General features: G+C 38.7%; 1 protein-coding gene across 1 annotated transcript; it reads right to left on the bottom strand.

Annotated features, from left to right (window-relative positions):
- Positions 1 to 13,741: 13,741 nt before the first annotated feature.
- LOC101288270 (guanylate-binding protein 6-like) lies at positions 13,742 to 43,080 on the bottom strand. The gene is given in 18 exon segments (XM_049714169.1): positions 13,742 to 14,688; positions 15,636 to 15,829; positions 16,165 to 16,267; positions 17,719 to 17,910; positions 19,083 to 19,276; positions 19,612 to 19,714; positions 21,166 to 21,357; positions 22,531 to 22,724; positions 23,082 to 23,184; positions 24,110 to 24,322; positions 25,051 to 25,331; positions 26,082 to 26,327; positions 27,682 to 27,708; positions 27,711 to 27,877; positions 28,080 to 28,189; positions 30,442 to 30,569; positions 31,368 to 31,584; positions 42,928 to 43,080. Coding segments are annotated over 17 exon segments (2,865 nt in total). The 5' UTR covers positions 31,558 to 31,584; positions 42,928 to 43,080; the 3' UTR covers positions 13,742 to 14,460.
- Positions 43,081 to 72,089: the final 29,009 nt, after the last annotated feature.

Genomic DNA, 72,089 nt, shown 5'->3' with positions numbered 1-72,089 from the left:
TTGCTTAGATTTCTGCTGATGAAATCTAGCAGGACCCTAAGGGGCCCTCCCAGGTACAAAAGGCCATCTGTGTCTCCTGTTCTTTGTTTGAAGAGAAAAAAAAAAGGTTTTAGTCTCCTAAGCCTTCCCTGAGTTCCAAAGAGCAGGCTTAAGCAGTTAATAGGACAATAGAGTCACAGGACTCCTAGTTCCTCTGGAAGGGATAGAGATAATACAAGGATACATATCTCTGAGTTCTTACACAGAAACTAAGATGCCCAGGCAGGTGGAGGATGGTGACTATATGTTGACCACAAGCTCATAGACCTCACACTGGTTGGAACCAGAGGTGGAGATTCCAGAGATATCACCCTGTTACCTCACAACAAACATATCCAAAGGAAGACACACATCCTGCAAATTTTACATTTAAAAACACTTCCAGGAAAACCATCAGAGTTTAGGCCTTCTGAGAAGGACCCTCCTGTTTTCCTTGCTTGGCCTTTGCAATAAACTTTCTCTGCTCCAAACTCTGAAGTTTTGGTTTGTTTGGCCTCACTGTGTGTCAGGCACAGTAACTTGGACAACACTGATACATCCTTGTCTTCTCCCTCTCTGCTCCAGAAGGCAGGCCAAAACATTTTACAGACATGTGCATTTTCCTCTCTATCAAGTTTTGGGGTGGGGGGTCAGATGTTAAAATAATGAACCTTTGTTTTATCTTTTGATAATGTTATCCCAATATCTATTCTGCTAGATATTGGCCAGATAACTTTGCTTTGGAAATCTTTGGCAAAATGTACCATAGGGGGACAGAGACATGCAGCTTAAATTGAATTACACATTTTGAATTATACCACTCTGGGAGCTGGTGAAGTTCCTGATGCCGAAAACTCAACCTCTGTGCACGGGGTACCAAATTGAAACTTGGAGACAGAGTTTTGCGTGAAGTAGAAAAGAATAGCTTTATTGCTTTGCCAGGCAAAGGGGGACACAGCAGGCTCTTGCCCTCAAAAGCTGTGTGTCCCAAACTGGAGGGATTAGCTGGGAAGTTTTATAGCAATGGTTCAATGTTGGGGTTGCTAATAAGGATCTTGGTGCGTGCAGGGCCTACATTCTTTTAATCTGGCCTCAGGTCATCTCCTGATGAGCTGTGGTTCTCAAGGTTATCAGACTATCACTTTCTCTCTGGAATGAAGAATACTTCATCAAGTAATTCATCTTCCATTTGTTGTGGCGTTTGTTTCTTCAGAAGAACTCAAAGATATTGTTATGTGTGTCCCTTGAAGTGGAACCAGGACCCTGCCCCAAGGTTGCACTATTGTTTCTTGACTGCTCCTCCCTTGTCTCTGCATCCCCTCCCTTCCCTGGTTGGCAACTGTTTGAAAGGTTTCCGTGCCCAGGAGCCCCACAGGGGCTGTTTCATTCCCAGCTAAGCAGAAGCTGAACAATCCATGGGATTTTTCTGGCCAGTGAAATACAGTGTACCCCAGAGGAAGAGTGTGGTGTGTAAAGACAATCTGCAGAAGCACTTTAGGGACACTGACGTAATTGTCTGAACACTTTTCACATTCTGCTACGGAGTTAGATTTTCAAAATCAGGCTCTCCTTTTGCTCATACAGAAAACATGCTGATTTCCTAGAAATGAGCCTGTTATAAAAGGAGCTCTTCGGTGCTTTCAGTTTCAGTCTGAATTATGTTTACAAGAAATGCCATTTCAAGTGGCCTTGAGTGATTGAAGAGATTGTTTGCCTGGCTGGAAAACTGTTATTCTAGATCATTTTGAAAACTAATTACTCTTCACCTTAAACATAAACTATGGGCTTCCCTGGTGGTGCAGTGGTTGAGAGTCCGCCTGCCGACGCAGGGGACGCGGGTTCGTGCCCCGGTCCGGGAGGATCCCACATGCCACGGAGCGGCTGGGCCCGTGAGCCATGGCCCCTGAGCCTGCGTGTCCGGAGCTTGTGCTCCACAACGGGAGAGGCCACAGTGGTGAGAGGCCTGCGTACCGCAAAAAAAAAAAAAAAAAAAAAAACAAAAAGACACAAACTATGTTATATATCTATTATATCTCACTAAAGCTAGACGAAATAAAAAAGAAGTCATGACTGGGAGCATGTGCAATTTGGAGGGAACAAGGGGAGAAACATTATGTGAAATAAAATTTATATTTTATGGCAAGAGAAGAAAAATTTAAGCATAAACATTTTCTCTGCCCTTTGGCTGCCTGCCTCCCTCCTTCTGTGCATTGTGTATATGCATTATACATCAACCAGGCTTCCAGCATTGGCAGAAATACCTGCTCAACCATAAAGGGCAACATTCTCCTAGCACCAAGACAACTCTTTAAGAGATAACATTCCTTCTTGATCTTGTAAAGGGCCACAATGACGCTTAGCTCTTGATTGTGTGAACTACCAATAATACGTCATTTTATGTACAGCCCTCTGTCTCAAAAATCTTTTAAAACTGTGCCTTGTATAGAACAGATAACTAATGAGAACCTGCTGTATAGCACAGGGAACTCTACTCCACTTTGCATTACAGTAGAAACTAACACGACATTGTAAAACAAATATACCCCAATTTAAAAAAACAAACTGTGCCTTGACTTCTAATGGGTGAAACGAGTTCTCAGAGCTTTCTGCGATGCTCTTCCCAGGTTATAGTCCTCAAATTTGGCTTGAATAAAATTTCCCATTTCTTTCATAGATCAACTGATTACTTTTTCATCAACAATTACATCTAAGAGTTACAGCACCTCTCATTGTTATTTTTCAAGAGCAGACTGGCTTGTTTGTAGGGCTGATGGCATGGCCAGGTATCATCATTTTTATCAGTGTCCAATTCGTTTTCACCTAGTAGTCGCAGTGAGGTCTTTAGAATACAAGGTAAGTCACGTCACCTTTCTGCATAAAAGTCTTAAGAGCAGGCATTCTCCATATGGAGGTTACAGGATCCTACATCATGGGGCTCTTGCCCGCCCCTCCCCTCCTCACGTGTTATCCAAGCTTCAGCATATGGCCCTGCCTTAAGGTACCAAACACACCCTACTCTCCTCCAATCAGGCTCTCCTTCTGTCTAGAATTCACTTCTCTCATTTTGTTCCTTATTGTGCTCTTACTAAAATTCATCTGAACTCTCATTCTGTCAGGGAAGGCTTGCTGACTGACTAACCTAAACTGGGTCTCCTTTCTATACTTACTCATAGCACCCCGTGCTGTATTCCTTTACATTGCCTACCAGAAATTCAAACATTATACTTGTTTGTATAACTTGTTTTAATGTCTTATTTATGAGCTAAAAAAAAGAAGCATGAGCAGGGACCATGGTTGTTATACTAACCACAGAATGCTCGATGCCTTCCCAAATACCTCCCACAGTACCCAGCACATGGTCAGTGGTCAATACATGTTTTCTGAGTGACTAAATGCAGTTATATTTAAAAGTATCCACATTGATGTCATTCAGAACTGTGTATGACTTTTGCTCTCTGCAGTGTAACTTTGTTTTTAAAAAATATAGAAAATCCATCAATAATAATCAAAGCATGAATTGATGAAGGTGAATCTTGCTAGTATTGTATTTGTTGCTCTTGTCATCATCATCATCATCACCATCATCATTTACATTGGGTTTGCCTTTGACGGTTCTGTGTCTCAAAAGAAAGCACTCTCTCTAAAAGATAAATGTATTATACAAAGCAGGGAAATTTAGGGATTTTACTTAGCCTTGTTTTGAATTAATACTGAGAGTTTTGGATTTTATTCTGAGTCCAGTTGTTTACATAATATCATTCTGAATAAAAAATGAAAAGTTATTGAAAAAATTTAGTAAAGTAGGGCACACTTCCTTCCCCTTTAACAAAGCAACAAAAAACAGAGACCTGAGGAAGTACAGCCTGAGTCAGTGGATTGAACCCTGTTACTTTTATCTTCTACACAGAGAGTTAGGCAATTTAAACATATTTTAAGGCAAACAAGACATCTTCTGTAGACGTTGTTAAGTGGCCCCTTCCTCCATGCTTTTCTTCAGTCCTTGAGACTGTTCAAACCCTGGAGCACCAATTATGAGATGGAGATGTGCTTGCATACAGATGGTTTTAATTATTCCAGCTCAGTAGCTCCCAATGGTGCTGATTTTGCCTCCAGGTAACATTTGACAATGTCTGAAGACATATTTGGTTGTCATAATAGGCTTGGTTAGCCCTCTTCTCTGGAGAATTTCCCTTGAGTAAATGGGAACTGCTCTGCCCAAAGGGGATGACCCACGGTCAATGCCTGATGTGGTGGGCTATAGATATCCAACCCTTTGCTTCAAGGAGGAACCAACTCTAGTGCTGGTTGTGCTACAGAGATCCCACGGGACGAGCCTGAAGCCAGTTTCTACCTGGGACTATAACCTTTTTAAATTTTTACTTTCTTGCCCTCTCCTGCTTACCTCAGACCCCTTGAAAACCCTCCCTCAATAAGTCACTTGCACAAAACTACATCTCTCAGTCTCTGCTTCTAGGGAAACCGACCTAAGATATTACAAATCCTGCCTTGTGGTTTAATATATGTAAACTTCACGTGAAGGTTCCAAGTCTGTTTTAAAAGAATGAGTATTCTGTTTGGGGGTGCAGGCTCTACAACTGAACATTAGGCCAAGTTTGTTCATCATGTTTTTCAAATATTTTCTAACTTCTCTGACGTTTTAGTCTTTTATTTTATGAATTATTGAGATGTGTTAAAATCATTTTTATACCTCACAGTATGGAAATTGAAAGCCTTCTCTGTTCTTTATCTGATTATAATTTAAGTGAAAAAATTCATGCTTAAATCGTCAAACTCAAAATTATTCATCTTTACTCTCCTCCAGGATAATTCAAAGACCTTAGAACACTTGATCTATATACCACTCTTTCTGAATTATTTTATGTTAATTCTGTCTTCTCATTTTTCAATCCCAGTATATATTATTTAGACTTCCTGTCTCTTGGATCTTTTTACTTCTGCTTAAAGTAAAATATTTAGAACTTCCATTAGAGTTGGTCTGCTCATGGTAAACTCTCCTCCAGATATGAATTTTGTACCCATTTTGAAAGTTTTTTTTTCCCTGCATACATCTAAGTTGACAACTATCTTTTTCTTTACCTTGAACTTTTTCTCTTGCACTATCATTCCACTTCCATTGATGCTACTGAGAAATCAGCTTTCTTTTGCCTTGCTGTAAACTAAATGTTTTTCCTCTGTAAATATTTTTCAGACATTCTCATTTGTATGCTATAATTTCGCTCTGATTCCTCAGGTGTATATTTACAATTTTTTTCTACTTGAACTTAATCTTGCATTTGCACATGATGATTTTTAAAGTTCTGGGAAATTCTCTGACACTGTATCTTCAAATATGACCTCTGTCCCTTTTCTCTTTCCTCTGCTACTACTTCTGATTACATATAGGCTAGACAATTTGCTCTATTCCCTCCATTACTACTCTAATTTTCAACATGCATCACTTTTTCTGATGTTTCTCTACCTCAATCAGTTTCTCTTCATTTGGGTCTAATCTGCTTCTTAAACATATAGCCCCTCCCCGAGTGACAAAGATGTTCTCTTTCACCAAATATTAGTTAGGTTTCCTCTGAGCACTCTTCTAAAATAGGACTTGACCTTGACCCCTGTCCTTAACTTGTCTAGCCCAACTTTAATAAGAATCCTGCTAAGTTAGTTTATTGAATTTCCCCACCTTTGATATCAGATCAAAATCTTCAACACCTACTCTTGATGCCATGGACTGAATGCTTGTTCCCTCCAAGACAGAATTTGGTATCAAGAAGTGAGGTGCTAAAGTTTAACGCATACCTAAAAATGTGGAAGCATCTTTGGAATTAGGTAATGGATAGAGGGTGGAAGAGTTTTGAAGTAGATGCAAAAAAAAAAAAAAAAAACCAATATTGCCGTGAAGAGTACTAAAAAGATGATACTGGTGAGAACTCAGACAGAAATGAGAAACATCTTTTTTGAAACTGAAAGTAAGGTGATTCTTTTTATAAAGTGACAAAGGACCTGCCCAAATTTGTTCATGTTCTACTATTTGGTAGAAGATAGATGAAACTGGATATTTAGCTGAAGAAATTCTAAGAAAAGTGTTGAGAGAGAGGCTTGATTCCTTCTAACTGCTTAGAGTAAACTATGAGAAGAGAGGGCTTCCCTGGTGGCGCAGTGGTTGAGCGTCTGCCTGCCAATGCGGGGGACGCGGGTTCGTGCCCCGGTCCGGGAGGATACCACATGCCACGGAGCGGCTGGGCCCGTGAGCCATGGCCGCTGGGCCTGCGCGTCCGGAGCCTGTGCTCAGCAACGGGAGAGGCCACAGCAGTGAAAGGCCCGCGTACCGCAAAAAAAATAAAATAAAATAAAATAAAATATATATATATGAGAAGAGAGAAAATGATGAAGTAATTGTTAACGAAAGAGGAAACAGAAGGTACAGATTTGGATAATTCTCAGGCTGACCATATTACAAAAAATAAGAAAATGTATTCAGAAGAGCACAGTAAGGTTGTGGAGGCAGGACCATTTGATAAGGAAATCAGTGTGGTGTGAAGCATGGATTTAATTAGCCATCTCAACAAAAAGCAAGAATAGAGATGGGACTGTAACAGCAGAAACACTGCCAGCTGGAACTACAGGTAACAGAGAAAATAGGATAAAATGAAGAAAGACTGTTGGACTTCTTAGACCCAAGAGAACTGGACCATAGTACTATTTGTCTGCTAATATGTGCTATTGTTTAAGATAAGGGAAGAGGAACCCCCAGATACAATCCAGAGATCATCAGGGCTGCCACTTCCACCACAAGCACAAAGTGCATGGACTTGGGGGGTAGGGGTACAGGTCTGCCTTTATTTTGCTTTCAAAGGGTGGGAAAAATGCCCAGCAGAGAATCTGTAGCAGCATGACCTCCACCCCACAGAGCCACAGGCACATGACCCCTGCCAGGAACAGACTCAACCATACAACCCCCACCAGGCAGAATTGTGCAGGCAGGGCTGATGCCCCAGTGGGTCCTGGGGCAGGATTCTGTCCCAATAAATATAGAAGGCAGAGCACTGAGAAAAAGTGGATTATTCTTGTGCCTTAAGATCTAGTAGAGCTTACCTTGCTAGGATTTAGACCAGCTTGGGACACGCACACCTTCCTTCTTTCTTTCTTACTTTTCCCTTTTGGGATGGAATGTCTATCCTTATGCTATTTATCCATGTCCCACCATTGTATTTTGGAAGCATATAACTTGTCTGTGTTCATGAATTCACAACTGGAGAATTTTGTCTCAGGATGATTCTTACTGCAAGCCTCACCATATCTGATTTAGATTATACTTACATGAGACTTTGGACTTTAGATTTTAGAGCTGATGCTGGAATGTGTTAAGAATTGTAACTTGGAGCCTGTTGAGATAAAGTGAATGTATTTTGCATGTGAAAAGGACATGAATTTGGTGGAGCCAGTGATGGAATGCTATGGACATCATGTTTGTGTTCCCCCAAAATTCATCTGTTAAAGCCTAAATTCCCAATGTGATAGTACTTGGAAGTGAGTTTTTTTAAAAGTAATTAGATCGTAAGGTAGAACCTTCATGAATGGAATTATGCCTTAATAAAAAGAGAGTTAAACATAGGATCTCTTTCTGCTCTCTGCCACATGACCATACAATGAGGAAGCAGCTAACTACAAACCACCAGACACAGGATCTGCCAGCAACTTGATCCTGTACTTCCCAGCCTCCAGAACTAAGAAGACGATAGGTGCTCAATATCACTAGTCACTCGAAAAATGCAAATCAAAGCCATAATAAGATACATGTCACACACATTAAGATGTCTACTATTTTTTTAGAATACAAGAAGCTTGTTTTTCAGAAAACAAGTTTTGGTAAGGCTGTAGAGAAACTGGAATTCTTGTTCATTGCTGGTAGGAATGTAAAATGAAACAGCTGCTGTGGAAAACATTATGGCAGTTCCTCAGAAAATTAAACATAAAATTACCATTTGATTCAGCAATTCCACTTCTAGTTATATATCTCAAAAGAACTGAAAGCAGGAATTCAAACATGTATTTGTACACCAATGTTCATAACAGCATTATTCACAATAACCAAAAAATGGAAACAACACAGTTATCTATCAACCTATGAATGGGTAAATAAAATGGAATATATTATCACCTCACACTGGTCAGAATGGCTATCATCAAAAAAGACACAAGTAACAAATGTTGGAGATGACGTGGAGAAAAGGGAACCCTTGGTACACTCTTGGTGGGAATGTAAATCTGTGCAACCACAGAGAAAACAGTATGGAGGTTTCTCAAAAATCTAAACATAGAACTACCATATGACCCAGCAATTCCACTCTTGGGACTGTAGCCGAAAAAAAAAAAAACCAAAACACTATTTCAAAAAGATACATGCACCCCAACGTTCATAGCAGTGTTATTTACAATTGCCAAGGTATGGAAGCAACCTAAGTATTCAGATGAATGGATAAAGAAGATGTGGTATATATACACTATGGAATACTCTTCAGCCATAAAAAAGAATGATATCTGGCCATTTGCATCAATATGGATGGACTTGGATGGCGTTCTGCTGAGTTAAATAAGTCAAACAGAGAAAGACAAATACTGCATGATATCACTTATATGTGGAATTAAAAAGAATACAACAAGCTAGTGAATATAACAAAAAAGAAGCAGACTCACAGATATAGAGAACAAACTAGTGGTTACCAGTGGGAGGCGGGAGAGGCAACAGAAGAGTGGGGGCAGAGGAGGTACAAACTATTGGGTGTAAGATAAGCTACAAAGGTGTACTGTACAACACAGGGAATAACTGTAAATGAAGTGTAACATTAAAAGTTGTATAAAATAAAGTTTTTTAAAAAAATAAAAATAAGATTCAGTATCCATTTTCCATGGAATAATATTCAGCCTTAAAGAGGAAGGAAATTCTGACACATGTTACAACATAAATAAACCTGAGGAGATTATGCTAAGTGAAGTAAGCCCAAAGACAAATACCGTATGATACCATTTATATGAGGTATCCAGAGTAGCTAAATTCATAGAAATAGAAAGTTTACTAATGATTCCTGGGAAATAGGTGGGAGGGAAATGGGGACTTATTGTTTATTAGATACGGAGTTTCAGTTTAGGATGATGAAAAGGGCTGGAGACAGATAGTGGTGATGATTGTAACAACTATGTGAAGATATTCAATTCCACTGAATTATACGCTTAAAACAGATAAAAGAGTAAATGTTATGTTGTGTATATTTCACCACAATGAAAAAAATTAATATTTTAGGTGGAAGGAAAATAGAACTTGATAGTCTCTGCATTTTATATATTAATGTACAGTCAACAGGGACAGAGAGAGATTGGGACCTCTCCTACTCCAAATATATCAGGGGAGGAATTCATTAATTCATGTTTGATCTGGGCCTGTTCCCTAGACCAATCAACTGGGCCAAGAGTGGACACCATATTCAGTGCAACCTGGGACAAGTGAGCACAAAAACAGTGGTCAGGGAATAAGATGATATTGAGGAAGTAAAAGGCTTTCATTCAAATAACAATACTGAGTAAGGAAGCCACACTTCCACGGAAAGGGGTACAGAGTCCAGAGTTGATATATCAGTCATGGTACAGCACAGAAACCACTTTAGTTTGTTTACACATAATACATTTGTACAGGTGATAGAGGACTAGAGATCAAAGACAGGGGCCTGTGATGTAACCCCAGGGCTAAGTAACTGCAGGAAGAAGCAACAGTCTAAAGCTGGAGAGACAAGGGACAAGGTGCTGACACTGAAGCCCAGAGGCTTGGACCTCACATCAGAGAGTGATGCGTCACAGGGCCTCTGCTGGGGCAGTTGGAGCCACAGAGGAGATGTACCTCTTCCCAGATACTACCTGAGGAACACAGGAAGCAGAGACCCCAAATTGTCCCTTCCTCCCCACTCACAGTTTTCATCCAAGGCCTCATATCTTGGCTGAACCCAGCAGGCAGGCAAGGGAAAGGAGGAATATGTGTGGTGCTGAGATTTAATTTCCACAGCAATGGAGAGCAACAGGAAAGGAGCAGAACAGATCTCAGAGCAAACAGGCAAAGACCAGCAATGATAAGCACTCCAGACACTACTATTAGAGAGACAAAGGGATCTTTCTATTTTAAAAAGGGCTGGAGGGGCTTCCCTGGTGGCGCAGTGGTTGAGAGTCCGCCTGCCGATGCAGGGGACACGGATTCGTGCCCCGGTCCGGGAAGATCCCACATGCCGCGGAGCGGCTGGGCCCGTGAGCCATGGCTGCTGAGCTTGCGCGTCCGGAGCCTGTGCTACGCAACGGGAGAGGCCACAACAGTGAGAGGCCCGTGTACCGCAAAAATAAAATAAAATAAAAAGGGCTGGAAAAAACTCATTTTAGCTAGTTAAAATGTTCCATCACTCAGACCTTAGATGGAAAATCACATTGAGTATTTGCCTAAGGTCAGAAACCTCTTGTCCTAGCCTCACTCTGGGACCCTGGAGTTCGGGTTCAGAGCTATAAAGCTCAAACTCTGCTCTGTGAAAGAGTTTGCTCAGTTTTCGGCTTCCTCCAGTCCAGCTATCAAGATGCTGGCATCAATCCAAGCATCTTAGATTTGAGATCTTTTCTGTATTTTGTTTCCATCAGATGGAAAAACACAATATTCTCAGCAAACGCCTTTACTATTTTGACTATGGGTAATGGTAGGGATATTTATTACCCCTTGAAATGATAAAGAAATATTACACTCGCTTATTCATCCAAACATTCATCTATTTATTTATTCTTTCAATCACCACGCATCTGGGTTTTACTATGCTTTAATGTTAACATATTTGGTCCTTAGGATTCAATAATGCACAATTATATTCCCAGGCAAGATGGAGTAGATTGAAACCAAACTTAAAGAAGGAAGGACTATTTGGTTTCTACTCTGAGTCTTAATCACTATCCAGGCAAGATATATATATATTTGCAACATTTATTACTGCCTGAATATTGCCATAATATTATGTAACTTCCCTATAGGGGGTAACCTGCATGAGAACAAGATCTTTACTTTGCTCTCTTCACATAATCCAGAACAATGGCAGGTAGGGCATGAGAATTTAGTAAACAGTGTAAATAATTGGAACTAAGTATTCCTTAATGAGTACTAGATGTGTGAATAAATTAACTACTTTTGAAAGCCTTTTTCTCTTTTTAAGTGATCAATACAAGTTGTTTTTATTATTTTTTATTGAAAGGAAATAAAAACAGTATTTCAAAGAGATATCTGTACTCTCATGTTTATTGCACTGTTATTCACAATAGCCGAGATATGAAAACAACCTAAACACTAATCAACAGATGAATGGATAAAAAAGAAGTGGTACATGTACACAATGGAAAATTATTCAGCCACAGGGAAGGAGGATGTTCTGCCATTGCGACAACATGGATGGACCTTGAGCCCATTATGCTAAGTGAGATAAGTCAGACAGAGAAAGACAAGTACTGTATGATGTCCCTTATATGTCAAATCTAAAAAAGTCAAGACTTCCTTTTGTTCTTCAATTCGGGGTGTCTCTAGTCTAAGGGATTAGAACATCTGCTTAATTCAAGCTCTCAATGAGAACAGATACACAATATTTCTATAGAACAGTTTGCTTTTTCATTAAAGCCTACCATTTATTGGCCACCTATTCATTACTATATGGTTTCTTCCTTAAAAGTCAAAGCCATTCTTCCTTCTGAACACTTGAAGCCACAACTGGATAGAGTCATTTAAAGCTCCAGTGAAGGGGCTTCCCTGGCGGAGCAGTGGTTGAGAGTCTGCCTGCCGATGCAGGGGACACGGGTTCGTGCCCCGGTCCAGGAGGATCCCACATGCCGCGGAGCGGCTGGGCCCGTGAGCCATGGCCGCTGAGCCTGCGCATCTGGAGCCTGTGCTCCGTAACGGGAGAGGCCACAACAGTGAGAGGCCCGTGTACCGCAAAAAAAAAAAAAGAAAAGCTCCAGTGAAGACGTGTTAACATCCTTGCAGAGGCACAGAGACTGTGATACACGAAGTCACTGAGAAGACTACACCAGAAAAGTTTCTTTTGCTCTGCTAGCCTTTAAGACCTTAAAGGTTTAAAGGGTCACCTTAGAGACCTTAATCTAGTGTGTAAAATCCGAACTATCTATTACCAAAGACGCTTAGAGTGTTCCTAGAAATCTGGCATGATAAGTCACACATGTGTCAGTCTTTTGTTTTTCCAGCAGATTCTTATGTAGTACACTCTGTGCCTAAACATACTCTATGAAGATGTACAGAAAAATATGTAACGGTTTCTGTCCTCAGATGAACTTTACTTTTATTTGAAAACAAATACGAGACCAAATTAGTTGCATGGCACCTGAGCCAAGGCTGCATTTATTACCAGGATCCTGTGTGCCTCTGCTTTAACAGGGAGACTGTGAAGTCTTTTCAGGATCTGAGTATCACTGCAAACTCGGATCCTGATTCCAAGAGTCACCGAAACGTTTGGCCATTCCCATTTCCCAGCACACAGGTACCAAGTGAATTTCCAGAGGTCCCCTAGGAGGGGGACTGGGGAAATCATTATCATTTAACCTTGTTCTAGAGTTGCAGAGTCCTTTCTCTTGGGATCCTGCCCTCTCCTCCAGGTGATAGGTTCATGATCTGAAATTGGTTTAGATCAAGACTATGGACGGTGTCTTTTTTATCGAGGCTACCTCTCAGCCTCCTGGTAAACATCCTTGTCTCCATTTGATTGTTTCCTCCCCTCCCTTTTGACTCTACAGACACCCTGTTCTATTTGCCATATTCAGAGGTTTCTCTGCTCAGGTCTGGCTGGCTGCCACTCCAACCATATTATAGACTGAGTGTTTGTGTTCTCCAAAACTCATTTGAGGAAACCCTAACTTCCAATGTTCCAATGTACTTGGAAGTGGGCCTTTGGGGAGGAAATTAGGTAATGAGTATGGGGACTTCATGAATCTGATTAGTGCCCTTATAACAAAGAATCATTAGGTTCTCTACCCGCCTCCTCCCTTTTCCAAAAATGTGAGGACACAGTAAGAAAGTTGCCATCTGTAAAGCTGCCAGAGGACCCTTACCAACAACACAACAGTGCTGGCACGTGCTTTTGGACTTACAGCTTCCAGAAACGGGGAAAAATAAACGTTCTTGTCTTAGCCACCCAGTCTACGGTAATTTTGTTATAGCAGCCTCAGCTAAGACAAACCATGATTCTCATCACTATGGTATGTACTTGGGCTTCTGATGTTTAAATGCTAACAGGTGGCCTCCATGCGTCAGGGTCTATAATCCCCAGTACTATCAGGGCATCCAGTTCTTCAATGATACATCACATCTTTGGCCCTTGCCTGCAGCAGAGAGTCAATCAATGAACATTCAAGAATGATGGGATTCCTCTCACCAGTGCATATTCTTAATGTTTAGTAATTTTCTTCCAATACCTTAGAAGTGTAACTCAAAGAGAGGAAGTGAAGTCTCCTCTAGCTGACATTTCAAGGGGTAACAGGAAAGTTTATACCTTCTTTTTGAAGAAATATAAGGGATTAAAAACACAGCCAAAGTAAAAACAAGATTAGGATGCAAATTTTATGCTTTCTAGTATTCTGATCCAACTCATTGAACAGACTGATGTCATTTCTAGAAGCAATGAGCAATTTCATCATCTAATAGTCAATTTCACATTCCATTTATTATCATTTTTAGTATTATACTTTATGTTTTCTTTGTCATTTGAGAAATGATAATACAAGCTTTCTTTACAAAATTGAGAAGATAGAGGATATAATGAAAAGTGTGTGTCCCTTCCATCACGAATGCCAAGCTGTTCTCCCCAGAAGGAACCAATGATACCACTTTCTAATGAATCTTCCAGAGGCGTTCTATGTGTACATATATATGAGTGCACATAATAATTGCATTTTTTATGGTGAACAGATTATACAAACTGTTTTGTACCTCATTTTTTTCACTCTACTATATATCTTCAAGGTTGTTCTATATTTATACATATAAACCTCCACTATCAATTTTTTTACTGGCTACATAGTATTCCAGTATATGTACATGGAAAATGTATATTACCAGTTTATATAGATGGACATTTAAGTAGTTTCCAATCTTTTGCCATTAAAAGGGATGCCTCAATGGGCCTCTTGTATGTATGTATGTATATATACATATATATGATTTTGCACACATATATTTCCTAAAAGTGAACATGCTATATCAAAGTGCATTTATTCTATCTAATGTGGGCCAGGCATTGATATTTTCTAGTAACCACTTTTTATATTTAAAGATTTGCTGAACGAAAGTGAAAAGCATTCACACCAAACATAGGCCAGAGCATGTACATATATTGTGTATCTATAATTTCTTTAAAAGAAGAGCTACTTCGTTTTGAATAGGGAGCTCACACCACTCACAATATGACCAAGAAGTTTGACTGGAGTGCACAATAGTGAAGAGATCTCTTTGCCAAATTCGTCCAAGGCTACTGCCAGCCAGGGAGTATCATCATCTTTAGTATTATCAATCATATTTTTCAAATGATTTATCTCTGCATTCATCTCCTCAGATTTCTTTCTAAATCCTTCTTTAAGCAGAGCTTCCTGGACCTAAAAAAAAAAAAAAAAGTGAGAGAAGGGAAGTAAAACTTTTTAAATCCCCATTTTTTTTCAGGGATTACATTTTGTCAAACTTTAAAACTTTGCAAATTATCTTTGTTTCACTGCTAAAATTGTTCTTTCTTACTCAGTCATGAAAGGAGAATTTTGTAACACAGAATATCTACTGGTTTGGACCTAAACACTAAGAGAAAGTATAGTTTACAGCCTTACTAATATTCACATACCATTGGGTTTTGCCAAAAAGCTAAGCCTGACATGAGGACAAATATATGTTCCAGCCAAAAAATGAGAGGTGAGAGGTAACCTTGGTCTGATTGCACTAATTCTCAGTCCCACTCAAGATGGTGCAGTCACCCAAATCATAGAAATCTGTTATAAACACATCCAGATGGACAGTGAGAAAATTCCCTCTATGTCACATGATAGCTTGGGTATCTATCCACACCTGGAGACAAGGCAGCAAGTTTAGAAGCCGTTGCCTCTCTATGTTTTTAAGTCTGGACATTTCCAATAGTTTTATGACAGTATAGATCTACCTCAGGGTCTCTGGGTGGTAGCAAGGTTCCTGGTAATCGGCAATGATCCTGGTAAAGCAAGCCAGTTGCTGCTCATATCAAATATATGTGGTTGGAATATCTGTTTAATGAAGCCTCATGAGATCATTTAAAAATTCTCAAAATGGATATCCAAACACTATTTATATTCTCCAGGGGACTGGAGGGGCCATAATCATGCTGAACTCTCCAGAGTCTACTTATACAGTAGAACTCAAAGGCTTTTTGGAAGGATTCAAAGGCTTCAGGGTTTTAATATATCACAAGCAGTAAATGGCAGCGGTGCTTCCCTCCTTAGTCTTGCTGTAACCTTCGCCCACCCCTTCCTGATGTACAAGGGTAATGACCGTCAAGCACTACTAAGGCCACAGCCTGACCTACCTTCAGCTTATGCTCCAACATCATATTGTGCTCTCTCAGTAGCTTTTCTCTTCTCCTCGCCAGCTTCTCTGTCAGCTGGGCTATGTTTTCCTGGAGACTCCTCTGTCGTGCTTCCGTCTGCTGCTCCAGCTCCTGCAGTTTCTGTTTCAGCAGCTCCTGTTCCCTCTCAGCTGTCTCCCTCCTGGCCTGCTCCTCTGCCCCAAGAAGGTTTTAGAGAGGGATGAAAATAAGGTAAGGACTGATCTCTACTCTCCTGACTCAGAGACCAAATAAAATTGGAAAGGGAGGTAGAAAATCTCTGAAATCCGCCCCCCGTGTCCACACCACCAAGAGCACATTTCAGAATGTGATGGGAGAGGCTCTGTCTGGCTGACATCTAACCATGTCCAACCACAACTCCCCTTGCTGTTTTTGGATGTAGCAGAGCTATCCCACAGATGGAGAAGAGGCTCCTTCTTCCTTATCAGGAAGGTTTTGCTCTCACACCTGTCAGAGGGAACTGCGGGACTGCCAGAGCCCTACTCCGTACCTGCTACAGCCTTCTCCCCATCACTGAGGGCTTTATCTGCCTGCAGGATGGATATCTCTATTGCCACCTGTGACAGCAGAAAGTTCTGGAGGACTTCGTTTGCCTGAGGAACCAAGAAGGAGCACAGAACTTAAAATTCCATTGAGGAGATTAGTGCTGCAAAAACAAGTATGTCCATGTAATTTTTGCTTCATGTTTAAAATTCTACAGTGGTTCACTACAACGAGCCTAAGCTCCTTACAGCGACCTGTCTTCCTCCAGTATCTAGCCCCGTGCTACTTCCTTCTACCCGCTCCAGATTCCAGCCAGTCAGAACTATGTTCAGTTCTACAAACCCAGGATGTCTGGTGCTTTCCTATATTGCTCTTCCCAATGTGAAATACTGCCTCTAAAATGTGCTGCTGTTTTCCTCTGCTACTTGCTGTCTGTAACTTTAGGCAAGTTAGTTTAACTTGCTAAGCCTCTCCGTTCAGATCTTTAAAATGTTGACAATAAGCGTAGATGCTTCTTAATGTTATTTGAAGGATTAAAGAGTCTAGCGAAAGAGCTTAGCATTATGGCTATAGGCAATAACAGTTCAAAATATGTCAGCTGCATTCTCCTCTAGCTGAGATTTCTAGGGGTAACAGGAAAGTTTATACCCTCTTTTTGAAGAAATATAAGGGATTAAAAACACAGCCAAAGTGAAAACAAGATTAGGATGCAAATTTTATGCTTTCTAGTATTCTGATCCAACTCATTGAACAGACTGATGTCATTTCTAGAAGCAATGAGCAATTTCATCATCTAATAGTCAATTTCACATTCCATTTATTATCATTTTTAGTATTATACTTTATGTTTTCTTTGTCATTTGAGAAATGATAATACAAGCTTTCTTTACAAAATTGAGAAGATAGAGGATATAATGAAAAGTGTGTGTCCCTTCCATCACGAATGCCAAGCTGTTCTCCCCAGAAGGAACCAATGATACCACTTTCTAATGAATCTTCCAGAGGCGTTCTATGTGTACATATATATGAGTGCACATAATAATTGCATTTTTTATGGTGAACAGATTATACAAACTGTTTTGTACCTCATTTTTTTCACTCTACTATATATCTTCAAGGTTGTTCTATATTTATACATATAAACCTCCACTATCAATTTTTTTACTGGCTACATAGTATTCCAGTATATGTACATGGAAAATGTATATTACCAGTTTATATAGATGGACATTTAAGTAGTTTCCAATCTTTTGCCATTAAAAGGGATGCCTCAACGGGCCTCTTGTATGTATGTATGTATATATACATATATATGATTTTGCACACATATATTTCCTAAAAGTGAACATGCTATATCAAAGTGTCCATGCATTTATTCTATCTAATGTGGGCCAGGCATTGATATTTTCTAGTAACCACTTTTTATATTTAAAGATTTGCTGAATGCAAGTGAAAAGCATTCACACCAAACATAGGCCAGAGCATGTACATATATTGTGTATCTATAATTTCTTTAAAAGAAGAGCTACTTCGTTTTAAATAGGGAGCTCACACCACTCACAATATGACCAAGAAGTTTGCCTGGAGTGCACAATAGTGAAGAGATCTCTTTGCCAAATTTGTCCAAGGCTACTGCCAGCCAGGGAGTATCATCATCTTTAGTATTATCAATCATATTTTTCAAACGATTTATCTCTGCATTCATCTCCTCAGATTTCTTTCTAAATCCTTCTTTAAGCAGAGCTTCCTGGACCTTAAAAAAAAAAAAAAAAAGGGGCTTCCCTGGTGGCGCAGTGATTGAGAGTCCGCCTGCCGATGCAGGGGACACGGGTTCGTGCCCCGGTCCGGGAAGATCCCACATGCCGTGGAGCGGCTGGGCCCGTGAGCCATGGCCGCTGAGCCTGCGCGTCCGGAGCCTGTGCTCCGCAATGGGAGAGGCCACAATAGTGAGAGGCCCGCGTACCGCAAAAAAAAAAAAAAAAAAAAAAAAAAAAAAGTGAGAGAAGGGAAGTAAAACTTTTTAAATCCCCATTTTTTTTCAAGGGTTACATTTTGTCAAACTTTAAAACTTTGCAAATTATCTTTGTTTCACTGCTAAAATTGTTCTTTCTTACTCAGTCATGAAAGGAGAATTTTGTAACACAGAATATCTACTGGTTTGGACCTAAACACTAAGAGAAAGTATAGTTTACAGCCTTACTAATATTCACATACCATTGGGTTTTGCCAAAAAGCTAAGCCTGACATGAGGACAAATATATGTTCCAGCCAAAAAATGAGAGGTGAGAGGTAACCTTGGTCTGATTGCACTAATTCTCAGTCCCACTCAAGATGGTGCAGTCACCCAAATCATAGAAATCTGTTATAAACACATCCAGATGGACAGTGAGAAAATTCCCTCTATGTCACATGATAGCTTGGGTATCTATCCACACCTGGAGACAAGGCAGCAAGTTTAGAAGCCGTTGCCTCTCTATGTTTTTAAGTCTGGACATTTCCAATAGTTTTATGACAGTATAGATCTACCTCAGGGTCTCTGGGTGGTAGCAAGGTTCCTGGTAATCGGCAATGATCCTGGTAAAGCAAGCCAGTTGCTGCTCATATCAAATATATGTGGTTGGAATATCTGTTTAATGAAGCCTCATGAGATCATTTAAAAATTCTCAAAATGGATATCCAAACACTATTTATATTCTCCAGGGGACTGGAGGGGCCATAATCATGCTGAACTCTCCAGAGTCTACTTATACAGTAGAACTCAAAGGCTTTTTGGAAGGATTCAAAGGCTTCAGGGTTTTAATATATCACAAGCAGTAAATGGCAGCGGTGCTTCCCTCCTTAGTCTTGCTGTAACCTTCGCCCACCCCTTCCTGATGTACAAGGGTAATGACCGTCAAGCACTACTAAGGCCACAGCCTGACCTACCTTCAGCTTATGCTCCAACATCATATTGTGCTCTCTCAGTAGCTTTTCTCTTCTCCTCGCCAGCTTCTCTGTCAGCTGGGCTATGTTTTCCTGGAGACTCCTCTGTCGTGCTTCCGTCTGCTGCTCCAGCTCCTGCAGTTTCTGTTTCAGCAGCTCCTGTTCCCTCTCAGCTGTCTCCCTCCTGGCCTGCTCCTCTGCCCCAAGAAGGTTTTAGAGAGGGATGAAAATAAGGTAAGGACTGATCTCTACTCTCCTGACTCAGAGACCAAATAAAATTGGAAAGGGAGGTAGAAAATCTCTGAAATCCGCCCCCCGTGTCCACACCACCAAGAGCACATTTCAGAATGTGATGGGAGAGGCTCTGTCTGGCTGACATCTAACCATGTCCAACCACAACTCCCCTTGCTGTTTTTGGATGTAGCAGAGCTATCCCACAGATGGAGAAGAGGCTCCTTCTTCCTTATCAGGAAGGTTTTGCTCTCACACCTGTCAGAGGGAACTGCGGGACTGCCAGAGCCCTACTCCGTACCTGCTACAGCCTTCTCCCCATCACTGAGGGCTTTATCTGCCTGCAGGATGGATATCTCTATTGCCACCTGTGACAGCAGAAAGTTCTGGAGGACTTCGTTTGCCTGAGGAACCAAGAAGGAGCACAGAACTTAAAATTCCATTGAGGAGATTAGTGCTGCGAAAACAAGTATGTCCATGTAATTTTTGCTTCATGTTTAAAATTCTACAGTGGTTCACTACAACGAGCCTAAGCTCCTTACAGCGACCTGTCTTCCTCCAGTATCTAGCCCCGTGCTACTTCCTTCTACCCGCTCCAGATTCCAGCCAGTCAGAACTATGTTCAGTTCTACAAACCCAGGATGTCTGGTGCTTTCCTATATTGCTCTTCCCAATGTGAAATACTGCCTCTAAAATGTGCTGCTGTTTTCCTCTGCTACTTGCTGTCTGTAACTTTAGGCAAGTTAGTTTAACTTGCTAAGCCTCTCCGTTCAGATCTTTAAAATGTTGACAATAAGCGTAGATGCTTCTTAATGTTATTTGAAGGATTAAAGAGTCTAGCGAAAGAGCTTAGCATTATGGCTATAGGCAATAACAGTTCAAAATATGTCAGCTGCATTCTCCTCTAGCTGAGATTTCTAGGGGTAACAGGAAAGTTTATACCCTCTTTTTGAAGAAATATAAGGGATTAAAAACACAGCCAAAGTGAAAACAAGATTAGGATGCAAATTTTATGCTTTCTAGTATTCTGATCCAACTCATTGAACAGACTGATGTCATTTCTAGAAGCAATGAGCAATTTCATCATCTAATAGTCAATTTCACATTCCATTTATTATCATTTTTAGTATTATACTTTATGTTTTCTTTGTCATTTGAGAAATGATAATACAAGCTTTCTTTACAAAATTGAGAAGATAGAGGATATAATGAAAAGTGTGTGTCCCTTCCATCACGAATGCCAAGCTGTTCTCCCCAGAAGGAACCAATGATACCACTTTCTAATGAATCTTCCAGAGGCGTTCTATGTGTACATATATATGAGTGCACATAATAATTGCATTTTTTATGGTGAACAGATTATACAAACTGTTTTGTACCTCATTTTTTTCACTCTACTATATATCTTCAAGGTTGTTCTATATTTATACATATAAACCTCCACTATCAATTTTTTTACTGGCTACATAGTATTCCAGTATATGTACATGGAAAATGTATATTACCAGTTTATATAGATGGACATTTAAGTAGTTTCCAATCTTTTGCCATTAAAAGGGATGCCTCAACGGGCCTCTTGTATGTATGTATGTATATATACATATATATGATTTTGCACACATATATTTCCTAAAAGTGAACATGCTATATCAAAGTGTCCATGCATTTATTCTATCTAATGTGGGCCAGGCATTGATATTTTCTAGTAACCACTTTTTATATTTAAAGATTTGCTGAATGCAAGTGAAAAGCATTCACACCAAACATAGGCCAGAGCATGTACATATATTGTGTATCTATAATTTCTTTAAAAGAAGAGCTACTTCGTTTTAAATAGGGAGCTCACACCACTCACAATATGACCAAGAAGTTTGCCTGGAGTGCACAATAGTGAAGAGATCTCTTTGCCAAATTTGTCCAAGGCTACTGCCAGCCAGGGAGTATCATCATCTTTAGTATTATCAATCATATTTTTCAAACGATTTATCTCTGCATTCATCTCCTCAGATTTCTTTCTAAATCCTTCTTTAAGCAGAGCTTCCTGGACCTTAAAAAAAAAAAAAAAAAGGGGCTTCCCTGGTGGCGCAGTGATTGAGAGTCCGCCTGCCGATGCAGGGGACACGGGTTCGTGCCCCGGTCCGGGAAGATCCCACATGCCGTGGAGCGGCTGGGCCCGTGAGCCATGGCCGCTGAGCCTGCGCGTCCGGAGCCTGTGCTCCGCAATGGGAGAGGCCACAATAGTGAGAGGCCCGCGTACCGCAAAAAAAAAAAAAAAAAAAAAAAAAAAAAAAGTGAGAGAAGGGAAGTAAAACTTTTTAAATCCCCATTTTTTTTCAAGGGTTACATTTTGTCAAACTTTAAAACTTTGCAAATTATCTTTGTTTCACTGCTAAAATTGTTCTTTCTTACTCAGTCATGAAAGGAGAATTTTGTAACACAGAATATCTACTGGTTTGGACCTAAACACTAAGAGAAAGTATAGTTTACAGCCTTACTAATATTCACATACCATTGGGTTTTGCCAAAAAGCTAAGCCTGACATGAGGACAAATATATGTTCCAGCCAAAAAATGAGAGGTGAGAGGTAACCTTGGTCTGATTGCACTAATTCTCAGTCCCACTCAAGATGGTGCAGTCACCCAAATCATAGAAGTCTGTTATAAACACATCCAGATGGACAGTGAGAAAATTCCCTCTATGTCACATGATAGCTTGGGTATCTATCCACACCTGGAGACAAGGCAGCAAGTTTAGAAGCCGTTGCCTCTCTATGTTTTTAAGTCTGGACATTTCCAATAGTTTTATGACAGCATAGATCTACCTCAGGGTCTCTGGGTGGTAGCAAGGTTCCTGGTAATCGGCAATGATCCTGGTAAAGCAAGCCAGTTGCTGCTCATATCAAATATATGTGGTTGGAATATCTGTTTAATGAAGCCTCATGAGATCATTTTAAAATTCTCAAAATGGATATCCAAACACTATTTATATTCTCCAGGGGACTGGAGGGGCCATAATCATGCTGAACTCTCCAGAGTCTACTTATACAGTAGAACTCAAAGGCTTTTTGGAAGGATTCAAAGGCTTCAGGGTTTTAATATATCACAAGCAGTAAATGGCAGCGGTGCTTCCCTCCCTAGTCTTGCTGTAACCTTCGCCCACCCCTTCCTGATGTACAAGGGTAATGACCGTCAAGCACTACTAAGGCCACAGCCTGACCTACCTTCAGCTTATGCTCCAACATCATATTGTGCTCTCTCAGTAGCTTTTCTCTTCTCCTCGCCAGCTTCTCTGTCAGCTGGGCTATGTTTTCCTGGAGACTCCTCTGTCGTGCTTCCGTCTGCTGCTCCAGCTCCTGCAGTTTCTGTTTCAGCAGCTCCTGTTCCCTCTCAGCTGTCTCCCTCCTGGCCTGCTCCTCTGCCCCAAGAAGGTTTTAGAGAGGGATGAAAATAAGGTAAGGACTGATCTCTACCCTCCTGACCTCAGAGACCAAATAAAATTGGAAAATCTCTGGTAGAAATTCTCTGAATTTCTAGAAAATCTCTGAAATCCGCCCCCCGTGTCCACACCACCAAGAGCACATTTCAGAATGTGATGGGAAAGGCTCTGTCTGGCTGACATCTAACCATGTCCAACCACAACTCCCCTTGCTGTTTTTGGATGTAGCAGAGCTATCCCACAGATGGAGAAGAGGCTCCTTCTTCCTTATCAGGAAGGTTTTGCTCTCACACCTGTCAGAGGGAACTGCGGGACTGCCAGAGCCCTACTCCGTACCTGCTACAGCCTTCTCCCCATCACTGAGGGCTTTATCTGCCTGCAGGATGGATATCTCTATTGCCACCTGTGACAGCAGAAAGTTCTGGAGGACTTCGTTTGCCTGAGGAACCAAGAAGGAGCACAGAACTTAAAATTCCATTGAGGAGATTAGTGCTGCAAAAACAAGTATGTCCATGTAATTTTTGCTTCATGTTTAAAATTCTACAGTGGTTCACTACAACAAGCCTAAGCTCCTTACAGCGACCTGTCTTCCTCCAGTATCTAGCCCCGTGCTACTTCCTTCTACCCACTCCAGATTCCAGCCAGTCAGAACTATGTTCAGTTCTACAAACCCAGGATGTCTGGTGCTTTCCTATATTGCTCTTCCCAATGTGAAATACTGCCTCTAAAATGTGCTGCTGTTTTCCTCTGCTACTTGCTGTCTGTAACTTTAGGCAAGTTAGTTTAACTTGCTAAGCCTCTCCGTTCAGATCTTTAAAATGTTGACAATAAGCGTAGATGCTTCTTAGTGTTATTTGAAGGATTAAAGAGTCTAGCGAAAGAGCTTAGCATTATGGCTATAGGCAATAACAGTTCAAAATATGTCAGCTGCATTCTTACTATCATTATTACTTTTTTATTATTACATTTGTTACTATCACCTTTGTAGCCCATTTTCAAGGTTCACAAGAGTTATAACTTTGTATGCAATTGTCTGTGTATTGGACTTCCTCTCTTGTGATCAGCCTTGAGTACAAAGACTCTGATTTGTAGATCGTCTGCACTTGGCACATCAAAAAGCATGTTGTTGGATGAAGAAATGAACAATTTCTGTTCTGTCTCGTGAACTTTAGAAATCCATAGTCATTTTGGGGGAATGGACATTTCTCCTCAGGAATAAAGAACATTGTATGGACCTCAAGAGCTAAAACTGTCATGATATGCCCATGCTCTCTCATTACCGACACCTGGTGCTGTGCTCTCAGATTTTCAGGAACCCCCCTTGACTCTATTCTGTAGACTCCCATGCTCCCCTTATTCCTCACCTTCACTCCTTTCCTGGGCACTTGGCAATACTCGCTTTCAACCATTCCCTTTGCTTTCCTGTAGAGTTCATGACCTCCAGGAACAGAAAAAGTGCCTGCTGAAATATTTTCCATTAGGGCCTTGGAAAGCTCCTGAAGTTTAGCCTGGCAGTATTTGACAGATGCCTGTTCATTCTGCAGCAAGAAACCCTCCTTCTTATCCTTTATGATTTCCTGCGAGGGAAATGTAGAGAGATGTCACCAGAAGCAAGGAACAGAGGAGATACGTTTCCAAGGAATCTGGTAGAAGGACTGGTGTGACTGTGGTCCTCAGCAGAAAAGCATTCTGTTGGAGTACAGGGAATAAAACAGCAATCACAAGATCTGATCTACTCACAATCTTGAAAACTCTCTGTAAGACCACAGGAAAGATTCTAAGCCTCCCTTCAGGCTCTTCATCTGAAATGTTGGAGGCACATTATCTAATCTCTGTGGTTCCTTGCAGCTGCAACATTCAGTGATTCTATATTCAATGATACAAGGAGCAACCTAAGTTGAAAATGGCCTGGAATGAAGGGCTGATAAGAGAAATTTTGGGTGCTGGTCATGGGAATGTGTTCACAGGAAAAGAAACCAGCTTCAGAATGACTTTTGGATGCTCTGGACAGCCTTGGAATCCACAGAAGTATTTACTTTATGAAGATATCTATACTGATTTTACATCAGAGTTGAGAGACATTTCCAGATAAACTGCCTGAGGCTTGGCAGAAAAAAGAAGGAAATGTAGTCCTTTGAAGCCCTATATCCCTGATGGGAACACAGACTACTTTATCCTTGAGAGAGGGATGAGCCATGGGTTCAATAAAGGCTCTGCTAGGCTTTTGACAGATGCCTCTTCATTCTGTCATATTCTCCCCTTCTTCAAGAGAAGGGGACAAATAGTAAATACTAAGAGAAATTACCACAAGATTCTTCTGGAATTCCTGATTTTCATCCTTGAAGGAGCACTCCATGAAGATTGCAATGGCTTCCCTCTCACAGGCTGCATGCACCTCCAGAAGCTCCTGGAGCATGTCCGTGGGGAGCCTCAGTTGCTGGGCCATCTGCTCACTGTAGTGGTCGGCTGCCTTCTGCACGGCCGCTGAGTTCTCCAACTGGGCCAGAGTTGTCACTGCGTTCTCCAAACAAGGTACAGCTCCAGTATTGATGGTATCCACATAGGTCACAACCAGAGTCCTCAGACCTGAATAAGCCAGGACATTTAAGGGATAAATATTAAGTTATCAGTCAATAGGCACCAGGATTCTGAGGCTATATTTCTAAGGTCTCACACACACACACACACACACACACACACACACACACACACACACACACACCACTTCCCCCTTCTACTATCCCTACCTTCATTTCCCTACTGACTCTTCATTTTTATGGTTTTCCAGCCCACAGGGCTGAAAAAAATTAAAAATTTACCTGTATGTAAAATACTAGGGGATATCTGAAATATTGAAAGCAAGATAGATTACAGAGGTATTAGATGAGACAGGGTATATCAGATTATATCAGATTATATTTATTCCCAATTCTGGGGCTTTGAATGGATTTTTCAGTGATTTATGGGCTAATATTTATTTTTGGACCACTGTAAACTCCCAAAATATTTTTTGTATTCTCCTTGTGAAGAACACTTACTATACAAGACTTCCCCTGAGAAAATGGAATTTTGTTTTTATACCCAGATAGTGAATTTTTTTCTTAGTGTAGGAATTTTTCAGATCAGTGGAAGCCACAGATTTCAGTGACAAAACTTGCAATTTGGGGGAGAGATTTTTAAATCTCCGAAAGTAAGATAAGTATAAAATATACACATTTCTTCATGGAGTATGAATGTCTGTAAAGCCTAAATTCTATACGGAATCACACAAAACTACTGAAAAACACATATATAAAATATTCAGTGGTCCCACGGAAATGGGAAAAAGAGTCTCACGGTTCCCAGTGACTGTGATTCCCTCTCTGAGGGTCTTGGTTTTTGCATTGGTGAAGATGTAAGAACAGAAATTGTTTGTTTGTTCCAGGAATTTAGGATCCAGTTGGTCTTCAGACACATTCTCAATATCAGCTAGAAGTTCTTTGTCATTTGTTGGCCGGTCAAAGACAAAACATTTCCGTGTTGGAAAGAAATGCCTGATACACTCTCTGGGTAGATTTGATGTTTGGGCTTTGGGATTCTTGCCTGAGGGACAGAAAAACAGAGATTAGACTGGGAAGAGTCTTGGGACAAGGGAGCTAATGGTTTTTATGACAGGGATTTGTGTATCTTTGCTGTCTTCTATGTTTATAACTCCTTTAACATAGACATTCAGTACTTCTATGCATATCAAACTTATACCAATGATGTAATTCTGGAGAGAAATTTGGGGAGACTTCTGATCCAGTAAAAGAAACCTATGGCTGGTATCCCCAGACCTGCACATGGTAGAGTAGTTGTCTATTAGATGTTTACTGAACTAATGGCTAAAAGAATGAAAGGTCAAGTGTAACTTTTTGCTCTACTTAATCTCATGTAGGAATTGAGCTGTGGGACTAAAAAGAAGAGCCACAAAAAAGGGATACTGAACAATATCAGGAATATTAGGAATGACACCAGATTATTTAGGTGAAATGATTTTGATGCTAAAAAATAATTGGTACAGAGTTAGCTAATTTTTAGTAAAAAACACTGAAGGGTAAATGTACCTAAAATGTAATTTTAAGATGTCACCACTAATCAATAACCTCTTTGACATAAAGGATTATGTTTGATCTGACAGTTGTCTTCTCCCCCCTAGCCAATTTCTCAATAAATATTTAAAGAAAGCATAAATAGAAAAATGAAAACAAAAAGGAATAAATCAGAATTGATATATCTTTCAAGATTTCGTCAGATATACCCACGGTAAATGTAACCCATTAAAATAATTTATTAATTTGTAATTAAAGCATGGGTAAATATATGGGAATTAGGAGAAAGCTGTGATATGGAATGTAAAATGAATGTTCTAAAAATTATTGCAAATATTGAAAAGGCATAGATTGAAAAGACACACACTTCTTCAGGATTACTTAGAACATGAAGTCATTTTGTAGATGATATACTATACAGGATTAGAAAGTTCCCTCTTTGAGAAAAATAATACCTAGCTATGTGAAATGCACTTTTTTTTTCATTAGATTGACTTTTCATTTTAATTTCATGTCTAACAAGTATCTTGTCAGTTTTTTTCCTCAACAAAAAAAGCAGAAGCCAAAATAGGGAACTCAAGTGTCTGGTCTTTAGAAGAATTAGCACCCATTGTAATCTGGATGCTAAGTTAAAAATGGTATGAAAAACAAATTGGTTTTGAATAATTTCACTTTACCTTACACTTTACTTTTCTTAAGAGAACTTAGACTCTAGTCCCTAGAGCTTTGCAATCCGCTTTCCAGCCACAGTTTCTACAGACTTTGATCGAGTCTCAAATACAAATGCAGCCCCAGAGATGGTGGACGGTGTGTAGTAGATCCCACCCTCTATTGGACCATCCACTGTCCAGACCATGCTCTGACACCTGGAATCAGCTTCAAGGCATTCTCCAGTACTCATCTTCTGTGATAGGGTGACCGTTTAACATCAGTTCCAGGGTGAAATCCCGTACAGTCCAGATAAAGTCTGGAAAGAAACTCACAAACTCTGTGGAATCTTCTAGTACACCAGATCTTGAAGAGGACTTGGCCCTGATGAGTTCTGTGAGCTCTGTCACATAACTAGGAACTTGGTCAAGGAAAAGAAAACCCCTACACACAATTCCCACATTTCCCTAATTAAAAAGTATTATAATCACTCTCTTTTGCCGTGAGTCCCCTCCACTCCACTAAAGGCAGCTAAATAACAGGGAAGGAGAAACTGACTCTATCTCCATTCCCAAAAACTCAATGAAACTTGGTGGTTCAGTTCCTGGAAGGATACTGCAGTTGTTCCAAGGCCTGGTGGTTGATGGTGTTCATGCTGTTGTAGACAAAGCTGCTACATAGAAGCACAGCCAGGGCAAAGATCCACGAGTCATTCTTAGGGTCACCCTAGAAAGCACATTTGAACACAAGACTTAGGAGTTTACTCCTAAATTAGAAATTCATTCATACACTTATTCTATCATATTTTCATTTATTATTTCAGCTGACATACTCACCATGCAAAGAAATTGTTTGAAGAGAAACATAAATACAGATAACAGCTTTGACAATTACAAAGACATTTTTATGTTTCCAATTTTTTCATATATAAAATCCTTCTTATCTTCATAGTGCTTTTTTTCCCCTCAATTGGATGAAGTAAAATAACATATACATAAAATCGAGTACAGTACTTGGTGTGTAATTATGTATTCAATGATGACTGTTAGCACTTATTTATTCTACAAATATTTATTAATCATAGCCCATATAAAATATACCACAGTTGGCATAACTGGGTATTTAAATTATATCCAATCAGTAAATATCTGCAAGAAGTTACTGAATGCTCCCTACTGTTTCTTAGATTTCAAAAAGCCATGTTAAAAATGACAATTATTCCTTTCAAGATGCCTATTTCAAAGCAGTGACAAACATCCATAACAATAAATGTAACAAAGATGACAATACCTATAAAAAGCTTACATCTTAGTAGTGTATATAAGCAGTTGAACTTATAGCTATAATATTAAATTAAAATTTGTCAAGGAAGAATAGAGCTATGAAAGCTGGAGAAAGAATCTATGATATGAAAGCCTCCTCAAAGTCTTGAACTGAGTATTAAAGGATTGGTTGAATGTGGAATTGAAGAAATGAAGGTGGTCCCATAGATAGAAACACTCACAGAAGCAAAATTAGACATGGGAGAATACAGGGGTCTTGTAATGAAAATAGAGTCATTTCATTTGACTGGAGCAGAGGTTGAGTGGAGAAGTACATTTGAGCTCTAGTGCAGCCTGATGAAGGACCTTAAAGGCCAGGCTAATTTGTTTGTATAAATCATAGCACTGTCTAAGTAATAGCATAAATCCAGAGATCATTTCTACTATAACGGTTGTGAAGCTATTCCCTAGAACAAATGCAAAAACTGTGATTCATGTCAAGAACAGTCTATATTGGAGTTTGGGGGGGAAATAATCTATTCATCACTTTATTTCCCCAAAATGCAATTTTTAAAAATAATCAATTAGGATAAGAAGAAGTGGTATTTATGACAAACAATAAATTATTTCAACAACAAGACTATATCATTGCTTGATATATGATTTTAAATAAATACAGAATTTCTAATTCTCCTTTGGGAAGAAATAGAAAGCTATAGAAATTTAGATACTATTTCCAAATAAGTCTCAAAGTAAGTGGAAAAAAAGTAGTTTATTTCATCCATTAGTAGAAAGCTAAAATACCAAAAATCCATCTTAAAATGTTTCTTGTAGGACAAACACATGCCTTTATAGAAACAGCACATTCAGAGGTATCTTACAGCATTCTACAATGCTCTGTGAGTAGTTGATGAACTTCATCATAGAAAATATAAACCCATCTCTTAACTCTAACCCTCAAATAGATTCTTCATCTGGTAGCTAAGAAGGTGAATCAGAAAACTTTCCTCACTCCCAGGTTGATGTTTCTCCACTTTCTTACCAAGGCATCCTTACACTTAACTGTCAATTATGGAAACTGTGAGGTGCTGCCTGGATCACGTTTCAAGACTGAAGGACTTAGTCCCCCAGCTGTTGGGAGTGCTGGTGAAAGACAGTCTTCAGGTGTCAGGCCTCTTAATTAGAAAGGCTTCCAGAGCAGGCTTCCAATAATTTATCAGCACCCTTGTCCCAGCTCAGGATAACTCAAAAGGACCTTTCAATCTAGAGCTCACATGGAATTGACAGAAGTTGGAGATTGCAACGCAGCACTTCTTCCTCTCTCCAACCTGCTTCTTTACCAATCATACTTTATTAAACCCGACTGCATATGTGCGGCCTTGTCAACTGGACTAAAGCCTCTTTGAGGACAGGACCTTTATTTTGGTCAGTGATATCTACAGTACTAAGTCCAAAGGTCTAGAATTCAGTTGTTCAACAATTATTTATTAAATGTAATCAAGTCATCCACACAGTGCCAAGAAATAAAAGATTTTATCTAACATACCATGATACCTTACCTAGAAGTGAGATTCAAACAAACCATAGTCTGCCTCCTTTACTATAGGTGATTTCTAGACTTTACAAATAGACAACAGCAGTTAAATGTCTATGATCATCAAGCAATAAGGAGAAAATCCAGAATAAAAAGGATTTATCTGTGATTTTCTGCCTTACCTTTTCCACATCGCCCAGGTCCTCTGTGTCCAGAAGGACCAGGGTATGGTCTGACTTGGAAGGGTGAGGCACACACCACATCCAGATGCCCTTTGTTTTAGACTGCACTGTAGAGCCCAGAGGGGAACCTGCAAGGGGAGGGGAGAAAGCAACATTCAGTTACAGCAGATAATCTAAGCAGCCCAGGGGCTACAAAGTCAGACTTACTGGAGTTTAAGTACCCCAGCATACAACATGGTGCTTTCTCTATTTCCTCAAGAACGTCCTACTTTGTCTGTCACCTATTTCAAGGAGGAGGGGATATTAATTGTGAGAATGATGCCAAGCAAGGGATCAACAAGGAGACAAAGAGGTATCCATGAATCAGACAAAACAGAGGTCTCAGGTAACCATAAGAAGAGTATTTTGAAAGAATGGTGAGGTTCAGAGACAGAGAGAAGTGGATTGCAGTAAAATATGGGCAGGTAAAGAAGTGGAAAAAAGAAATTGAGATTATATTTTTTGCCAGACAAAATAATATTTGAAAAGGGGAAGAGGTATTAGCCACAATAGGATATGAAGTCCAGGAAGGGTTTTTTAGATAATACATAATGAAACATCTTTATATGTTGATGAGAATATCCCATAGAAAAGCAAAATGTGTTTCGAGAGAGAGAAGACACAATTGCAAGAGCCCAGTACTTAAGCAGGTAGAAGAAGGTAGGATTTTTTGCATACATAGGAGAAATATTGCTTTATAGGAATAAAACAAAAAATATGATAACAGATCACAATAAGGTAGTGATTTAGTGGTGAGAATTAGAAGTGAAACGGTGGCTTATTGAGAGGAATTTGGTTCTCCCTTCACATGACCAGGGAAGAAAATTAAGAGGCTGAGATATCAGCTAGAGTCAAACAAATGGATCCTGACCAAGTATAACACTCACCATTGTTCTGTCCTTTAAGACGGTTCATCAAGTAGGATTTGCCTGTACGATACAGTCCTACAATGGCCACCACCACCAATGGCTGTGAAATCTTCTCAAGAATCTGTAGAGCTTCCTGGTTCACTGACAGCAGCTCATTGTCATTTTCCACCAGACAAATGGGGTCCATCATGTTGGGTCCAGATGCCATGGCAACCTGCTAACCTAGAAGTGATTCCTAGTAGAAATAAGATTATAAAGTCATTCCCTAACTCAGAGTCATACAAGCACTTGTCAACGTTGGACTTGGTAAGAATTCTGTACTTTCCATGAGACGAAAGCTAACCTAGAATTAGCAGACTACAGAGGCTTCCCTCCATCATTCCCTCAAATCTCTGATGAGGTTTGTAGTGAAACACAGGCTATTATCACTCTCTATAGTTTTACTTCAATAATAATAATAAAATTCAAGTTATTGTTACTACACACTGAAGGCCTAGAATATACCAAGCCCTATGATACATAAAGTACATACCCACCTAAACGCATACTTAAAAGAACCAACCATGCTATTAGAGACATGGAACATTCAGCTTCATCCCCCAACCTCTGGGGATCAGAGAAGAGCTGAAAGTTGTGTAATCATCAATGACTAATTGTTTAATCAACCATCCCTATTTAATGAAGACTTCATTTAAAAAACTGAAAAACCCTAATTAAAAGGGTTCAGAGAGATTCTGACTTGATAACCATGGAGGTGGTCAAAGGATGACATGTCTAAAGGGGACATGGAAGCTCCACAACCCTTTCTTACCTTTCTCTATGCATTTCTCCTATCTTGCTGTTCCTGGGTTGTATCCTTTTTTAATAAACCAGTAATCTAGTAAGTAAACTGTTTTTCCTGATTTCTGTAAACCATCCTAGCAAATTATTGAAACTGAAGAGGAGATGGTGGGAACCTCCAATGTATAGCCAGTTAGAAGTCCAGGTGACAACCTAGACTTGCAATTGGCATTTGAACTGGGGGGCAGTCTTGTGGGACTGAGCCCTTAACCTGTGGGGTATGGACTAACTCTTGGAAATTAGTGTCAGAAGTGCTTAGTGTGAAAAAAATGCCCAGATATGTGGTGACCAGAAGTGAAGTATGGAGAATAGAAAGTTGAGAGGAGAAACTGAATTTTTCCTTTTCAGGGTGGAGACAAACAATAGATGATCAAAAGACCCAAGGAGAGAAACTTTGGGAAATTAAGATATTTAAAAGCAGCATATACAGGGGAAAACTGAAAAGGCACACACAGGTTCAGGGAAGATGCATGCTCAGAAAAGCCTAAAAAGACTTTATGGTTTCTCTTTACCTTAATCCCAAGCCTCAAAACCAAGGGCCAGCTTAGTGAAAGAATTCCTTGGCACAAAGCCAGTATGCAAAGAATGGGAAAGTTAGCTGCTTTTATAAATGCCAATTTTCAACAAAAGCAACAACAAAACAAAAATCACAAGGCATACAAAGAATTGTATGCCCATTCAAGGCATACAAAGAAAATGTGGCCCTTTCAAAGGAAGAAAATAAAGTAGTATGAAACACCCCTGAAGAAATACATGCACTAAGTGTTCTAGGCAAAGACTTTGAAATAACTTTCTTAAGTATGCTCAGAAAGCTAAATGAAAACACAAAGAACTAAAGAATACCAGAAAAACAATATGTGGGGACTTCCCTAATGGCCCAGTGGTGAAGAATTTGCCTTCCAATGTAGGGGACACAGGTTCGATCCCTGGTTGGGGAACTAAGATCTCACATGCTGCAGGGCAACTAAGCCCATGTGCCTCAACTACTGAGCCCGTGCGGCACAACTAAAGAGCCCGCATGCCTCAACTACAGAGCCCACGTGTTCTGGAGCCTGCACACCACAACTAGAGAGCCTGCGTGGTGCAACTACTGAGCCCATGTGCTATGGAGCCCATGCACTACAACTAGAGAGAAGCCTGCATGCCACAATGAAAGATCCCACATGCCGCAACTAAGACCTGAGACAGCCAAACATTAAATAAATAGATAAGCTGTAACTCCATCCCATCCACACATTTCTAAAAATAAAAAGAAAGAAAAGAAAAACAATATGTAAACAAAATTTTAAAATCAACAAAGTGATAAAAATAATAAAAAGGAACCCAGTAGAAATTCTGAAACCGGAAAATACAATAACTGAATTTAGAAATTTTCTAGATGGGATCAGACTTATGCAGTCAAAAGAAAGAATCAGCAAACTTAAAGCTAAGATATCTGAAGTTATAAAGTCTCAGGAGCAGAAGGAAGAAAGAATTTTTTAAAGTAATATAGCCTAAGAGATTTATGGGATATTGTCAAGTAGACAGATACATGCATTACGGAAGTCACTGAAGCATAAGTGGAGAGGCAGGGCAGAGAGATTCTTTGAGGAAATAATCACTAAAAATTCCCAATGTGATGAAAAAACATGAATCTACAAATACAAGAAGTTCAACAACTCAAATAGGATAAATAATTAGAGACCCATGCTGAAACGTATTATAATAAAACTGTCAAAAGACAAAGAGAGAATCTTGAAAGCAACAAGAAAGAAGCAACTCATCACAACCCACCACCCAAAAGAATTCGAAAGAGAAGAACAAACAAAGCCCAAAGTCAGCAGAGGGAAGGAAATAATAAAGATCAGAGAGGAAATAAATAAAATAGAGATCAAAAAACAATAGAACAGATCAACAAAACCAAGAGCTGGCTTTTTGAAAGGATAAACAAAATTGACAAACCTCTAGCCAGGCTCACCAAGAAAAAAAAGAGAGGACCGAAATAAACAAAAAAGAAATGAAAGAGCAGAAATAACAACTGCAACCTAAGAAATACAAAATAACATAAATGGATACTATGAATAGTTATATGCCAACAAATTGAACAACCTGGAAGAAACTGACAAACTTCTAGAGACATAGAGACTGCCAAGTCTGAATCAAGGAAAAACAGACAATTTGAACAGACCGATCACTAGAAGTGAAATAGAATCTGTGAAAACAAACAAACAAACAAAAAATCTACCATAAAACAAAAATCCAGGACTGGATGGCATCACTGGGGAATGCTACCAAACATATAAAGAAGAACTTATACCTATCCTTCTCTAACAATTCCAAAAATTGAAGAGGGAACACTCCCAAATTCATTCTATGAGGCCACCATTTCCCTGATATCAAACCAGACAAAGGCACCACAAATAAAGAAAATTACAGGCCAATATCTTTGATGAATATATATGTAAAAATCCTCAACAAAATATTAACAAACTGAAATCAACAATACATAAAAAGAATCATACACCATGATCAAGTTGGATTCATTCCAGTGTCACAAGTATGGTTCAATACAGGCAAATCAATGTGTTACACCACATTAACAAAAGGAAAGAAAAAAATCACATGATCAATTCACTAGATGCAGAAAAAGCATTTGACAAAATTCAATATCCATTCATGATAAAAACTCTTGTCAAAGTGGGTATAGAGGAAGCATATCGCAACATAATAAAGTCCATTTATGAGAAACCCATAGCCAACATAATACTTAACGGTGAAAACTTGAGAGCCTTCCACTAAATTCAGGAATAAGACAAGGATGCCTACTCTCATCACTTCTCTTCAACATAGTATTGGGAGTCCTAGCCACAGCATTCAGACAAGAAAAAGAAATAGAATGTATCCAAATTGGAAAGGAAGAGGTAAAATTGTCACTATTTGCAGATGACATGATACTCTCTGTATAGAGAACCCTAGAGTCTCCACCCAAAAACTATTAGAACTAATAAATGAATTCAGCAAGGTTGCAGGATACAAGATTAATATACAGAAATCTCTTGCATTTCTATATACTAATAAAGAAATATTAGTATGAGAAAATAAAGATATCTCATTTAAAATCACATCAAAAATAAAATAAAATATCTAGGAATAAACAACAAAGGAGTTGAAGACTATACTCTGAAAACTATAAAATATTGATGTAGGAAATGAAGATGATTCAAAGAAATGGAAAGACATCCAGTGCTCTTGGATTGGAAGAATTAATGTTATTAAAATGGCCATACTACCAAAGCAATCTACAAATTTAATGCAATCTCTATCAAAGCATTTTTCACAGAACTAGAGCAAACAATCTGAAAATTTATATGGAACCATGAAAGATCCTGAATTGCCAAAGCAATCCTGAGAAAAAAGAGCAGAGTTGAAGGTATAACCCTCTCAGCCATCAGACTACATGATAAAGCTACAGTAATCAAAACGGCATGGTACTGGCACCAAAAAACAACACGTAGCTCAATGGAACAGCACAGAGACCCCAGAAATAAGCCCACACTCATATGGTCAATTAATCTGTGACAAAGGAGGAAAGAATATACAATGCAGAAAAGACAGTCTTTTCAACAAGTGGTGCGGTGAAAACTGGAAAGCCACATGTAAAATAATGAAATTAAAACATTCCCTCACAACACATACTTAAATAAACTCAGAATGGTTTAAAGACCTAAATGTAAGATGTGAAACCTTGAAACTCCTAGAAGAGAACATAGGTGGAACATTCTGACATCAATTGTAGCAATATTTACTTAGATCAGTCTCCTAAGGCAAAAGAAATCAAAGCAAAAATAAACAAATAAGACATAATTAAATTTAAAAGCTTTTGCATAGCAAAGGAAACCATCAACAAAACGAAAAGAAAACCTACAGAATGGGAGAAAATATTTGCAAATGATGTGACCAACAAGGGGTTAATATCCAAAATATACAAACAACTCATAAAACTCAACCTCAAAAAGCAAACAATTCAATCAAAAAGTGCACAGAAGACTTGAGTAGACGTTTTTCCAAAGAAGATATACAGATGGCTAATAGGGACATGAAGAAATGCCCAACATCACTAATTACTAGAGAACTGCAAATCAAAACCACAATGAGCTATCACCTTACACCAGTCAGAATGGCTATCATCAAAAAGATCACAAATGACAAATATTGGAGAGGATGTGGAGAAAAGGGAACACTCATACACTGTTGGTAGGAATGTAAATTGATGCAGCCATTAAGGAAAACAGCATAGAGATTTCTTAAGAAACAAAAAATAGAACTACCATATGATCCAGCAATCCCATGCCTGGGTATATATCCAGAAAAAATGAAAACTCTAAGATACATACACTCCAATGTTTATAGCAGCACTGTTTACAATAGTTAAGGCATGGAAGCAACCCAAGTGCCCATCAACAGATGACTGGATTAAGAAGTTGTAGTATATAGACAATAGAATATTATTTGGCAGTAAAAAGAATGAAATACTGCCATTTGCAGCAACATGGATGGACCTAGAGAATATTGTGTTTAGTGAAATAAGTGAAACAGAGAAAGACAAATAATATCAGTTATGTGTGGAAACTAAAAAATAATACAAATGAATGTATATTCAGAAACAAATACAGAAACAAAGTCACAGATGTAGAAAACAAACCTGTGGTTACCAAAGGGGAGAGAAAAGAAGGGAGGAACAAATTAGGGGTATAGGACTAACAGATAAAAAGTACTACGTATAAAATAGATAAGCAACAAGGATATACTGTATAGCACAGGGAATCACACCCATTATCTTATAATAACCTTTAATAAAATATAATCTACAAAAATACTGAATCATTATGCTGTATGCCTGAAACTAACACAATATTGTAAATTAACTATACTTCAATTTTTTTTTAAAAAAATTTTTAAAGAAAAAAGAACTCTTTCCATAAAAACTGCTCTCAAAAATGAGGTAGAGCTTAAGACATTTCCAGGTAAAGAAAAGCTGAGGTAGCCATTACTACTAGACCTGTCCTGGTAGAAATGCTAAAGGGTTGAAATAAAGGACACTAGACAGTAACCAGAAAACTATATGAATATAGAAAGATCTCTGGGAAAGGGAATTTATCAGTAAATATAAAAACCTGTATTATTGTAATTGGGGGTTTAATTACACTATTTTCTACAGTGTATAAGAAACAAATACATAAAAATTATAAATCTATGTTAATGGATAGACAATATATAAAGATGTTATTTTGTCATTAATAACATAAAGTGAAGGAAGGAAGAGCAATGAAAAAGTAGAGTTTTTGTATGCATTTAAACTTAAGTTGGCACCTTTTCAAAATAGATATTATAAGAGTGTTACTGTAATCACCTCAGCCATCACAAAGAAAATATCTATAGAATATACACAAAAGGAAATACAAAGGGAATCAAAATATGTCACTACAAAAAAATCAACTAAAAATAAAAGAAGGCAGAAATGAAGAAAATGAGAAACAAAAAGCAATAAGACATATAGAAAATAAATAAGAAAATGGCAAAAATAAGTTCTTCCATATCAGTACTTACTTTAAATGCAGATAGATAAAACTCCCCCTAACAAATGTAAATGGATTAACTCTCCAATGAAAAGGCATAGATTGGCAGAATGGATTTTTTTTTTAAAGTGCTCCAACTACATGTTGTCTAACTCACTTTAGATCTAAGGACACACACAGGTTAAAAGTGAAAGAATGGAAGAAGATATTCTATGCAAATCGCAATGAAAAGAGAGCTGGGGTGGTTATACCTATATGAGGCAAGAGAGAATGAATGTACTTCAAACATTATTAAAAGAGACAGAGAAGGACATTATGAATAGGTAAAAGAGTCAAGTCACTGGAATATAAAACAATTCTAAATATATATGCCTCAAACATCAGAGCTCCAAAATATATGAAGCAAGCATTGACAGAATTGAGCAACAGAGCACTCAAGAATAACAGGAGACCTTAAAACCCTACTTTCAATAATGGGTAGAAAAACCAGACAGAAGATCAATAACAAAATAGAGGACTTAAACAACACTACAGATTAGTTGGACCTAACAGACATATATGGCACACTCCTATTCAACAACAGGAGAATACACATTTTCCCAGATGTGCATGGAATACTTCCAAGGATAGACAATATTTTGGGCCACAAAACAAACCTTAAATTTTAAAAAGTCTGAAATCATACAAAGTATCTTTTCTGATCACAGTGGAATAAAACTAGAAACTAATAGCTAGAGTAAAACTGGAAACCTCACAAGCATGTGGAAAATAAACAACACACTCTTAACCAACGGGTCAAAGAAGAAATTCCGAGAAATATTAGTTAATATTTAGAGACAAATGAGAATGAAAGCACAACATAACAAAACTTATAATATGTAGCAAAAGCAATACTAAGATGGAAAGTTATAACTGTAAATGATTGCAATAAAAAAGAAAAAACCTCAAGTCAACAATCTAAGTTTACTACTTAAGTAACTAGAGAAAGAAACAAGGTTCAGGGCTAGCAGAATGAAGGAAATAATAAAGATTAAGCAGAAATAAACAACAGAAAAGCAATAGTCAAAATTTTAAAAAGCAAGCATTGGTTCTTCAAAAAGATCAGCAAAATTGACAAACCTTGAGCTAGACTGACTAAGAAAAAAAGAGAAGTCATATTACTAAAAACAGATATCAAAGTGGGATACTTCTCGGACGATGGTGGAAGAGTAAGACGCGGAGATCACCTTCCTCCCCACAGATACACCACATCTACATGTGGAACAACTCCTACAGAATAAAAATTTATAAATTAAAAAAAAAAAAACAGCAAAAAAAAAGTGATTCATAAATAGGCAAAGGACCTGAACAGACATTTCTCCAAAGATATACAAATGGCCAATAGACACATCAAAGGATGCCTAACATCACTAATCATTAGGGGAATATGAATCAAAAGCACAATGAGATACCACCTCACACCAATTACGGTGGCTATTACCAAAAAAAAAGGCAAACAAGTGCTGGCCAGGATGTAGAAAAATTGGAACGCTTGTGCATTGCTGGTGGGAATGTAAAATGATGCAACCACTGTGGAAAACACTATGGTGGTTCACCAAAAAATTCAACATAGAACTACTATTTGATCCAGCAATTCCACTTCAGGGTATATACACAAACGTATTAATAGCAGGGACTTGAACAGATATTTGTACACTAATGTTCACAGCAGCAGTATCTAAATTAGCCAAGAGGTGAAACAACGCAAATGGCCATCAAGGGATGAATGGATAAACAAAATGTGGCAAGTCATACAATGGAATATTATTCAGCTATAAAAAGAATGAAATTCTAATATGTTACATTGATGAACCTTGGAGACATTATTCTAACTGAAATAAGCCAGACACAAAAGGAAAAATATAATATGATTCCTCTTATATGAGCTACCTAAAATAGTCAAATGAATAGACAGTAAGTAGAATAGTGTCTAGCACGGGCTGCAGGGAGAGGGAATGAGGAGTTATTGTTTATTTAAAGAGTACTGAGTTCCCATTTGGTATGGTGAAAATATCTGGAGATGGATAGTGGGGATAGTTGCACAACTATGTGAATGTACTTAGTACCACTGAACTAAGTAAAATGGTTAAAATGGTAAATTTTATGTTAAATATATTTTTTCACAATAAAAAGTTTAAAAAAAAAAGCAGACAATCTATTTTTCTGTGCCATGCTACTGCAACCAATTAATTGGCAGAATAATCTTCTGCAAAGACATTGGTTATCCTATAAGTTCCTTTATCAATAACCAGTGGTAGCTTTCAAGTGACCATCATACACCAAAATGTGCTAACATTTTAGTGTGATCCTACGTGCTCATCTTTTACCTGCAGGTATAGAAGAGTGTTAAGTAGAAGAAGCAGCAGCTGTGTGGGAATGAGGTCAATAAAAAGGATGCAGCCTCCCTTTCAAAAAGAGAAGGCAGGAGACAGGAGAATGTCTTGTATCTTAAGGGATTCAGGCTGAAGTACTTAGCTGAGAAGGGTCAGGTTTTTTTGCAACTTAGTCCCAGAAAGGAGAATAAGAATAAAAATGCAAATATCATTTTATATTACATTGAGAGAGAGATACATATATTTAGAGAGAGAAAGCAAATCTAGCAAGAGATCACCACTGGGTAAAGCTAGGTGAAAAGGATATGGGATTTCCTTGTCATTGTTTTCCAAGGCAAAGTTTGATTTGAAAAATTAAGTATTAAAAGCACAATTATACCATGGGTCTCCTAGCATATTTTTGATTGCTATTATATTAAAAGTTTCCTATAATATCTATGCATGTTTCATTATCAGAATATATAAACATGATATAATATTCAAATATCTCAAATATTCAGTTTTATATTTATAGGTCAAGTATTCAAGATACATCTAATATTATCAAAATATTATCAAATAATATCAAAATATTATCAAAATATTATCAAAAAAAAATGGAGAAAACAGCTCTATCAGTTATTGTTGTTACTACTCATGTGGCCTTAAACAAGGAGTCTCACCTAGACTCACCTAGTCTCACCTAGACAATTTTAAAGATTGGGGGGGGTGGTGGTGGTGGGATGAACTGGGAGACTGGGATTGACATATATACACTAATATGTATAGAATAGATAACTAATAAGAACCTGCTGTATAAAAATAAATAAATAAAATTAAATTTAAAAAGAAAGATAATTATAGGGGTAATGTGAGAAAAATTATAGGTCCCGCCTGGAGAATGGTTTGATAATGAAATTAAATACTATAAGCTTATATCTGAGCATAGCATGCGACACAAAATAGGATTTCAGTACATGTTTGTTGAATTAGATGGAGATTTATCCATAATAATTGCACTGAACAAGTTGGTCCATTGGGTGCGTTTGAACACAGTCTGTGAACTCTAGGTTACTAAGAAACAAGGCCTACAAAGAGAAATTTTTTATCAGAGCAAAGCAGCAAGCAAATTCAAACACCGCTCCTGCACCATCTCCTTTTGTCTAATTCTTCAGTGTGGGGAGTAAAGAATACAAAGGAAAACATGGGCCTCTAGCAGCTACATTATAATTTCTGCAGTTGTCCAGTCCCCTCTTTAGAGTGAAGACTAAAGGAAGCTGTAGGAAGATGTGAGAGGAATAACTGCAAACAACTTTATATATGGAATCTTAAAAAAAAAAAAGTGGTCATGAAGAACCTAGGGGCAAGATGGGAATAAAGACGCAGACCTACTAGAGAATGGACTTGAGGACACAGGGAGGGGGAAGGGTAAGCTGGGACAAAGTGAGAGAGTGGTAGTGTATATATGGACATATATACACTATCAAATGTGAAATAGATAGCTAGTGGGAAGCAGTCGCATAGCACAGGGAAATCAGCTTGGTGCTTTGTGACCAGCTAGAAGGGTGGGATAGGGAGGATGGGAGGGAGGGAGACGCAAAAGGGAAGAGATATGGGGATATATGTGTATGTATAACTGATTCACTTTGTTATAAAGCAGAAACTAACACACCACTGTAAAGCAATTATACTCCAATAAAAACGTTAAAAAAAAAAGACCCCACCCATTCAAAGGGCTAAAAATAAGATAAAAGGGGGAATCAAAAAACCCTGCAGGGGTGCCCCACACTCTCCTCTGAGTGTTTCCTTTTGCCTTTGCCTCAATAAACTGCTTCTTTTTTCTCTTTGCTCCAAAAAAACAAAAAAAAACAGATCTGTGATTTCTTAGCTGTGAATAGGCTACAGAATTTTTAACTTCAATTAACAAAGTACAACTGTTCAGTCCTGCTCAGGAGTGGTTTTCAAAATTTGATCTACAGAAGAATCATCCAGAGGGGTTGTTAAACCCAGACTGTATAGATTTTTTAAATGCTACAAAAGACTCCAATGTAACTATGAAAAACAAACACAAGGGCGTGGGGGAGAAGAGAGAGGGAAGAGAGAGAGGAGGGGGAGCCAGAGAGAGAGAAGGAAAAAGAGAGAGTTTTAAAGAGATTTTTAATTTTTAACTAATAAAAAATCAGCTATGTGGGGACTAAATTTATCTCTACATAGATATTTTCAGAGCTCTCGCTACGAAGCTTTCCTAAGTATGACTGATAGAAAGATTAAAAGAAACAATCTCTTCAGATGATAATTGCCTCTGCCTCCTTGGCAGAGACTGTTTTGTTTTGTTTTTTTTTTGCTGTACGCGAGCCTCTCACTGTTGTGGCCTCTCCCATTGCGGAGCACAGGCTCTGGACGCGCAGGCTCAGCGGCTCAGCTCTGGACGCGCAGGCTCACGGGCCCAGCCCCTCCGCGGCATGTGGGATCTTCTCGGACCGGGGCACGAACCCGTTTCCCCTGCATCGGCAGGCGGACTCTCAACCACTGCGCCACCAGGGAAGCCCCGCAGAGACTGTCTTATTCTCTGAATTCTAATGCCAGCCACAGAGCTGGATAAAGCAAGACAGGCAAACTCCCATGAGGACTCTTTCGAGGAGCAGCACATCCAGGGAGACAGAGTGTGCCCGTCACTTTGCAGACCTTACTGATCCAGAGAAGCTGAGCGTCCTCCAAACTGAAGCCAGCCATAGACCTCTGCACCCCAGACAATAGGCAACCTGCCCTCTCTCAACTGTCACTTTGAATCAGAAATCAATTTGGGGCTGCACATAAAAGAGATAGACATACCTGCTCCACACACACCAAGAACAGTTCCAGTTGCCTCTCACCCCTTGCTCACTTGCTCCTTGCACCTTTCTGTCCCTCCTTTATCAAAGCTAAAACAGACTGAGCAAGCCAGTCTCCCCTTCCAGTAGAGTAACGGGATAAAACTGAAATTGAAAGTAATTCACGCTGTTTTTGAGACAGCAGAGTCATGTCAGATTTAGTGACTACAGCACAAATATGCGGATGGGGTGCAAGGTGAGAGGAAGTTAGGAAAATCCAGTCACCCAACAGTCACATCCTAACACATTCCACCAGCTTTCTTTGGGCCTCCCCACATTGAAGACTTCCCTGGCCTCTCTTCTTGATACACCTCTCTCCCGGGTGTAAGATTGCTTATGGTGGCTTACGTCTCCTTGACAAACAAGAAAATTAGAAAATCCATGGCACAAATGTAAGCAAAGCAGTATAAACTAAGTATATTTCAAGTATTTTTCTCTTAGCGAGGATTCCTGAGTGCTTTGTTTAGTGAAGAGCGCTTAACATTTTAACCTGTTCCCTAATATATATAAATATTTAATGAAACAAGTATCTTTTATAATAATTAGAAAATAAAGATAAGTAAAGATGAAAATGAATAACCCTTCATGGTATTATCCGGGGATGCTCACTACTGGCTTGGCATTCTTGTACTTCCCCAAAACATGACCCTCTCCTAACACAGGTACAGCTCCTTTTCTACAGAAGTTTAGCCAATTGGACCAGTTTCAAAGGGATTTATTCAGTCAGATAAGAAAGTGATTGGGTGTGCCTGTTTGTTAGTGAGGAAGGAAATGGAACAGTTTATAAGAGAAAAATGCAGGTGCAGTAGGAAGATGCCCAAGGAAGTCAGGCTGTGAGAACAAAGGAGTCCTCCTCCTTCCTCCTCTTCTCCACCTTCCTCACCATTCTCCTTGTCTATGGAAACTTCTCCATAAAAGACCAGATAGTAAACACTTTAGGATTTGCAGGCCACAGATCTCTGTCACAACTATTCAGCAAAAGTATCCATAGACAATGGGTAAACAAATGGGTGTGGCTATGTTCCAGTAAGATTTTATTTACAAAAGTAAGCAACAGGGCAGATTTGGCCTATGGGCTATAGTTTGTCCACCCTTGGTTTAGGTAAGTGTGATGCTACTACATGCTAGGGGTTGTCACTGTCTCATGTATCATTGTTTTACAGGCCAAGTGAACTTTGGTCTAAGTCCAAAGTCTCAGGCTGAGTATCTGCTTCTACGGCCATTTGGGTCAAACAGTATCTAACTATCCTTATTGTTTTGGAGCAGAGAGATGGAAAAGGAGTGCGTTTGCTGTCCATATGTCTGAGCATCATCCAGGTGAGTTCCTACCTGGGTGCCTGAGCCATGCATCCACATGTCTACATAATTGTCCAACTCCCAACAACATATCACTGCAAGTAGCTCCTAAACAAGTCAAAGAGAAACAAGTGGTGATAGAATACAGTCAGTGGTAGTGATTAAGAGGCTGGTTTGGTTGTGGGACACCTGGCCACGTCTACAGGCCTCTGTGAATGAGTGAGGAAGCCTAACATCTGGGTACATGTCAAGGTGACTTCAGCCTGAGTGGGCTGTGCCTTGGTGAAGGTTATACAGACTTTTCTGCCTGCATTTGCTAGACTGTCCATTCCAAGAACAGATTAAAGAACACAGTTCCCGAGGATGCGGCACAAGGCCAAACTTAAGATATAAAGGCTTGCAGACACTGCCATCATGTGGTAACTCAAAATCATGATCTATCCAGTCACATATGAATGTTCCTGTGAAAAGTACTTCACTGAATTCAATATAAATTCAATATAGAATCTATAGAAATTCAATTATAATAAAGTAGAAATCCATATATACAAATGTATCACATGCATGCAATGATAATTTTGCCTTTATATGTTTCCTAATGTAAACATTGGCTATAATGTAAGTTCTCTAAAGGTTAATTGAAATGAAGAGAGAAGTAGTATGGTCTTAAGCTCCTTTGGAGAAAATGTTTCTACCTGGCTTTTCCCTCTCAGAAAAGAGACTAGGATGCACATAGTTATTTGAGAAGTGATGACAAGAAGCCAGAGGAAGGGAGAAGCGGGGAAAGGGAGAGTAAAAGAGGGAAATGGAAATGTCAAAAAGGTGAATTATTGAGCTGGTTACCCTTGTGGGAAACTGGAGATCAATCCCAACATGGATATTCTGAAGAACTACATGGAATGCATTTCAGAAGTGTCCCTTTGAAGGGAAATGTGAGGATTTTCCCAACAACTCATTGATTGAGAGTTACCATAGAGGTCTTTAACCCCTCTAAACTTACAACTGTGAAGAAAAGCCTGAGAGAGAATAGATGAAAGACACTGGAGTAGGACATAGAAGTATGCTGACTGGTACCATGAGTGCACTGCTACAGTGGGTTTGAGAATAGAGGCAAGAGACAGAATGAGCAGATAATAAGCACTGGAAATACTGAAGCCAAGGAATTGGGAAATACAGTGACCTAATCTGAATAATGTTTTCAGACAAAGTCTTGTACTGGAAACAATTTACAATTCTGGATTTTAAAAAGTATCTTTTTAAAAGCAATAAAATTTTTTGGCAAACTAGTAATGAATGACATCATTAGGTCAAATTTCATGGGAAAGTGGGAACTCAAAGAGTTGGGTGGAACATTAAAGCTGCTTTTTCCTGATAGCGTTTGCCAAACAAGGGAATGTACCATCAGTTTTGAAGGCATTATGAGATTAGGGCCCAGAGATCAAAAGCCAAATCTTGCCCAAAGTGTATATGAGGCTGTAATATACTACAGTTAACATGGTGACTATAGTTAATAACACTGTATTGTATGTTTGAAAGTTGGTAAGGGAGTAGATCTTAAACGTTCTCATCAAGTGAATAGAATCTGTAATTTTTAAAACCTCCCAGCAAACAAAAAGCAAGAACCAGATGGCTTCACCGGGGAATTCTACTAAACATACAAAGAACTTATACCTATCCTTCTCAAACTCTTCCTAAAGATTGAAGAGGAGGGAACACTCCCAAAGTCATTCTATGAAACCACCATCACCCTGATACTAAAACCAAAGACACTACAAAAAAAAAAAAAAAAAAAAGTACAGGCCCAAACTTCCACAGACACTTTATAGCAGCCAATATGTGTGTAGTTGTAATTGTAAAAAAAAGCCAATGCTGTTAGGGTGGGCATATACATGGGTTTGAAGCTTACTTCTTTTATTTATCTCTTGGGGGTTATCACATTAATGATCTAATATTTCTGTAATGTTATAACACTGATGAAATATTATAGATAATTTTTTCTATCTCTCCCCTCTCCTAGACTATTTCCTCAAAGATTGAAGTCACTGTTGTTTACCATGATACATAATATATACTTAATAAATGTTGAATTCTTTAACATCCAAAAAGAGAGTTCTCACTATAAGAAAAAATATTATAGCATTTGTGGCAATGGATGTTATCTAGACTTATTGTGATTATCAATTCACAAATATATGCATATATCAGATTATTATTTTATACACCTGAAAGTAATATAATATTATATGTCAGTTGTATCTCAATTTAAAAAATAACATGAAAATGCACCAAAATGACAAAATATTATAATTCAGAATCAAAAACTGCTAGTCTATGGCTAACAATAAGAAGAATAAAAGGTAAAGAACTTATGCTTTATAACATGATATTGAATCAATTATGATAAGTAAAGGCAACATAATGGAATGGATAATTCTATACTCTTGCCTCTCAAGAACACTGAAGATTAATGAGATGATAACACAGTGCCATTTGACACAAAACGTGATGAAGCTTCAACGAAAATGTGTCTTTATTAATGAGGAAACATGTTTTGTTTGGACATTAAAAATTCTAAGCTTGGAATTCCCATACTAGGTCCCTGCTGCGACTTTAGATGCTTACACTTCTGCTTCAAAAGATAATCTCAGATAAGGATGCTCCTTAATCTATATGAGGCAAATGAATAATTGTCTTTTTCTTAGCTTTATAGAGAATAGATACTGCCTCATCCTTCTGAACATTATCCATTATTTCACATCTCTTAGAGTCATTAACTAGAAACCCAGCCTCATTTAATAATAAAATTAGAATGGGTTTTATAATGTATAATACTATATATTATATTACATAGAAAACATAATAACAGTTTAGTATATATTAATCACTGACCATATTCCAGGCACTGTGCTAAACTTGTTCAATGTTAGCATATTAAGTATGGTCACTATATACCTCATGTGATCCTCAGTGTGATTGTGTTGTTGATCAATTCATTGCTTCCCAACTCCAGGTCTACCCTTCATTCTGCATTTTGAAAAAAATAGAGCTGACCGCTTTAAACATTTTTCCTTTGCAAAATGGCACAAAGTTAAGTTTTGTCAGTATAGGGTGTTAGGAGGACAAAAAGTCTCGTAGAAGACCTCTTTTAGATGTTAAAAGGCTAAATCAGTAATTTTTAACATTTGCTGCACATAAACATCAATGGGATGCTCTCTTAAAAATGCTCATATTTCACTTCTGGACTATCACCAGTCTCTGATTTAAAAGGTCTGGATTTTGAGCTGAGCATGAGTGTTTTTTAAGGCCTCTTCCCCAAGTGATTCTAATTGCAGTCAAGGATGCAAACACCTGGAGTAAACCTGCAAAGAAAGTGTGAACTAAAAGTAAATCTGCCATCCCTCACTCTCAATGCCTTATGTCCAAGGTTGATTTGCTACATATGGAAAAGAGAAAAAAGAAAAGAAAAAAAGATCACTGGCTATCACATATATTTGCAGCCTGGGGTTTGTTTTTAAAAGAAGATTTTATTATTCAAATATGGGAAGGCCAACACATCCAGAGATGATTGCCATTGAAAAGACAGTTTGTTGCTTATAGTTCCCATGATGAGAGAATATGCCATGCCATGCATGGCCACACAGTAAAGCATGAGGGTCAGTTAGGAACACAGGGAGCAAGATGAAACATGGGCAAGAGCTTTATTGTGATTTCTGCAAGAAGGAATAGATATGGCAAACAGGGTTAGGATTGGCTAGTTGGAATAATATCAGTGGGCTCTAGGTTACGGGGGTATCTATAGTTATCTGATATCTGACCCTCAGGTGATTAGGACTGTTATATAGTGGCCAGAGTGCAAGGGCTGATAGAGGAGATGGTTGGAATATGGGCTATGGATTGGTTGGTTTGTATGTCAAAAGCATACTTGCAAAGGAGTCAGTCCCTTTCTATCTCTAAGAATTGGTTAGCTCTGGGATGGTCAATCTCTCCAGGGACAGCAAATTCCCAAGATGCCAAAGCATTAAATACAGAAGATAGAAAATGTAGTTATTACAGGGTTGCATCTCTTTGATGGCCCAGAAACTCAAGCCAAGATCCTGGCCTGAGGCAATTCTGGACTAGTAATAGTCACAGGTCCCTAAAAATTAAGCTTAAATCCTCCACAAAGGAAGATAACTTTACCCTATTCATCATACAACCCCAACAAGGAATTTTAAAAGAAATTAAACAGAAATAAAGAGAAAAATAATCAAAAAGAAACAATGATCAAACACTACCCCCACCTCAAAAAACCCACAAAGTGTAAAAAGAGACTAACAAATTTTAAATATTGGAAATATTGAATACAGATTACAAACTCATAGGGTTTCTCCATTTATACAAATAAAAGACAAACTTTAAAATATTTACAAGTTACAGGAAACTAGATAAAGTGATGTAGAAGATTTCAAAAGGAATGGAAATTTATTTAAATGAAAAATGGAATAGCTGAAATTTTAAATCCAAAATATATTATTCAGAGCAGATTAGAGACATGTGAAGAAAGAATTGGTGTACTGGAAGACAGGTCAGAATAAAATATCCTGATGGCAGCACCAAGAAGAAGGAAGAGGAAGCAGAGGAGGAGAAAGAGGAGGTGGAGGGGAGGAGACAGAGAAGAAGGAGGAGGAGGAGGAGGAGAAGGAGGAGGAGGAAAAAGAAAAGGAGAAAGAGGAAGAGAAAGAAGAAGAAGAAGAAGAAGGAGGAGGAGGAGGAGGTGGGGGAGGAGGAGGAGGAGGAAGAAGAGGAGGAGGAGGAGGAGGAGAAGAAGAAGAAGAAGGAGAAGGAGAAGAAGGAGGAGGAGGAGGGGGAGGAGGAAAAGGAAAAGGAGAGAGAAAGAGGAAGAGAAAGAAGAAGCAGCAGAAGAAGAAGAAGGAGGAGGAGGAGGAGGAGGGGAAGGAGAAGGAGAAGAAGAAGCAGAAGAGGAAGGGGAGGAGGGGGAAGGGAAAGGAGAAGGAGAAAAAATTTAGAAGAGAAGAGTAGAAGTGAGGAGTCTTGGAGGATAAGGCAAGAAAACCTAAACTACATTAAATGGGTGTTCCAGAACAAAAGTGAGGTAATGCAGAGGCAATATTAAACAAATATTAACAAACAGAAAACAATTAACAAGTGGCTATAATTACATACCTATCAATAATTTCTTTAAATGTAAATGGACTAAATGCTCCAAACAGAAGACATAGGGTGACTGAATGTATAAAAAACAAGACCAATATGTGTTGCCTACAAAAGACTCACTTTGGATCAAGACACACACAGACTGAAAGTAAAGGAATAGGAAAAGATATTCCATGCAAATGGAAACAAAAAAATCTGGATCACAATACTTATATCAGACAAAATAGATTTAAAACAAAGACTGTAAAAAGAGACAAAAAAGGACACTTCATATTTATAAAGTGGTCAATTCAATGAGAGGATTTAACATTTGCAAATATCTATGCACCCAAAATAGGAGCACATAAATACATAAAGCAAATATTAACATATATAAAGGGAGAAATTGACAGTAATACAATAATAGTCAAGTACTTTAACACCTCACTGACATTAATGGATAGATCATCCAAACAGAATATCAATAAGGAAACATTGGCCTTAAACAACACTTTAGACTAAATGAACACTTTAGACCAGATGTACATAGAACATTCCACCCCAAAACAGCAGAATACATATTCTTTTCAAGTGCATATGGAGCATTCTCCAGGATAGGTCACATGTTAGGCCACAGAACAAATCTCAATAAATTTAAGAAGGTTGAAATTATATCAAGCTTCTTTTAGGATCACAATGGTATGAAACTAGAAATCAATTACAAAAAGAAAAATGGAAAAAAACCGCAAACATGTGGAGACTAAACAGCATGCTTCTAAAAACTCAATGGCTCAGGACTTCCCTGTTGGCTCAATGGTTAAGAATCACCTGCCAATGCAGGGGACATGGGTTTGAGCCCTGGTCTGGGAAGATCCCACATGCCACAGAGCAACTAAGCTCATGCTCCACAACTACTGAGCCCATGTGCCACAAATACTGAATCCCATGCTCCTAGAGCCCATGCTCTGCCACAAGAGAAGCCACCACAATGAGAAACGTGTGCACTGCAACGAAGCATAGCCCTTACTCACCGCAACTAGAGAAAGCCCATGCACAGCAGCGAAGACCCAACGCAACCATAAATAAATAAACAAATACATTTAAAAGTGTGTTATGAAAAAAACCTCAATGGCTCAACAAAGAAATCAAAGAGGAAATTAAAAAGTACCTTGAGACAAATGAAAATGGAAGTACAACATTCCAAAATCTATGGGGTTTGGCAAAAGCAGTTCGAAAAGAAAAGTTCATGGTGATACAGGTCTACCTCAGAAAACAAGAAAAATCTCAAATAAACAATCTAACCTTATACCTAAAGGAACTTTAAAAAGTAGAGAATAACAAAGCCCAAAGTTAGTAAAAAGGAGGAAATAATATTACATGATGCTATATATAGAAAATTCTAAAGACTCCACAAAAAATTATTAGATTTGATAAATAAACTCAGTAAAGTTGCAGGATGCAAACTCAATATACAGAAATCTCTTGTGTTTCTATACACTAATAATAAACTAAGAGAAATTAAGAAACACAACTCCATTTACAGCTGCATCAAAAGAATAATATATCTAGGAATAAATCTAACTAAGGAGGTAAAAGATCTGTTCTCTGCAAGCCATAAGATATTGATGAAAGAAATTGAAGACAATATAAATAAATGTAAAGATATACCACAGTCATGGATTGGAAGAATTAATATTGTTGAAATATCCATACTACCCAAAGCAATCTACAAATTCAATTCAGCCTTATCAAAGTGCCTATAGCATTTTTTATAGATCTGGAACAAATAATCCTAAAATTTGTATGGAACCACAAAAGACCTCAATAGCCGAAGCAATCTTAAGAAAAAACAAAACTGAGGTATCACACATCCTGTTATCAAAACTACACTACCAAGATGTAGTTGTTTTGTTGTTTTGTGGCCTAACATGTGATCTATCCTGGAGAATGCTCCATGTGCACTTGAAAAGAATATGTATTCTGCTGTTTTGTGGTGGAATATTCTATGTACATCTGGTCTAAAGTGTTCATCTAGTCTAATCAAAACTATATGGTATTGGCACAAAAACAGACATATAGATCAATGAACAGAATAGACAGCCCAGAAATAAACCCACACTTATATGGTTAATTGATTTACAATCAAGGAGCCAAGAATAAACAGTAGGGAAAAGACAGTCTCTTCAATAAATGTTGTTGGGAAAACTGAACAGGTACATGAAAAGGAATCAAACTGGACCACTTTCTTTTACAATATATATAAATAAACTCAAAATGGATTAAATACTTAAATGTAAAATCTGAAAGCATAAAACTCCTAGAAGAAAACATCAGGAGTATGCTCTCTGACATTGGTCTTAGAGATATTTGGGGCAGGTGGGGGTGTCTGTCTTCTCAGGCAAGGGAAACAAAAGCAAAAAAAAAAAGGGGGGGGGACTACATCAAACTAAAAAGCTTTTGCACAGCAAAGGAAACAATCAACAAAAGCAGAAAGCAATCTACTGAATGGGAGAAGGTATTTGCAAATTATATATTCAATAAGTGGTCAATATCAAATATATATAAAGAACTCATACAACTCAATACCAAAAAAATAAACAATCCAATTGAAAAATGGCAGAGGACCAAATACACATTTTTCATAGGAAGACATAGAGATGGCTAACAGACACATCAGAAGATGCTCAACATCACTAATCATCAGGGAAATGCAAATCAAAACCAAAATGAGATATAACCTCACAACTGTCAGAGTGGCTATTCATGGCTATTATCAAAAAGACAACAAACAACAAGTGTTGGTGAGGATGTGGAGAAAAGGGAACATTCATGGACTGTTGGTGGCAATGTAAATTGGTGCAGCCACTGTGGAAAACAGAAAGGAGTTTTCTCAAAAATTTAAAAATAAAACTAATGTACAATCTAGAAATTCCACTTCTGGATATCTATCCAAATAAGACAAAAACACTAATTTGAAAAGATATGTGCTCCCCTATGTTCATTGCATCATTATGTACAGTAGCCAAGATATGGAAGCAACATAAGTGTCCATCAACAGATGAATGAACAAAGAAGATATGGTATACATATACAATGGAATATTTCCCAACCATTAAAAAAGAATGAAATGTTGCCATTTGAGACAACATGGATGGACCTAGAGACTATTATGCTCTGTGAAATAAGTCAGGTGGAGAAAGCAAATACCATATGATTTCACTTATATGTGGAATCTAAAACACAAAACAAAACTGAAACAGACTCATAGATACAGAGAACAAACTGGTGGTCACTAGAAGTGAAGGGAGTGTGGGTTGGGCCAAATAAGTGAAGGGAATTAAGAAGTACAAACTTCCAGTTATAAAATAAATAAGTGAGGGGGATGTAACAAACAGCATAGTGAATATAGCCAATAATATTGTAATCACTTTGTATGGTGACAAATAGACTTATCATAGGGATTAACCTGTAATGTATATAAATGTTGAATCACTATGTTGTACACTTGAAACTAATATAATATTTTATGTAAACTATACTTCAGTTTTTTAAAATTTAAAAACAGAAGTATTGGTGGATATTTTCCAGAAATATTGAAAGGAAACCAAACCACAGATTCAAGACCAATTACTCAATGAAAAAAGTTTCCAAAAATATCCATATAGACACAACATGGTGAAACTGCAGAACCACAAGGACAAAAGTAAATCTTTAAATTAGATGGCAGAACAAGTAAGCACAAAATCAACAAGTATATAAAGGACTCGGCATCACTATCAAATCTACCAGACATCTGTAGAGCACTCTTCCAGACAGCAGCAAAACATACATTCTTCAAAAACACACCTGAAACATTCTTTTAGACAGACCATATACAAGGTTATAAAACAAACCTCATACATTTTAAAGGATTGAAATCATGTAAACTATATTCCCCAAACACAATGGAATTAAATTAGAAATCAATAACAGAAGGAAATTTGGGGATTTACAAATATGTGGAAATTAAACAAATACTCCTAAATAATGAATTTGTCAAAGAAGAAATCACAAGAGAAATTAGAAGATACTTTGAAATGAATAAAAACATAAACACAACACAACATGTCAAAATGTACAAATGTGACAAAAACAGAGCTTAGAGGGAAATTTATAGCTGTAACACTTCTATCAATGACTAACCAGCATAGAGAAATTTTTAAAGGCTCCCTTATTTCAAATGAGAAATAAATATGAGGGCAGCAAAAAAGGGGAGTTGCTCTCAGCCATTGGCTTGGCTCTGCAAGATTGGGAGATGACACACAATTCTGAGACTTCTACTTCAGGAGGAAGGGAGAGAAGGGTAGCTTACACTCAGTGACCAGGCTTTTCAATGCACTGCCCTAGGAAAAGGGACAGGTGGTATATGGAAGTCACACAGCTCTGTGAGTTTGGGAGAAGGAGCACAACCTTGAGACTTCTCCCTTAGATGGGAGAGAGAGGAATGAGGCATGAATCCAACATGCTGGTCTTTCATTACACTGCCTTAGGTAAAAAAAGATGGCAGCTCAATGTGGGCAGCACAGCTCTGCAAGATTGGAGGAAGGCACACAACCCTGAAACTCCCAGGAGGAAGATGAGCAGTGGATGGTGCACATCCATAGAAAATGTTTGAGAGTCTCCCAGAACTTCTAGCCAGGCCAACTGCTGAAAGTCTTTTCCTCCCACAGCCAGTCTGTAAAGACTGGAAGAGGTAGTTACTTCTTCGAATCACAGACACCAATGCAAAGCAGCAGGGAACACAAGTATCAGGGAAATATGACACAAAGTAAGTCTCCAGTAACTTTTCCTAAAGAATTTGAGATTAGTGGATTGCTGACAAAGAATTCAAAATAATCATCTTAAAGAAGCACAGTGAGCTACAACAGAACAGATAGAATACTTTAAAAATCAGGAAAATGATGCATGAACAAAATGAAATAGAAATCATAACAAAGAACAAAACACAAATTCTGAAACTGAAGAATAAAATACTGAACTGAAAAATTCAGTAGAGAGCTTCAACAACAAACTTGGTCAAGAGGAAAAAAGAATCAGTGAACTCAAAGACAGTCATTTGAAATCCACCAGAGGAGCAAAAAGAACAAAAAAGAGTCAAGAAAGCCTATGAGATTTATGGGAGAGCATTCAAGAAAACCAATGTACACAGTATAAGAGGAGGAGAAGGGAGAGAGAAAGGGACAGAAAGGTTATTTAAAAAATAATGGTTGAAAATTTCCCAAATCTGGGGAGGGAAATAAACATCCAAATTCACTAAGCCTAAAGAACCCAGAGAGGATGAACTTAAAGATGTCTACACTGAGACACATTATAATCAAATTGTCACATCAAAGACAGAGAGAGTTTTGAATGCAGCATGAAAAAACTAACATACAAGGGAACCCATAAGACCATGAGTGAAATTCTCAGCAGAAACTTTACAGGCTAAAAGGGAGTAGGATGATATACTCAAAGTGCTGATGGAAGAAAAACTGTCAACTGAGAATACTATACCCAACAAAACTGTTCTTCAAGAATGAAAGAGACATAAAGACTTTCTCAGACAAACAAAAGCTGAGGGAGTTCATCACTAGTAGACCCACCTTACAAGAAACACTAAAGGGAGTTTTTCAAGATGAAATGAAGACACTAAACTGCAACAGGAAAGTATATCAAAGTATAAAACTCACTGATAAATGTAAATGTAAATACAGAACACTGTAACACTGTGACAGTGGTATATAAATCACTGTTAATTATGGTATAAGAGTTAAAAGAAAAAGTTTTAAGAATAAAAACTACAAAAATTTATTAATAGATTCACAATATAAAAATATATAGAAGGTGACATCAAACATAAAGTGGGGAGGGAGTTTTTGTATGTGATTGAAGTTAAGTTATTGTCAGCTTAAAAAGAGACATATCTATAAGATATTGTATTTTATGTAAGCCTCCTGGTAACCACAAAGAAAATGCCAACAGAGGATACAAAAAGAAAAAGAGAAAACAGGGAGTTCCCTGGTAGCCTAGTGGTTAGGATTCTAGGCTTCCACTGCCATGGCCCAGGTTCAGTCCCTGGCTGGGAAACTAAGATCCCACAAGCCACATGGCACAGCCAAAAGAAAAAAAAAAAACTTAAAAACAAGAGGGAGAAAGAGAAAACAATCAAAGAATATTGAAACTGTGTACAAGCCCTTGTGTCCCTGTCTTTTGAAGTAAAAGGCTGACTCAAGATTTGATGATTGGGAAATGTGAAGATGTAGAAACAAAGAATAGCTGTTAGGCTGGGGAACAGGTAACAGTTTAGGCTATAAATCTGCCACATGGCAGAATCACTGAACTCACAGTTCCCTGAAAGATATAAAGGCCTGACACACATTCCTAAGTTGTTTTGAGAGGAAGCAGATCCCCACCAGATGAAAACTGCTGACCATAAGAACATAAACCCTGCACTGGTTGAAACCAGAAGGTTGATGTTGCTTGAAAATTCACCTTGATGCCAACCAATCCAAGAATTGTCCATGAGTTGATCACGCCCTGCTCCTTGAACACAATAAAACTCCTCACTACCCCCTCTAGGGTGGGTCACACAGTCTTGAGGGCATTAGCCTGCTGTGGCCCTCCCTGCCTGGCAAAGAAATAAAAGCTACTCTTTTCTACTTCACCCAAAACTCTGTCTCCATGTTTCTATTCAGCACCAGTGAACAGAGGGCAAGTTTCAGCAACAATATCTCAACAACAACAAAAATCAGCAAAACACAAAGGAAGACAGTAAGAGAGGAAAAGAGAAACAAAAGAACTACAAGACAGACAAAGCCAACGACAGTAATGTCCAATGACCAATGAATAGACTAAGAAAATGTGGTATATTCATGGGATGGAATATTACGCAGTCCTAAAAAGGAAGGAAATCCTACAATTTGTGACAACATGAATGAACTTGGAAGACATTATGTAAGTGAAGTAAGCCAGTTATAGAAGCACAAATATTGCATGATTCCACTTATATGAAGTACCTAAAATAGTCAAACTCATAGAAGCAGTGAATCAAGTGGTGGCTGTGGAGGGGCCACAGGGAGGAGGCAATGGAGACTGGTTGTTTAATGGGTTTAAAATGTCAGTTATGCAAGATGAATAAATTCTGCCATACAACATAGAACTGATTGTGAACAACACTGCATTATGCACTTAAAATTTTGTTAAGAGGGTAAATCTCTTAAGTGTTCTCACCAAAAATAAAAGAGGCACAAGGAAACTTTTGGAGGTAATGAATATGTCTATGGTCTTGACTGTGGTGATGGTTTCATAGTTGTATGCATATGTCCAAACTCATCACTTGTAGACACTATGTAGGTACACTTTTTGTATATCAACTCTACCTCAATAAAGTTGTTTTTAAAAATATAACCCTGATGGCTGCTAGGTTAAAGGGGGGAACTGGTAACTGAAAGAAAAACCACAACTTAGATAACTGTACTATAGCTCACAAAATATATAAAATACACCAAACCATAACATGCAAGACAAATTATCTAAGCTCAAACACCAGCTCATTCAGCCCATAGTCCTTTTTCAGAAGAGACCACATTCTTAACAATAAACTCATAGGGAACTTGGTGTTCTAAAGATAAAACTACAAACGATAGCAGCAACTCACAGACTTTACAAATTCTAAATAATTCCTGCTGAGACTGTGGTATGTTTAACTCCCATCCCCTGTGCTCTTCTTAATTTCCCAAGTTTGAGATGACCTCTGGTTCCCTATGGTGTGCATTTTCCTTTTCTGCAACAAGCTAAATAAATCTTTTTCTTTGGTGAGCTTTGGTTGGTGAGTGTTTAAAATAAAAATATAAAAGAAGTTAAGAAAAATCTTTATAACATAAATTTGAATGGAAAAATTAAAAAGTATATATATATAACAGTTTGGCCCACTAAAAGGTTCTTGAAGCAACAGAACTCTAATAATAATGAGCAAATGCAGCACCCATATTTTTGAATAATTTTTGTTCATTTTTTAAAAAACAACAGCAAACAGTGTTCCTTGGGAAAATCACAGATTGCAGGTGTAGGAGAAAAACATAAAGTGTGGCTATGATATATTTCTATGCCAGAAAGCAAAAGCACACTCAAAGATTAATGAGGTCATATCAAGGACAGAGAAGCTGGCCAAATGGACATCTCATGGACAAATTTGGGACAATTTTAACATCAAAAAGTCTCACAACTATGAGTGATTATAATCATGTCATCCCAGTCAGTATCCAGATCTACCTTCAGTGATAGTAAACATGGGGGAAAGAAAAACAAGGTAAATGACACCATGAGAAAATAAACAGGCAGAATATCTGGGATATTCTATAAGAAAATTAATCTATTTATTTAAAAATTCAATGTCATTTAAAAAAATGAGTAATAAATTAAAAATACAAGATGACACTTCTAGATTGATCTAAACAGATATAACATATAAATAAATACAGGGAGTGAAACTCCGTTTATCCAGATTCAAAAATATAAATAAATAAAACAGCTATAAAAGTATTTTTAGACACAGTTGGGGAGATTTGAATACAGGATGACTATCAGGTTATATTAGAGAATTATTAATTATTATTGGGAATCACTAAGATGGTAGAGGAGTAGGAGGACATGGAGTTCATCTCTCTCCACAAATGCATCAAGAATACATCGACAGATGGAACAGTTCTCACAGAACCCCAGCTGAACACTAGCAGAAGACCTTGGACACCGGAAAGGACAAGAAAGATCCCTACAAAACCACAGGTAGGTAGGATGAAAGAAAGAAGGGAAAAAGAAGAGGAGAGGAAGCAGGACAGGCTCTGCACCCCTGAAGGGGAGCTGAAGCAGAGGAGAGGTTCCCACATCGGAAGAAGGCCCCTCACTGATGGAGAAATCAGTTGGGACAGAAGGGGAGTACCTGAGGCTGTTGGAGGAGGATGAAATGGCCAGTCTGTGGCATACAGGACAGAGTGAAACGTACACAGGTGGTCCATGGCACAGCTCTGTGCACCCCAGACTGGGATGTGTGTCCTCATGTGCACATGGGAACTGAGAGCTGGAACATAGGGATTGGAGAGCAAACCCAGGGAGAGGACTGCTGTTGGCTGCGAGAAGACAGCATGAGGGGAAGGGAGGGAGGAAATCCACAACCAGGAATGCTTGTGTAGGAAACCCAGACTGCCATAGAAGCAAGGCACCACTCTTGAGTGATGTACAGTGGGTGGATTTGCCATTGCAGCCTCTCTCTCCACAAACCGGCCCCCTGCCCCTCCAAGCGCTAAGGAAAGCCCCCACCAGGGCTGACCTTCTCACACCAGCCATCAGGAGCTAGGGCCAGATCTCTAGCAACCGTGGCCACTGGCTTTCCCATGCACCTGTCACTGACAGGGCCCCCATGACCTAGGTAGTCATGCCACATATGCACCCTCTCCTCACAGGGGCAGACCCAAGTGCTCCAGGACAGCCTCAGGAGCAGACTCCTATGGGTGGCCCACATGCCAGTGTGGAGCTAAAACCACAGCTGAGTCCCAGGGGCAGGGCAACTAAGGAAGAGGAACAAAAATCTTTCTGGGCACAAGCCACAAATCCTTGCGATCAGCTTGGTAACCCTTACATCTATGGAATATCTGAATGGACAATGAGTATTCCCACAAATGAAGGCAGTCTAGCTCTAGCAGCTGTGGACTTTGGGGACTAGTACCTGCAGGAGTTGTGCCAGGTCAGAGTCTGAGCTGCTCCCACAATGCCCACAGAGGGACCAGAGACCTACCTAGAAGTTTTGGAGGGCCTCCTGGGGCAGCGGAGGTTGGCTGTGACTGATGGTGGGGGCAAGAACACTGACAGCTGACACCCCAGGAAAATATAATTATTACTTTTTTTAATGTATTGTTTTATTCTGTGGGTTTTTTTATTATTTGTTTTTATTTTTCTTTAGTTTTTTAATATTTTTTATCTTTTTATATTCTATTTCTACTTTACTTTTTTCTTGTTCTGTGTTTTTTCCTTCTTTCCTTTATCTATTTTGTTTTTATCTTTTTTCCTTTGTTCTATTTGTGCTTATCTTTTCTATCTTTTATAGCGTTTTGGGGTATTTGTTTTGTTTTCTTTGCTTTTTCCTTCAGTTTGCATTCTGCATTTGTTTTGTTTTGTTTTTGTTTTGTTAGTTTTGCTTTTAATTGTTCCATTTCATTTAGGGGTTCATCTCTTTGGCTGGTTGTTCTCTTGGTTTTTGTTGTTTCTGTTTTTGTTTTTGCTTCTTTTTGTGTGTGTGTGTGTCTCTTTGTTCTTTCTTGTTTTTGTTTCTTTGGTTTTGCTTTTACCATTTGTCTGGGGCTTTGGTTGTCTGCTTGTTTGTTTGTTTTTAATAGCTGTTGTTGTTTGCTTGTTTCTGTCTTTGCTATTTGTTGTGGGCTTTTTGGCTGTTTGTTTTCTTCCCGCCCTTTATTTTCATTGTTTTTTCCTTCTTCTTCTTTTTTTCCTTTTTTTTTTTGATGAGCTGTGTGGTTTGCAGGATATTGGTTCCCAGGACAGGGATCGGGCCTGAGCCTCAGGGTGGGAGCTCTGAGTCCAGGTTACTGAAACACAAGAGAATTCAGGCCCCAGGTAATATTAAATGGCGAGAGATCTCCCAAAGGTCTCCATCTCAACTCCAAGACCTGGCTCCAACCACCTGCCTGGAGACTCCAGTGCTGAACACCCCATGCCAAACAACAAGCAAGACAGGATCACAAACCCACCCATGTGGGTTAGTCCTACTAAGCCCACAGATACCCCAAAACACACTACTTGACGTGGCCCTGCCCATCAGAAGGACAAGATCCAGCTCTACCCACCAGAAGGCAGGCATCAGTCCCTCCCACCAGGAAGGCTACACAAGCTGCTGGACCAACCTTGACCACTGGAGGCAGACACCAGAATCAAGAGGAGCTATGACCCTGCAGCATGGGGAAAAGAGACCTCAAACACAGTAAGTGAGACAAAATGAGAAGACAGAGAAATATGTTGCAGATGAAGGAGCAAGATAAAAGCCCACAAGACCAGATAAATAAAGAGGAAATAGGCAAGCTACCTGGAAAAGAATTCAGAGTAATGATAGTAAAGATGATCCAAAATCTTGGAAATAGAATGGAAGCATGGATAGAGAAAATACAAGAAATGTTTAACAAAGACCTAGAAGAACTAAAGAACAAACAAACAGAGATGAACAACACAATAACTGAAATGAAAAATACACTACAAGGAATCAATACCAGAATAACTGAGGCAGAAGAAGGAATAAGTGAGCTGGAAGATAGAATGGTGGAAATAACTGCCAAGGAGCAGAATAAAGAAAAAAGAATGAAAAGAGTTGAGGACAGTCTCAGAGACCACTGGGACAGCACTAAATGTACCAACATTTAGGGGTCCCAAAAGAAGAAGAGTAAAAGAAAGGGTATGAGAAAATATTTGAAGACATTATAGTCAAAAACTTCCCTAACATGGGAAAGGAAATAGCCACCCACATCCAGGAAGCACAGAGAGTCCCATACAGGATAAACTCTAGCAGAAACACACGAAGACACATATTAATCACACTAACAAAAACTAAATTCAAAGAAAAAGTATTAAAAGCAGCAAGGGAAAAGCAACAAATAACATACAAGGGAATCCCCATAAGATTATAAGCTGATTTTTCAGCAGAGACTCCGCAGGCCAGAAGGGAGTGGCAGGATATATTTAAAGTAATGAAAGAAAAAAACCTACAACAAAGATTACCCAGCAAGGATCTCATTCAGATTCCACAGAGAAATCAAAAGCTTTACAGACAAGCAAAAGCTAAGAGAATTCAGCACCACCAAACCAGCTTTACAACAAATGCTAAAGAAACATCTCCAGGTGGGAGACACAAGAGAAGAAAAAGACCCACAAAAGCAAACCCCAAACAATTAAGAAAATGGTAATAGGAACATACGTAATGATAATTACCCTACTAAATGGATTAAATGCTCCAACCAAAAGACGCAGACTGGCTGAATGGATACAAAAATAAGACCTACATATATGTTGTCTCCAAGAGACCCACTTCAGACCTAGGGAAACATACAGACTGAAAGTGAGGGGATGGAAAAAGATATTTCAGGCAAATGGAAATCAAAAGAAAGCTTGATTAACAATACTCATATCAGACAAAATAGACTTTAAAATAAAGACTGTCACAAGAGACAAGGAAAAACAAAACATAATGACCAAGGGATCAATCCAAGAAGAAGATATAACAATTGTAAATATTCATGCACCCAACATAGGAGCACCTCAATACATAAGGCAAATGCTAACAACCATAAAAGGGGAAATCGACAGTAACTCAATAATAGTGGGGGACTTTAACACTCCACTTACACCAATGGATAGATCATCCAGACAAAAAATTAATAAGGAAACACAAGCCTTAAATGACACAATAGACCAGATAGACTTAATTAATATTTATAGGACATTCCATCCAAAAGCAGCAGAATACACTTTCTTCTCAAGTGCACATGGAACATTCTCCAGGATAGATCACATCTTGGGTCACAAATCAAGCCTCAATAAATTTAAGAAAATTGAAATCATATCAAGCATCTTTTCCAACCACAACATTATGAGATTAGAAATCAATTACAGGAAAAAAACTGTAAAAAACACAAATACATGGAGGCTAAACAGTGAGCTAGTAAATAACCAAGAGATCACTGAAGAAATCAAAGAGGAAATCAAAAAATACATAGAAACAAATGACAAAGAAAATACAATGACCAAAAATCTATGGGATGCAGCAAAAGAATTTCTAAGAAGGAAGTTTATAGCAATACAATCCTACTTCAAGAAACAAGAAACATCTCAAATAAACAACCTAACCTTACACCTAAAGCAACTAGAGAAAGAACAAAAAAAAACTAAAGTTAGTAGAAGGAAAGAAATCATAAAGATCAGAACAGAAATAAATGAAATAGAAACAAAAAAAAAAACAATAGCAAAGATCAATAAAACTAAAAACTGGTTCTTTGAGAAGTTAAACAAAATTGATAAACCATTTGCCAAACTCATCAAGAAAAAAAGGGAGAAGACTCAAATCAACAGAATTAGAAATGAAGAAGAAGTAACAACTGACACTGCAGAAATACAAAGGATCATGAGAGATTACTACAAGCAACTATATGCCAATAAAATGGACAACCTGGAAGAAATGGACAAATTCTTAGAAAAGTACAAACTTCCAAGACTGAACCAGGAAGAGACAGAAAATATGAACAGACCAATCACAAGCAATGAAATTGAAACTCTGATTAAAAATCTTCCAGCAGGGCTTCTCTGGTGGTGCAGTGGTTGAGAGTCCACCTGCCAATGAAGGGGACACAGGTTCGTGCCCTGGTCCGGGAAGATCCCACATGTCGCAGAGTGGCTGGGCCCGTGAGCCATGGCCGCTGAGCCTGCACGTCCGGAGCCTGTGCTCCTCAATGGGAGAGGCCACAACAGTGAGATGCCCGTGGACCACAAAAAAAAAAAAAAAAAAAAATCTTCCAACAAACAAAAGTCCAGGACCAGATGGCTTCACAGGTGAATTTTATCAAACATTTAGAAAAGAGCTAACACCTATCCTTCTCAAACTCTTCCAAAAAACTGCAGAGGAAGGAATACTCCCAAACTCATTCTACGAGGCCACCATCACCCTGATACTAAAACCAGACAAAGATATCACCACAAAAAAAGAAAATTACAGACCAATATCACTGATGAACATACATGCAAAAATCCTCAGCAAAATACTAGCAAACAGAATCCAACAACACATTACAAAGATCATACACCATGATCAAGTGAGATTTATCCCGGGGATGCAAGGATTCTTCAATATACGCAAATCAATCAATGTGATACACCATATTAACAAGCTGAAAAATAAAAACCCTATGATCATCGCAATAGATGCAGAAAATTTTCTACAAACTTCAGCACCCATTTATGATAAAAACTCTCCAGAAAGTGGGTATAGATGGAACCTACCTCAACATAATAAAGGCCATATATGACAAACCCACAGCAAACATTATTCTCAATGGTGAAAAACTGAAAACATTTCCTCCAAAATCAGGAACAAGACAAGGGTGACCACTCTCACCACTATTATTCAACATAGTTTTGGAAGTCCTAACCACGGCAATCAGAGAAGAGAAAGAAATAAAGGAAATACAAATTGGCAAAGAAGTAAAACTGTCACTGCTTGCAGATGACATGATACTATACATAGAAAATCCTAAACATGCCTCCAGAAAACTACTAGAGCTAATCAATGAATTTAGTAAAGTCGCAGGATACAAAATTAATACACAGAAATCTCTTGCATTCCTATACACTAGCAACAAAAGATCAGAAAGAGAAATTAAGGAAACAATCCCATTTACCATTGCAACAAAAAGAATAAAATACCTAGGAATAAACCTACCTGAGGAGGCAAAAGATCTGTACACAGAAAACTATAAGACACTGAAGAAAGAAATCAAAGATGACACTAACCGATGTAGAGATATACCATGTTCTTGGATTGGAAGAATCAACACTGTGAAAATGACTATACTACCCAAAGCATTCTACAGATTCAATGCAGTCCCTGTCAAACTACCAATGTCATTTTTCAGAGAACTAGAAGAAAAAATTTTACAATTTGTATTGAAACACAAAAGACCTTGAATAGTAAAAGCAATTTTCAGGAAAAAAATGGAGGTGGAGGAATCAGGCTCCCAGATGTCAGACTATACTACAAAGCTACAGTAATCAAGACAGTATGGTACTGGCACAAAAACAGAAATATAGATCAATGGTACAGAATAGAAAGCCTAGAGATAAACGCATGCTCCTATGGTCACCTAGTCTATGACAAAGGAGGCCAGGATATACAATGGAGCAAAGACAGCCTCTTCAATAAGTGGTGCTGGGAAAACTGGACAGCTACATTTAAAAGAATGAAATTAGAACACTCCCAAACACCATACACAAAAATAAACTCAAGATGGATTAAAGACCTAAACATAAGGCCAGACACTATAAAACTCTTAGAGGAAAACAGAGGCAGAACACTCTTTGACATAAATCACAACAGGATCTTTTTTGACCCACCTCCTAGAGTAATGGAAATAAAAACAAAAATAAACAAATGGGACTTGATTAAACTTAAAAGCTTTTGTCAGCAAAGGAAACCATGAACAAGACAGAAAGACAACCCTCAGAATGGGAGACAATATTTGCAAACAAAGCGGCTGACGAAGGATTAATCTCCAAAATATACAAGCAGCTCATGCAGGTCAATATCAAAAAAACAAACAACCCAATCAAAATATGGGCGGAAGACCTAAATAGACATTTCACCAAAGAAGACTTACAGATGGCCAAGAAACACATGAAAAGATGCTCAACATCACTAATTATTAGAGAAATGAAAATCAAAACTACAATGAGGTATCACCTCACACTGGTCAGAATGGCCATCATCAAAAAATCCACAAACAGGGCTTCCCTGGTGGCACAGTGGTTAAGAATCCACCTGCGAGTGCAGGGGACACGGGTTTGAGCCCTTGTCCGGAAAGATCCCACATGCCGCAGAGCGACTAAACCTGTGCGCCACAACTACTCAGCCCGCACTCTAGAGCCTGCGAGCCACAACTACTGATGCCCACACACCACAACTACTGAAGCCCAAGTGCCTAGAGCCCATGCTCTGCCCAAGAGAAGCCCCCACAATGGGAGGCCCGCGCGGTGGCGAAGTGTGACCCCCACTTGCCTCATCTAGAGAAAGCCTGCACGCAGCAGCGAAGACCCAACACAGCCAAAAATAATAAATAAATTAAATAAATAATTTTTTTAAAAAATCCACACCCAATAAAAGCTGGAGAGGGTGTGGAGAAGAGGGAACCCTCATGCATTGTTGGTGGGGATGCAAATTGATACAGCCACTATGGAGAACAGTATGGAGGTTCCTTAAAAAACTAAAAATAGAACTACCATATGACACAGCAATCCCACTCCTGGGCATATACCCAGAGAAAACCATAATTCAAAAAGACACATGCACCCCAATGTTCATTGCAGCACTATTTACAATAGCCAGGACATGGAAGCAACCTAAATGTCCATCAACAGAGGAGTGGATAAAGAAGATGTGGTACATATACACAATGGAATATTACTCAGCCATAAAAAGGAACGAAATTGGGTCATTTGTAGAAACGTGGATGGACCTAGAGACTGCCATACAGAGTGAAGTAAGTAAGAAAAAGAAGAACATATATTAATGCATATACATGGAATCTGAAAAAATTGGTATAGACAATCTTATTTACAAAGGAGAAATAGAGACACAGGCATAGAGAACAAACGTATGGATACCAAGGGGGAAACGGTGGGGTGGGATGAATTGGGAGATTGGGATTGACATATACACACTATTGATACTATGTATAAAATATATAACTAATGAGAACCTATTGTATAGCACAGGGAATCTACTCAATGCTCTGTGGTGACCTAAATGGGAAGGAAATCCAAAAAAGAGGGGATGTATGTACACATATTGCTAATTCACTTTGCTGTACAGTAGAAACCAACACAATATTGTAAAGCAACTATACTCCAGTAAAAAATTTTTTTAAATTATTATTAACCTTCTTAGGTGTGCTAATAGCATGTGTTTATTTGGGAGAAGTTACTTATTCTTGGGAGATGCATGCTTAGGTGTGAAGTATCGTGAAATCTGTAACTTTTAAAACATTTATCAAAAAGAGTATGCAGAGAGAGAAAATAAATGTGGCAAAATATTAACAAATTTTTAATCTTGAGGAAAGGTATATGGCTGTTTGTTGCATCATTCTTTCTACTTTTCTTTATGTTTAAAATGTTTCAGTTTAATGTTGGGAGGGAGAAAAGAAGTGTCCGAGTGCACAAAGACATTCTTGCAGTGTTGCTAAAAATATTAAAATACAGGGTACCATCTATAGGCTCTGCAAAAAGAAATCACTTAAACACATTTGGTACAGTTGGTCCAGCCATAGAATGAATTCAGTCAGTCAACAAATCTTCCCGTCCTCACAAGGGAAAGCCGAGTGAAAAGGCACTAATGCAAGCATGAGGACAGCTACGCAGCATGAAAAGAATGATGTAAATTACACAGCACAGCTTAGAAAAATGACTGCAACACGGTGTTGTGTGAGAAGAGGGATGTCGAACCACTTCTATAATAGGATACAACTCTTCAGAGATATAGATACACAAGTAGGATGATGCAATGCAAATTGCCAACAGCTTGTCAGTGTGTTGACATTACAGGTGACTTCTACTGTCTTTCTTTCACTATCTGATTTTTCTAATGTACAAATGAACATATTACTTTTATTAAAAAGAAAAGAAGAAGAAGAAGAAGACACGTCCCACTCTGGAGGTAAAGAAAAACAGCAACATACGTAGCCCACAGTAACACCCTGGTGCCCAGAATGAAGGTCAGTCTGGACACTTGAGAAGCACCATTCTGATCACTTTTAGTAACAATCCAGGGAGTGTCAGGCTGACGCCTCCTTTGTAACAATCCAGGGAGTGTCAGGCTGCCCCTCCAAAGGAGGCGTCCCCTCTCCACAGGCAGCAGCTTCAGACATTTATGAAATGCTTTGCTTTCTTCCTTGACTCGAAACCTTGGGACTGAGACTGAAAAATAGGGGAAACTACTCATAAGTTGCCAATAACAGAAAACTAGCTGAGTCCGTCCAATTAAATAAAAAAACAAGTGTAGCTGCGACTGTGGGTCAGTGTCCTGGATGCTGCCAGGAAGGAAGCAACGTCAAGGAGCTCATTGGTGGGAGCCAAGTGATCGTCCCACCCATTTCCATAGCCAGTTAGCCAGCCAGTTTCAGCAGCTTTGGGGAGCATGCCTGCTTATCCGCAGATGTCCACAAGAAGGCAGCAGAGGGACTTTTCCAAAAGAGCTGGCATGCTCTCGGACTTGAGACATAGGACAGAGAGAGAAGGCGAGGAAGAGGGAGAAAGATGGGGAGATTTTAAGCAACTTTTATAAAGAATCAAGTTTACAAGAAATTTACAAACTTTTAGTAAAGTCTGTAAAAGTTTGTTAGAAGAGATTCAGGGCAAATAAGCCAAATGTGGTAGAGGAAGCTGTAAGGAAATCTGATCCACCAGAACCTAAGAGTAAAACAAAAAAGGGAGGAAGTCAAGAAAAAAGAGAAATCAACTTTTTGGGAGATGGCAGGAAATATTAGTCAGCAAACCAAATATTTCAGGATATTGTACCCAGGGGAGTTTTATGTTCACTTGGGGAAAACTGCATATATAGTGCCATTTATAGGGTCCCATAGGTTCTATGTGTCTGTAAATATCTCCCTTTCAAGTACGGAAACGTTTGTTTATTTATGATATTATGATTATTTGGGATCAGAGCACCTACAAATACTTGAATATTCTTGATATAAGGTTGAAAAAATATATTTTAAGCCTTTAGGAGTTTCTTTTTTTTCCCCCCCTCCCTATATTTTCTCCCTTCTTCTTCCTCTTTCAAACAAGTAGCTGGCTCTGTGTTTCATTGCTTTCAGAGAGGTCTGTAGCACAGCCAAAAGCAACAATTTCCAGGTTTTATTTCACAAAGCCTAAACTAAACCCACAGGAGAACTTAGAAGGTTTGTGGAAGAGATAAAAAGGAAAAGGGAATTTAAAAGCAGAAAGGCTTGGAAGAAGCAAGCAGGATAGAGGGACTTTCCTCAGCCCAGAGAAAAGCCTTCCTCTGGGAGGGGGGGAAATAAACAAGAAAAGATGTGGGTCCCTGAAGGCTGGGGGCCAGGGAGGAGGCAAGACCCCAGGAAGCAGTGACTGTCCCATTTTAGACAAATGAGAGCAAGGCCAGAGTTGCTGCAAAAGACCTTGGGGCAGAGCCCGAAAAGACCCGCACGGGCCCAGTTGAGGCCCAGACAACCAATCCTGGTGGAAACGTGCAAAGGTAAAGGTGTGCTCTTTTGAGGGTTTGAGTAGGGCTGATCCACCACCCAATTCCCCCAGCAGTGACCACCTCGCACTGTGTAATTACAGAGTGGTTATTCTCAAAGACCCACACCAGCTGGGGGATGAGAGGAGCAAAGGGGTGAAGGAGACACAGAATCCCATCCTTCCCCAATCATGTCTGATTCCGAATTTTCCCCAGAGGTTTCTTATCCAGGTATGAGACACCTCACCCTTTGCTTTCCACTCCAAACTCCTTCAGTCCATTTCTCTGATCACAGAGCAGAAGTGGTAGAAAAGAAGGACAAGAGCTTCCTTTCAGAGTCTAACAGGAAAAGAGTGGTGATGTACTACCATGGTGAAAGTAGATGTGGGTGTGATCGATCGGTTTCATTTTTTCCCATACTTTTCCTATTGTTTAATGCCAGTGAGGAACCAGTGAGCTGCCTGCATCTTACTGAATGTTTCATTAAAAACAGGTCACTTGCTTACTGCCTTCTGGACTGCCATAAATCCAGGAAGTCTGCCTGTTCTCATAGTTTCACAGGCCCAGAAGTCTGAAATATCCACTGGGGTAGAAGTGTCTCTTCTGACCTCTTCTAATCCCTTTTTCCTTTAAAGTACCTCCTTCTCTTTTCTCTGCCCTTAAGCCCCAGACTTCCCTTCTCCCCACAATTTCCACTCCTTCCTAAATAATAGCATTCCTTTGGATCCAGTGCAAGGTGATAGATACCGTGTCTGATAAGGTAATCATTGGCTTTATGTGTTTTGCATTCTTTAGTTTCTAAGCACAGAGGTGATTGACTATAAGTTAGAGGAGGCTTCCCCACCCCACCCCCAATGAACTTACATCTTCACATCCTTTCACACTGAGAGGCCTCATAGCACAGCCACATTATGAAGTTGCTCCCCGGCATTAGTCTGCTGATGTGATCCCATCACTTAGCAAATATTAATTAAGCATTTACTATGTGCTGGGCATTATGCTGCGCATTAGGGAGTCAAAACAAGTAAGCCATTGTCTCTCTCTTAAAGGAGTTCCAGGTAACTAGGAAGGGACGGAGTGGAAGTTATTCAGCTCCACAATTAACTTTCTGAGACTTTCACCATAACCAAGCAGTGCATGTCCAGAATCTGCTGTGAAGTGTGGTCATTCTCCTCTTGACCTATGGTTGAGAAATGCATGCTTGCCAATCAGGACATTTTTGAAATGTTGACTGTGTCCCCAGTACACGAACAGTTTTGTTAATCATTTTGCCCCACTTAATCGGTGGGTGGCCTGGTAAGGCAGAGTTTGGGAAAGCACACTCCAAATCCTGAGCTGAACTCAGAATGACCCTTGCTTCCTTTTTCCCATTGGCTCTTTCCGACCCCAACACACCTTTGGAAAACTCAGTCCACATTTGGCAGAAACTAGGTGCTGACTAATTGTTGACCTAAACTTCTTTTAAAGGTTAAGTTGAATCCTTTTGAGTAAAATTCAACCAAAACAACCATCATATTCCTTACAGATGAACTGCTATAGTAGTCAAGTGATATTTCTTCTGAAAGTGACTGACTTAGCTGGAAAGAGCCTCTTCTGTGACTGGTTACTTCTCAGAAAGGCTGCCTAAGACCATATTTTCCATCAAGAATGCTAAATAGCTTCCAGATGAAGTATTTTTGTAGGCAATTGTAATTGTCTAGGACAAATGCAAGGACATGACCCTTGGAGTCCCATGTCTTAGATGGGCTTTGAGCCAATAAGGCCAGGCTGTGTTTGGGTGGGTCATGCAGCCTTCCTGGAACTCTCCTCTGTGCTCAGATGTCCCCTCACTCTCCTGCAGAAGGCCCAGAGGAGAGGAGAGGGGAGACAAGTGACAATCTTCACACCCTTCCCCAAGAGGCTCACAGCAAATCTAGCCCTTTGGGGCTGGAAGAACAGGACAGCAATTACATGGAGTTTTATAGTCACAACAGGTAACCTGGTAACAGTACATTTAAAAAGAATTAATGACAAGTCTAGGTTTTTTGTTTTTGCTGGCATCCTTGCCTTAGTTCTAAAGCTGAGATTGTGCATAAATGGAATGTGAATTGTAATTTCACGGGCTTCAGAAGGGATTACTGCCTACCTTGCAGATCCATATCTTTAGTTTGAGACTGAGTTGTCTGTTTTAATGCAAATATCACTGGGAGTGCAGGACTTTATGTCTTCTGGACCATTTATTTATGCCTTGATCTGCATGAGCTTCAGACTACTTCCTGAGAGCCAACAGATGAGGGCAAGAAAGACTGAGAATATGAGGAGTGGGAGAATGAGAACCTAAATAGGAGATGGACGCCGATCTACTCATAAGATGGGTCCTGAAGCAAATGCGGCTACTGCCAGGCCAACTCTATTTAGAATACAGCAAAATATTTTCTGGCCGGCATCTCTCCAATGGTCACATTTTTCAGAATATTTGTTTCTGGAGACAGAGATCTGCTTTTGTGATATAGTCAGAGAGCTTATGTACCATGGTAATATTTAAATAACTGTGCTTCCAGAGTAAAATAAATGTTTAGATAGCTGTAGATACACCACCCAAAAAGTGTACATTTAATCTCTTGCTCCAGAATTAAGACTTTGGACTAAAAACACATCAGAAGGAACTGGATAGCTCACAGCATTCACGTTATGTAGAAATGATCCATGGCCACAGAATCTCTTAAGTTGGGAGCTTCTGTTGGCAATTGTGTCTGTACATGTAAGGACTTCATAAAATGTTATTCAAATGCTATAATTTTATGACTATAGAAACATTCTCACAACACTGCACCTTTTGCTGTAATTGCAAGTTAAACAAAAAGTCACAGTTTGTGTTTCAAAGATACTTCCCAGTCCATATGCATAAATGCACTTTTTATCCCTCAAAAATTTATAGTAAATGTTAGAAATAGCTCTGTAGTATATATAGACATTACTTTTCATGTCTCATCCAGTGCCAAAAATCAAAGATTATACTTCTCATTTTAATTAAATCCCCATCAAAATTACAGTAGAAATTTTAGGGGACCTCGGCACATTTAGGATGTGGAAGAATAAAAATTCATGAATACCAAAAATTGTTCTTTAAGTATAGAAAAGGGAAGGGACTCTGCCCCAGAAATTAAGACATATTATATATCCATAGTAATTTTTCAAAACACATGGTATTCATATAGGGACAAATAGACCATGGAGTTAAATACTGAGATCAGAAATAGGTCCATGTTCATATGGAAACGTGCCATATGATGGATACAGTACAAAAGACAAGGGGAGAAAGGATGTGTTGTGTGTGAGATGGTATTTAAAAACTGGTCATCGCCTGGGAGAAAATTAAGTTGGATCTCTACCTCATACCATACAGAAAAGTGAGCCTCAAAGGTTTAAGGAACTAAAAGTATGAAGGAATATATAAAGCTAGTAGAAGAAAATACAGAAGAGCATCTTTGTTATCTCGGGGTGGGGAGGAAATTTTCAATAAGACCCCAAATCATACATCATAAAGAGGGAAATAGTTGAGTTTCTTTTCATCAAAGAAACCCTCCCAGTCTTAAAACACATGTGATTGGGCAAAGTTAGTGACAGCATAACTGACATGCTATCTATATCTGAGTTTATCTAGAATATATATTATGGATAGA

The sequence above is a fragment of the Orcinus orca genome, chromosome 1 (assembly GCF_937001465.1).
Source record: "Orcinus orca chromosome 1, mOrcOrc1.1, whole genome shotgun sequence".
In the NCBI taxonomy this organism is placed as follows: domain Eukaryota; kingdom Metazoa; phylum Chordata; class Mammalia; order Artiodactyla; family Delphinidae; genus Orcinus; species Orcinus orca.
Note: the sequence above shows the minus strand (reverse complement) of the source record. Positions and strands in the feature narration are given on the sequence as shown.